This window comes from Cannabis sativa, chromosome 6 (assembly GCF_029168945.1).
Source record: "Cannabis sativa cultivar Pink pepper isolate KNU-18-1 chromosome 6, ASM2916894v1, whole genome shotgun sequence".
NCBI lineage: Eukaryota > Viridiplantae > Streptophyta > Magnoliopsida > Rosales > Cannabaceae > Cannabis > Cannabis sativa.
Window position 1 is genome coordinate 7,931,021 of NC_083606.1, and position 61,953 is coordinate 7,992,973.

General features: G+C 33.4%; 7 protein-coding genes and 1 non-coding gene across 13 annotated transcripts; 3 read left to right on the forward strand and 5 right to left on the reverse strand.

The window, feature by feature from the left end:
• Positions 1-355: 355 nt before the first annotated feature.
• LOC115724595 (disease resistance protein At4g27190) lies at positions 356-8,041 on the forward strand. Of its 2 annotated transcripts, XR_009688262.1 has the most exons (7): positions 356-3,270; positions 3,426-3,881; positions 4,620-5,093; positions 5,476-5,901; positions 6,939-7,456; positions 7,550-7,616; positions 7,703-8,041. XR_009688262.1 is itself a non-coding variant. In XM_061116991.1 (6 exons), the coding sequence occupies exons 1-6, from the start codon at positions 403-405 to the stop codon at positions 7,560-7,562; spliced, it is 4,755 nt and encodes a 1,584-aa protein (XP_060972974.1). In that variant the 5' UTR covers positions 356-402; the 3' UTR covers positions 7,563-8,041. The 2 variants fall into 2 exon arrangements, 1 of the variants encoding a protein (XP_060972974.1); XM_061116991.1 differs by having other exon boundaries at positions 7,550-8,041.
• A 10,204-nt stretch (positions 8,042-18,245) lies between these two features.
• On the reverse strand, positions 18,246-19,418 carry LOC133039130 (uncharacterized). Its single transcript, XM_061117953.1, has one exon. The coding sequence runs from the start codon at positions 19,416-19,418 to the stop codon at positions 18,246-18,248; it is 1,173 nt and encodes a 390-aa protein (XP_060973936.1).
• A 26-nt stretch (positions 19,419-19,444) lies between these two features.
• Positions 19,445-21,622, reverse strand: LOC133039131 (uncharacterized). The gene is made up of 2 exons (XM_061117954.1): positions 21,326-21,622; positions 19,445-21,244 (listed from the first exon to the last, which is right to left on the reverse strand). The coding sequence occupies exons 1-2, from the start codon at positions 21,620-21,622 to the stop codon at positions 19,445-19,447; spliced, it is 2,097 nt and encodes a 698-aa protein (XP_060973937.1).
• On the forward strand, positions 20,973-21,079 carry LOC133039554 (small nucleolar RNA R71). The gene has a single exon (XR_009688693.1). It is a non-coding gene; the product is annotated as a small nucleolar RNA R71 (small nucleolar RNA).
• A 7,572-nt stretch (positions 21,623-29,194) lies between the features above and the next one.
• On the forward strand, positions 29,195-32,782 carry LOC115724793 (putative leucine-rich repeat receptor-like serine/threonine-protein kinase At2g24130). Its single transcript, XM_030654143.2, has 2 exons — positions 29,195-31,868; positions 32,152-32,782. The coding sequence occupies exons 1-2, from the start codon at positions 29,207-29,209 to the stop codon at positions 32,550-32,552; spliced, it is 3,063 nt and encodes a 1,020-aa protein (XP_030510003.2). The 5' UTR covers positions 29,195-29,206; the 3' UTR covers positions 32,553-32,782.
• Positions 32,783-38,281: 5,499 nt separating this feature from the next.
• Positions 38,282-41,330, reverse strand: LOC115725756 (uncharacterized). 4 transcript variants are annotated; one of them, XM_061116994.1, is made up of 4 exons: positions 41,088-41,330; positions 40,683-40,720; positions 39,019-40,403; positions 38,282-38,838 (listed from the first exon to the last, which is right to left on the reverse strand). In XM_061116994.1, exons 3-4 carry the CDS (start codon positions 40,363-40,365, stop codon positions 38,815-38,817), a joined length of 1,371 nt encoding a protein of 456 aa, XP_060972977.1. In that variant the 5' UTR covers positions 40,366-40,403; positions 40,683-40,720; positions 41,088-41,330; the 3' UTR covers positions 38,282-38,814. The 4 variants fall into 4 exon arrangements, with proteins under 4 accessions (XP_060972977.1, XP_060972976.1, XP_030511224.2 ...); XM_061116993.1 differs by having other exon boundaries at positions 41,063-41,296; XM_030655364.2 differs by having other exon boundaries at positions 39,019-40,400; positions 41,088-41,281.
• A 4,195-nt stretch (positions 41,331-45,525) lies between these two features.
• On the reverse strand, positions 45,526-48,569 carry LOC115694855 (uncharacterized). 2 transcript variants are annotated; one of them, XM_030621954.2, is made up of 6 exons: positions 48,213-48,569; positions 47,987-48,111; positions 47,792-47,888; positions 47,571-47,680; positions 46,345-46,419; positions 45,526-45,869 (listed from the first exon to the last, which is right to left on the reverse strand). In XM_030621954.2, the coding sequence occupies exons 1-6, from the start codon at positions 48,280-48,282 to the stop codon at positions 45,819-45,821; spliced, it is 528 nt and encodes a 175-aa protein (XP_030477814.1). In that variant the 5' UTR covers positions 48,283-48,569; the 3' UTR covers positions 45,526-45,818. The 2 variants fall into 2 exon arrangements, with proteins under 2 accessions (XP_030477814.1, XP_030477813.1); XM_030621953.2 differs by having other exon boundaries at positions 48,189-48,449.
• Positions 48,570-57,983: 9,414 nt separating this feature from the next.
• LOC115725467 (geraniol 8-hydroxylase) lies at positions 57,984-59,865 on the reverse strand. Its single transcript, XM_030654999.2, has 2 exons — positions 58,832-59,865; positions 57,984-58,761 (listed from the first exon to the last, which is right to left on the reverse strand). Exons 1-2 carry the CDS (start codon positions 59,702-59,704, stop codon positions 58,156-58,158), a joined length of 1,479 nt encoding a protein of 492 aa, XP_030510859.2. The 5' UTR covers positions 59,705-59,865; the 3' UTR covers positions 57,984-58,155.
• Between the last annotated feature and the right edge of the window lie 2,088 nt (positions 59,866-61,953).

A 61,953-nucleotide genomic window follows, 5' to 3' on the forward strand; every position in this document is an offset into this window, starting at 1 on the left:
TTATTGATGTGGTGAAAACCAATTCACCTCATCCAAGAACACACGAAGAACACCAAATAGTGAAAATACAACTTAAGCCATCAATGATCAATATAAGCAATCACATAAAACTGAGAACAAAACTAAATGGCAAATGCAAGAAACTTAACTGAACACCTTTTTTTTTTTTTTTAACGAGGTTCGAACACCAAGCCAAAGTTATATTTTGTTGTATTCTTCACCATTTATAGTGGATTTTGCTCATAGTCATAGATTCACATGCTATGCCTTCAACTAGTATAATTCTTTGTACGTTTATATATAATTTTTTCATTTATGGTGTTTGCTGGTCTTAATCATTTGTTGTGCATAACAATTATATTTCACTTATCTATTTTTACTAACATATACATTCAGCTTAACATGCACTTTTTTATTTTTCTGATACATTTGGAAAACAAGAAGCTAAAGGAAGAAGCAAACAAGAGTACTACAATGTGTGAGTTTATTACATCACTTGGTACATCAGCTGTGTATGACCTATGCAAAAACACATTTCTTGGTTGCCTACGACATGTGAATCGATTGTGTCACTATGCAACTTACAAAAGGAATGTGAAAATACTCATTGAACAACTAGACATCTTGGAGAAACACAGAGGAGAAGTCATAGCTATGGTTGATGAAAAAGTGGATGATGAAATTCATCATAGTGTTATAGAATGGCTCAATGAAACAAAAAATGCTTTATCTGAAAATCGTGCAATGGCAAAGCATGCCAGCCAAAACTTTAGTGATTTCATGTTCCATCCACGAGTAATGATTGATGAAATTACCTTATCAAGGATAACAACTACCATAAACGAAATGATCAAACGGTACATGGAGTTTAATGGTAGGATTTCTTATCCTTCTCGTTTTTATGATAAGGATTATATTTCCTTCAAGGCAAGAAGATCAGTTTTGGAAGGAGTCATTGATGCACTAAAAAATCGTAATGTAAAGATGATTGGGCTGCATGGAATGGGTGGTATTGGCAAAACCACACTTGCGAAAGAAATAGCTCGACAAGCGAAGAAGGAGGCGAATTTATTTGATAAGGTGATCATGGGCAGTGCCATTTCTCAAACTCCCAATTATGAAAATATCCAATGTGAAATAGCAAAGGATCTTGGTGTTGAATTTGGTTATCATGAAACCAAATTAACTAAGGCAATAAAACTTCGTGAAGAGTTAAGTAAACAAGAGAAGGTTCTGATTATTCTTGATGATATTTGGCAGAAAATCGATTTGTTTGATATAGGAATACACTTCAACGATGACCAAATAGGATGTAAGATTCTATTTACTTCGAGATGTCAAGGTTTATACAGTCCTGTGCTTGAGTTTGCTCTTGATTCTTTACAAGAGGATGAATCAACAAAGTTATTTACAAAAATTGTGGACAAAACACTTGATGAAAATCCTGATTGCAGACCCCTTTTGAGTGAATTGGTTAAGGAATGTGGGGGTGTTCCAATTGTCATCAATACAGTGGCAGCTGCATTGAAAGATGCTCCTTCATCCAAATGGAGGACTTTCTTACACGAAATGAGAAACACTGCCTCAGAGAATATTGATGGTATGGACTCAAAAGTGTTTCAGTCTATAAAGATGAGTTACTATTATTTGGAAAGTGAAGAGGCCAAATCATTATTATTGCTTTGCAGTACATATTCAGAAGATGAACTCATATCTGATAATGATTTATTGATGTATGGTGTGGGGTGGCCGTTGTTAATGAATGCCAATACATTAGAAGCTGCAAGAGACAAGTTGCATACTCTAATAGATATGTTGAGAAAGAATTGTTTATTGTTGCCAAGTGATGAAAGCAATTCCAACATTTATTATCATTGGGTTAGGCTGCATGATGTAATCCGCGATGTTCTCAAACCAATTGCCTCAGAAAAGGGTTGGTTTTCAGTATCTGAGTATGCAAAACTGCCTGAAGAAAAGAACAAAGGTCTACTTGTAGAGTCATTGCTTATTGATATTAGGACTGAGTTGCCTAACATATTGCCATGCCCGAAGCTTGTTTCATTGATTGACACAACTTTTCATGAAAAGCGTCTTTCAGAATTCTTCTTCGAAGAAACAAGAAAACTAAAAGTTCTGAAGTTATATCGTGTTGATCTACGCTCACCACCTTCATCATTTTGTTGTTTATTTGAGAGTCTCCAAACTCTTTGTCTAAACAATTGTGACTTAGAAGACACAACATTTCTTGGAGGTTTCAAGAACTTGAAATGTCTAGATCTTTCAAAGTCTAAATTTGAAATATTGTCAAAACAGGTGGGACAACTAACTCTCTTGAAGTTGCTAAATTTAGACTTTTGTGAAAAGCTTAGGGTAATTGAACCTAATGTTATCTCAAGTCTGATAAATTTAGAAGAATTGTACATGAGAAATGTGTGTAAAGTATGGGAGGTTGAAAAAGTCAGAAACCAAAGAAGTAATGCTAGTCTCGCAGAGCTAAAGAATTTGCCCCGGCTGAACACATTGTATTTAGAAATCGATAATGATAATCTTTTGCCAAAAGACTTCATTACTAGCAAGATGAAGAGGTATCAAATAATGGTAGGTCCATCCTTTAATTTCATGCAAAAGGAGAACATATCACATTCAAGAGTCTTGAAGTTGGAGCTTCACAACGCCAATTTGATGAATGAAAATGGTCTTAATAAGCTTATGAAAGAATGCCAAGCATTGCAACTCAAGGGATGTGAAGATACCACCATTGACATTTGTATATCAAATGCTGATGGTTTTCCCGAATTAGAGATTTTCGACTTACATGATGCTCCTAATGTTGAATACCTTGTTAGCTCAACCTTGATGTACTGTAATCGCCCTGTCTTTCGAAACTTGGAGAATATGGTTCTCACTAAATTGGAGAAGCTGCGAAAGATATGTGATGGAGAATTGGTAGCAGATTCATTTGGTAAGTTGAAAAACGTCGCAGTAAGTGAATGTCACACACTGAAAAGTATGTTTCCAGCCTCAAATATTGTTAGACAGCTTGAAGAAATTAAAGTAGAGTATTGTGATATGATGGAGAACATTGTTTTCCATAGAAGAAAAAATGGCACCTCACAGAAGATTGAGTTTCTCAAATTACAAAAATTGTATCTGTGTGAGTTACCAAAATTAATTCAATTCTCTACAGTTCAGTGGGAGCCAGATTTCACCACTTCATCATCATTGAATTCCTTACCAAATAGCAGTGCATTGTCATTTTTTATGGAGGAGGTATGCATGAGCTTTTTTTCTTTTATCAATTAAGTGTTAGGATTTTATAGCTTCTTCATACTTGTGAAATTTTAATTTTAAACATACAGTTAGTTGAATATGCAATCATTTTTATTTTCACTTCATATGAAGTTAATTATAATTTTATTTTGCAGGTGGTAGCATTTCCTGTTTTGGAGGAATTAGATTTGAGTTCACTTGAATCTATAGAGATGATTTGGCCATATCAACTTAAAGAAGTATCTTACATGGAGAATTTAAAGAGTTTAACTATTGAAGAGTGTGAAAAGTTAAAGTATGTTTTCTCTTCTGGTGTGGCAAAAAGCTTAGTTCAACTTAGAAATCTCAAGGTAGAGTGCTGTGAGAATATGCAAGAGATTTTAGTCAAAAAAGAAGGAAGTTTGAAGGAGACCATTTTGTTTCCTAAACTAGAGTGGCTCAAACTTTATTCTCTTCCAAACCTCAAAAGTTTCAGTGTTGGACAATATTTAGCAATCGAATTTCCATCCTTAAAGATGTTGGAAATATGGGAATGTGGAGAATTGAAGACATTCCACCAAAGCTGCACCAATGAAATTAAGATACCTGAACGACCTTTGATCGATGAAGAGGTACACTTTACATTTTAAATGTTCAAAAGTTTAATATCTATATTGTAGGAAATTTAGTCCATAGGAATTAACTTTTGTAATTCCAACTTTAAAATCACACTTAAACAAACAAATGTTAAATTATACTAGAGAGATAAACACATATAAATCTAGATAATTTCTAGACACAACAACACACGAGAATTATACGGTTTCGATCCTAAGTTTAATATGAACTTGGTCATACTCCAATTTGAAAGCACTGCCACTAATCTTTATTGATAATGAAAATTAGAAATATCAATCTGAGGAGCTATAGGAAATAATCACAGTAAATCATTCATGGTGTAATCCTTCAACACTCATTAACTCACTAATTCGAGCCAATGTAATCGACAATGTTACTCAATACAATTTTTCAATCCCAGCTCTCACTCTCAATTTCTCACTCTAACATCTCTCTCTACTGTGTTGTGCCTATTCTTCTTGTTATTGTACTCTTTTATATGAGAGGAGTAGTCCTCTTTATATAGACCAAGAAACCCAAAATACTTGTTGTCATATTTAACAGTTAAGTTAGTTAATGAACAACACTAACTAACTAACCGAATCTTAGTTGGGGGTTTAAGGAATAATAACACACGTACTAAATAAAATAAAATTAATTAAATTTAAACAACTCAAATAATAACATTAAACCTTAAAAACTAGTTTTTATTCTTTCCTTTTTATAAAGTTGATTATGATTTTATTTTTCAGGTGGTAGCATTTCCTATTTTGGAGCAATTAGATTTGAGTTCACTTGTTTCCTTGGGAATGATTTGGCCAGATCAACCTCGAGAAGTATCTTACCTGCACAATTTAAAAGATATAAATATTAGCCATGGCCACAAATTAAAGTATCTTTTTTCTTCTACTGTGGCAAGAAACTTGGCTCAACTTAAAAATCTAAGGGTAGAGTATTGTAAGAATATGCAAGAGATTTTAGCCACAAAAGAAGAAGAAGAAGGAGAGGAAGGAAGTATGAATGAGACCATTTTGTTTCCTAAACTAGAGGAAGTTACACTTCTTCTTCTTTCAAATCTCAAAAGATTCAGTGGTGGAAAGCATTTGACAATCGAATGTCCATCCTTGAAGATGTTGGATATCGATAGTTGCTCGAAAATGAAGACATTCCAAAAAAGTTGCAGCAATGAAATTGAAAAACCTGATGAACCGTTGTTCAATAGAAAGGTGCAATTTTCATTTTAGTTTTAATTTGTATTTTATGCATCTCTATTTTAAATGTGTACAGTTTTGTCTCATGTGGTTCGCGTTAAGAATTTAACAGTCTATGGTTTGACAAAACATGCTATCCTAGTTCGAGAATAGTAAAAATTTGCACAAAATATGTTTTAGAAGCCTAATGGAAAAAACAATGAAGTAACAAACTATGGGCCTTCTTAAAACAAAGTTTTTTTTTTAAGTTTTATAACGATTGTGGGTTAAACTTTAAGGAAAACTAATCATCACTATGGTAAGAAATATAAGTTGAAATGATTTAATGTATTTCTCTTCTCTTTTTTTTTGTTATATTTTAGGGTATCCTTAATTTAATCTTCAATTTCTTTCGCAGATATCATTTCCTACGATGGAGAAATTTTTTTTGGAATCTCATGATTCCATAGAGATGATTTGGCCAGATCAACTCCAAGATGTATCTTACATGCATAATTTAGAAGATTTAAAGGTTGCTAAATGTGAAAAGTTAAAGTATCTTTTTTCTTCTGCTATGGCAAGAGCCTTGGTTCATCTTAAGAAGCTAAGCATAGAGAAATGTGAGAATATAGAAGAGATTTTAGTCATAAAAGAAGTTAGAGAAGAAGAAAGTCAGATTGAGGAGCTTCAGCTTGATGATCATCCACACCTCAGAAATTTTAATGTTGAACAATATTTGGCAATCGAATGCCCATCTTTAGAAATATTGGATATAAGTATATGTCCAAAACTAAAGATGTTCATCAAGACTTGCACCACAGAAATTGAAGAGCAGAGTGTAAAGGTACACATTTCCTTTTTGTTTCAATTGGTCTTCCATGCATTATATTCTAGTAGAACATGTTTTACACTGTTTTGAAAAGGTAGTCAAAGAATGTAACAAAAGATGACACTTCCAAGAAAAAAAATTGAGCCTTTTATGTTTAGTGGTGATTTTTGGTAAATTTTAGTAAAGAGAACACTGAAAATAATTTTTTGAATGCTATGATGATATGTACTACATATATGTATCTCTTTATATGGTTGAGTGATATGTTATGACAACTCAACTTTCCTATGAATCATAGGATTAAAAGTAATATGGTTTCACTTAAAAATATAAATGATTAACATTTAATACACTATTTATTTAATAATTGTGTGCAATTTGAACATGCATATAGCATTATCCATTGAAAAATGCTACACATTCCATGTTGTTTTCATCTTTGAAATAGAATTACCATAAAATATTAAAACTATAGTTCAAATAATTACTAAGACCAATCTTATAAGAGATTTGGTTATTGATTAAATACTATTTGTAGCATAATTTATCAAAAATAATCACTAAAGACTGGTGGCATAGTTGAGCTTCAATTTTAAATAATTCTTAATTTTTTCCATTTTTTAGTTCTCTATTATATTGCACACATACTTGCTATAGTTATAAATACAGTCATTCACATACCACTCTCTATGATGTTAAAGTATAATTTAAAAATGTGGAATAACTTTATATATCATTTTTTCTTTATTTTTACGGTTTGGGTTGTTCTGTTAATATTTAAGTGGATTTGAATTACGATTTAAGTTGTTCTGTTGGTTATTATGTAAATTTTTGTAAAAATATATAAAAAAAATTATTTTGAAATGTAAAAATAAAACAACCCCTTCAAAAATTTGTCAAAAACAAAGTCTGATTAAAGTTGTATATGACATTACGGTTTTATAAATTTGAATAAGCATAAATTGCATTTGAACTTTTATTATAGTAGTTTATTTGGAATATAATTCATTTTCTAGTTATTTTGATTCCCTAATTATTTTTAATAATTTTAGGTTGTGCCCCCTATTTTAGAAGAAATGAACTTGAAGTGCTTGTTCATGCCATTTAATGTGTCATTCCGAAACTTGAAAGAGATCAAAATTATCAAATGTGGTGCAATAATAAATTTAATGAATTCCAACACTGTCAAAAGTCTAGTACAACTCCAGAAAATGACCATCTCTCAATGTGACCAATTTAATCAAGTAATTGTGGACGACGAAGCAGGTGACATGGTTTTCCCCCAATTGAAGGCTTTAATGCTTCATCGTTTACCCAAACTCAAAAGTTTCAATTGTGGAAATAGTGACATTCAGTTTCCTAATTTGGAAAAAGTGATTGTGATTGAGTGCCCTTGCATGGAGAATTTCTCTGGTGGAAATGTAATCACTTCCAAGTTAGATAAAGTAATTACAAAGCTAGCAATGCTTGCAAGCATTTACAATGTGGATTCATGTAAGGGTGTAGAAGATGTTTGGAAAGGTGATATCAAAACAAGTGTAAGAATGATTTGGGAGAAATTAACACAACGGTATGCATAATTCTATGTTATCAATCATGAATTATGCCTCTTGATTTATTTATTTATTTTTTGTATTAATTTCTTGATTGATTATTGTTTCAGAACAAGCAAGTAATGAAGAGCATGCAACTTCATCTTCCAAATAATTGAGTTGGTCCAAAATAAAATGGTAAGAGTACATATTTATTAAAATATTTTGTATATTAGTTATTTATTGTTTGGGGTTGTTGACATAAGATGAAATTGTATTACCAGGGTGATCCATATTGGACATTTTACCAGAGGTTTCTATTTTATTGATCTACTCTTTTTGATTCCTGTTGAAGCATATACTCGAAAGTCAAAAGTGTGTGTGTGCAAAGCAAACGATTTCGAAAACTTGTAATTTCATTGTTATGAGGTTTGACCTTTTTCTTGCTTTGAATTACTTTGATGGGAGTTACATTTATGTAAAGATATGGTAAATAATTGGATCTTTTGATATTTGTATTATGGCAAATGCATGCCAATTATCAATGACATTTGCCTACCATGAAAATGGGAGACATCTAACATTTAGATTGTAGTAGTGTATTAATGACATTTGTTAGATAATCTATTTTTGTATAGAGGTTTTCCAACTGAGTTTTGCTTGATGGTATTTAATCTTTTTACTCGTAAAAAAGGAAATGAATCTTGTGATATTAGTTGTTACTTTATATATTATTTATTGTAGAGTTAGATGAAAGACTAATTCATCAAATTCATTGATTTAAATTTCTTTGAAATGATAGGTGAAGGGTTGTTTTAAATTAAAAAATTGCTTGTAGAAAGATGTGGAATATAGCTTACAAGAGTAAGTTTACAATAATATTATATGAGGATATTAGTGATAATATTATTTGAATTATATAAATAGTAACACTTAATCCCAACAACTAAGTTTTTAGAGGGAAACTCTCCAAATTTTAGTTTTGTTTTGCTTTTTATTATTCGGTTAAATTTTAACTGTTAAGTGCTAAGATAGATATTTTATAGGGTGACTATTTAATGGTTATATTTTTATTGTACCCATATGGTTACATTTTTTTCTAACTTGTAATAGCAGGTTACTAATAGGTAGACTTTCCTTTTTTAGATTTAATTAATTATAATTAACTATTTTCTTAAAATAATTAATTAAATAGACATTCCTTTTTTAGAATTATTTAATTATAATTAACTATTTTCTTAAAATAATTATTTAAATATTTAACAAGACCTCTTTTAGCAATTAATATTTATATTTAAATCCTTACTTGAATTATTTTAATAATTAAGCCATTTACTTATAATATTTACAATAAAATTTATTTTATTTTTTTTACAAAAATTAAACTTCTTTTGACCCAAATTAAAATTCTCTTCTTATAATAAATTTTCAAATAATTAATTATTTTTAAATGATATTTAATTATTTTGTTACAATTATATGAACTAAGTATGAGACCTCAAGCTAATCAATCGATAACAAGTGCAGCCATTTTTTTTCTAAAAAATCCTTCAACTTATTTCATTTTACTTTTTAAATATTTAAATAAAAAAATTAAATAATTAAGTGTAATAATTTAAAATTAAGATTACAAGCATAATAAAATTTAAATTATGAAATTACATGTGTATAATTTTAAATTATAAAAAGTTTTTCTATAAAATTTTAAATAATTTAAGTATAAAAAAATAAATTGCTAAAAGATCCTTATATAGTAATAAATTGCAAAAAATTAATTAATAATTATAATTAATTTAATTTTAAAATATAATTAATCTTAATTAAAGTTTTATAAGGAAATAAATGATTATGTTACTTTCAGGTTACAAGTTATTTATTATTTATTTTTATTTAATTTCCAAATTAATCACAACCATTTAATAGTAATCTAATGGCTTAAAAAAAATGTAACCATGATGGTTACAATAAAAATGTAACCATTGAAACCTCTTCCTATTTTATATTATACAATTTTACATATATGATGTTTGTATTAGTTCACAAGATTTTAATTATTTAAATATTATAAAAATTATTTAAAAAGAAGTAAAAAATATTTTAAAAAATAAAATTAATAAATTTATTTAATTTTTCTTTTTTCTTTTTTTTTCTTTTGCTCAGACACCGTCTATTTCTCTTCTCTTCTCTCTCTCTCTCTCTCTCTCTCTCTCTCTCTCTCTCTCTCTCTCTCTCTCTCTCTCTTTCTATATTCAGCCGCACGACACTAAGGTACATTTCCAAATCTAGGAAAATTAACTTCAGTAGAACAATCTAATACCTATTAGTTTTAGAGAGAGAGAATTTCTTTAGGGAAATTTGACAATATATGCTTAAAAATAGCATATATTGTTTTAATATACTAGGTAAACAAAAATAAAAAAAAATACTCTCCAATTAACTTTAATCCCAACATTACCCTCCCCATTTCAAACTTCCACTCTCCCTCTAACTCTCACTTTTCTCTCTCTCTCTCTCTCTCTCTCTCTCTCTCTCTCTCTCTCTCTCTCTGTCTCTCTCTCTCTCTCTTTCTCGTTCTCACGCAACCCAGACACCCCACTCACCCCACTCACCGGACCACCTCACGGACCACCCCCTCACTCACCGGACCACCCACGACACCCCACCACGCGATACTCACGGACCACCCCCTCACCACCCGACCCCAGACGTCCAGAGCAAATCGCGAAACCAATCTCAGATGACATCGCGAACTCTTCGAAGAAGAAATCGTGAAACCCCAGACGACCAGCAGAGGACATCGCGACCAGCAGAGACGAGATCGAGAAACCCCAATTCGCGACACCCCCAAATGAAACCCAGATCCAAAACAATAAAAAAAAGGTATTTTTCTAAACTTTTTTGTTGTTTCATTACTTTTTAATTGTTTGTGCTTCATTGTAAAGTAATGTAGTTAGTTTATGTTCAATTTGTTTGATTTCGTTTGAATTTCATTGTTTTGGTATATTTTCTGGTTTTTTTGCAAAATTTGCGACGTATCGCGACTATGTTCACGACATAACGCGACATCGTCTAGAAAAGTTGGGGATTTTATGATAACCGTATTTTTCACGACGTGTTGGCGATATACTAGCGACATAATTCGCGATATTGCATTTAGTACGTAGGTGTCATGATTTTTATCGACTTGTATGTGTGTTTGGCGACATGTTTGCGATCATATGCGACATGATTAGCGATATATAACAATTGTACATAGGACTAGTTTTTCATCCTCCTTTTTGTGTTTAGCGATGAATTAGCGATATATTAGCGACATATTTGGCGATATGATCAACAATAACTTAGGATTATGTTTCACGATGTATAGCGACATACTGCGACATGTTTCACGACATACTTCTAACAAATTTGTTGATAATTTTGCAGATGGCTCCTGAACTTAAACTTCCAATTTCCTCGCATTTCACGGGACGTCTTACCTATCGGGGTACAGATAGGTTCAGATATATCAAGGCCAAGTTTACTGAGATGGATTTGGTTGACACAGTAAAGGCTAGTCCTTTCGGACACTTTCGGGAAGCTGGAGAGTTGACTTTCTCTGGCGCGTTGGTCCACAGCCTCCTTTTACGAAAAATGAAAGTGGACACAGAAAATGAGGATGAGGTTTGGTTTCATGTAGGGAGAAATGACATGAGATTCAGACGGATAGAGTTTGGACTCATTACTGGCTTACCTATGGGTAGTGCCCCTACAGACGAGGAAATACACGCCAAGTCCAACGACCATCTAGTTCGGACTTATTTTGAAGGGAAGAGTTCTGTTCAGTTGGACTCCCTTATGCTCCAACTTGAGAGGTGCGAAGATAAAGATGATGCCTACAAGCTTGGACTGGTCGCTTTCATTGAAGGTGTATTAGTATCAAAGGAGGGCAATGTCCAAGTTTGGCCTGAGATGTTGAAGTTTGTTAACGATCTCAAATTCTTCTTTAAGTATCCGTGGGGCGAGCACGCTTTTCGTAAGCTCATGGAGACATTAGGAAAGAATATGCAACATTACAAGGATAATGTTGACAAGAAGAAGGGTAAGAAGATTGCTCAGGAGGCAAAGTACACTGTTAGTGGCTATGTACCTGCCTTTCAGTATTGGGCATACGAAGCAATTGAGAAGTTGGGGAAGAAGTATATATGCCCACTGCAACGGGACCAAGTTCCCCAGAATGTTGAGCTGGAAAACACCGGAGGGCCAGCGGAAACAAGATGTCAAGGCAACCGACATTGCACTGTTGTTCAACAGTCGGGTATATTTCTTTACTGTTCTGTATTTTTTTTTCTTAAAGAGATATGGTTGAATTTATTGAAAATGAACATTCGCGACATTGTTCGCGATATGTTAGCAACATTCGATAACATGTCGCCCGGTGTCGCGACATGTCGCGAAAATTTCCCAGATTGCTTTGTGCATGACAAACATGTGTACAATTGTGTAATTCAATTTTTACATTTATTATCCCACCTTCCCAACTACTAGTTTTGTCTATAAAAGCAATTTTCTATCTCATAAGTTACATATTTTCTTCACTTTTACCCCTACAAGATAATTCTCATAAGTTAGGTTGTTTTAATGGTAAACAGGTGAAGCCTGGATCTCTATGCAAATATTGCAAGGCTCATCGACATGGCAAAGAATTTTAATTGTTGTAACTTATGTAATTTGTAGCTGTCGCTACATGTCGCTAATGTAATCGTTAAACGTCGCAAGATATCGACTTTTCACTAAATGAATAAAAGTTCCATTAATGTCGCAAAATGTCGCAAAAGTAATCGTGAAACGTCGTGATTTTTAAATTTTTTTCCAGAATTAATAAAAGTTCTTCCTATATCTCACCATGTCGCTAGTGTAATCGTGGAAAGTCGCAATTTTTAAATTTTTCCAGAATTAATAAAAGTTCTTCCTATATCGCAACATGTCGCTAGTGTAGTCGTGGAAACTCGCAATTTTTTAATTTTTCCAAAATTAATAAAAGTTCTTCCTATATCGCGACATGTCGCTAGTGTAGTCGTGGAAAGTCGCAATTTTACGACTTTGTCCAGAATAAATTAAATTTTCAAACATATCGTGAAAATGTCGCTACATATCGCAAAGTGTCGTGAAATACACAATTATATACAAAAATCTGAGATACCTCGTAAAACAACCACATACACAGAAAATAATGTCGAAAAAATGTCGATAAAACATAGTCATACATAAAAAACTACAAGTAACATGTCATAAACCATAATAATAATAATGCATGCAATTTAAAAACGAAAATGATGCTCAAACCCTGGCCTTGCAAGTAGCTTTGTTGTGTCCCAATGCGCCACAATTTGAACATTTGCGTGGTTCCTTGACTTTTTGACCGTTCGATGGAAATCGGTTAGTCCGTAGTCTTCCTGCATTGCTCTTTCTTGGACGACCTAGAGGTTTCTTCTCCACTGGTACACCGATTCTCATGTTTTGCATGTGTTCTGGAAGCACCCATTCATCCTCCTCGCCCACAAGATTAATTGTTGCATCGTAAGTATTCTTCCACGTCTCCTTTGTGTAATAGGGGGATGACAGAGTGTAGAGACTGACATTCTGAGTAAGCGCTGCGGCACATGCATGGGGACAAGGAATTTTCAACAATTGGAACATGCCGCAAGTGCATGTTCTCTCAACTAAGTTCACATCTCCGCCTTTTTCAAAGTCAGAACCGTCAGCACCTATTCTAACATTAAACAATTGAGCACCGTTACGTAGGACACTTCTACGTCTACCATCCTCGTGTTGCTTTATCAAATCTTCCTTAAAATGAGTTGCCAAAGGGGTAACACACTTACTTGCCTTTTCGAGACGGTTAGCAAACCAATTTTGTAGTGTGAACCTTATGAACTCAACTAGAGTAGTTATTGGATATGCCCGGAATTCTTCAGTCACGTTGTTAAGGCTTTCTGCAGTGTTGTTTGTCATGATGTTGTACCTGTCTCCTAGACAATAAGGACGAGCCCATTTTTCTAATCCTATATTGTCAACATAAGCAGCGATGGGAGGATCCATCTGTCGAAGCACCTGCAAATGTCTATCACATTCCCTCTTCGACCATGCGTAAGCGGCCAGCCATATTTGCGTGTTACATACATCAGTCTTGAACTTGTGGGTGACATTCATAGAAATATGTTTGTAGCATGCACAGTGGCATGCTTCGGGGAAAATAACCTCGACAGCATGTTCAATGCTTTGATGCCTATTCGATACAAACACTAAGTTTTCAACCTCCCCAATCGCTTCCTTTAACTTCTGCAAGAAATAATTCCAAGAGTCATGATTCTCGCTGTCAACAATTGCAAAGGCAATCGGAAACAGTTGGTTATTTGCATCGTACGCTACAACAACTAGCATTATGCCCCCAAACCTTGTCTTCAAGAACGTGCCGTCGATACTAATCACAGGACGACAAAACTTAAATCCCCTCCTACAAGCAGCCAGTGACCAGAAACAGTACTTGAACCTGTTATCCTCTGTGATAATGTCTGTAATAGTACCTGGATTCTTCGTTCCGGACGTAAAAGTAACCGTGTAATCGACTATAAGCTGCTACTGGCGTACCCCTCGAATACATAAGTGCCTTCTCTCAGCACCTCCAAGCCTTCTCATAGCTCATCTTGATCCCATACTCCTGAAACATATCCCTTTGTATGTCTTTAGCTTTGTACTTAGTTCCATCTGATTTGAACTTGTTCTTAATGAGGTGGCCAACAACCCACGGTGCTGCTTGACGGTTATCAACATGTCTAGAATCCAGGCTACATGTGTGTTCGTTGTGGAATACAGTAACCTCAAACATGTCACAACGTGCCCTCTTCCTCCCCCTCACTCTCCATTTGCAATCTGAACCCCTGCAAGTTGCATAAAAAACATCGGTCCCAGACTTCTTCACCATGAACTCAAAATTCATTTTCAATGCAAACCTTCCAACCACATTTTTCAATTCAGACTTATTTGTATACAGCTTGCCAACATATATTTCCCCTGAATGTGTACCAGTAAGAGAAGTTGTATAAACATTATTTTCCTCTATGTCTTCCCTTGTCCACACAATAGGTTTGAATTTTGTACAAACTTCAAAATCAGATGGTACAGTACTACGAGGAGGACACAGGCGGGCACTGCGGTGCACAGTGTTTCGTGATTTTCACTCCGAGGGGTTCTTCTTTCTTGGTCTTTCCTTTGCTCCCTTGGATGTGGTGGAGATGGTGGAGGTAGTTCTAACCTTAAAGAAGGTACCTCTATAGGTTCATGAACTTCCAACTCAGCATCACCATCCTCGTTCAAATCTACTATAGGATCATTTTTGTAAAATGCACCATCAAACTCATTGAACTGGTCAAATCCATTGTCAACCCTATTATCCTCATCTATATTAGTAGGGGCCTGCTCATTCATCCCTACGGCTGCATCTGTTTCTGGGACAAAACTCCCAACAACACTTCTTGGGAGGACAGTTGGCGGAGTAGGCCCCAAAAGCGCATGCCTTTTAACCTTAGTCACAAACAGTGGCAGCAAGTTCTCCACACTCATTTTTGCCTTCATTCTTAAGAACAATCTTACTTGACTATCTTTCACTAAAACTTCTGGCGGTATCATATTGCCTTTCATGTACATATAACACACCTCTATTTTCAGTTCATACACAATAGGGTCTATATCCAACTCTTCATACAAAATATCATTCATCTTTTCTAAAGTAGTGTCAACCTCAAACATTAACATCTTACTTTTTGGATTATTGAATATCAAGTTGAAACCTTCAACTGCCCAATCCCCATCATATAGTACAACTACAAACACATTTGAATCTGCAAACCAAAATGACCACAAATTATAAAAAAACCAATATGTCGCAAGATATCCCGAACCTATCGCTACTTATCGCGAACCAATTACAAAAAAAAGTATGTCGACAAACGTCGCGAACGTGTCGAGAAAAATAAAAATATCCACAATATAACACAATAATTCTATGTGTCGCGACATGTCGATACATGTCGTTAAATGTCATCCCTAACCTCTTGTCAGCTCTTAATCGCTAAATGTCGCTAACCATGTCGAAAAATATCGCTAAAATTGCAAAAAAACTAGTAAACACGCAGACTTGCTGCATTTCGTGTTTCATTGACAAAGGGTGTCAAAAGGGTACATAAAAACCACGGATATGTGTAGATCTATTACTTTCAACATAAATACATCTAAATCAAACAATAATTACTAAAGAAATTACATACCCATTATTGTTTAAAGGAATGACTTTCTTAGAGCTTTGGTTGGGTTTCAAGTTTCCATTGAGTAAGGCGGCCGAACACTAGCTCCGGTGGTGGCAATGTGTGTATTCTAGAGAGAGAGAGAGAGAGAGAGAGAGAGAGAGAGAGAGAGAGAGAGAGAGAGAGAGAGAGAGAGAGAGAGAGAAATCCGAGAGATAGAGAGAGAGAGAGAGAGAGAGAGAGAGAGAGAGAGAGAGAGAGAGAGAGAGAGAGAGAGAGAGAGAGAGAGAGAGAGAGAGAGAGAGAAAGTGTTATGAATTTTTGTTTTTTATTTTTTATTTGTTTAGGGGTAAAATTGTAAGGGAAAAATGGTTTAAGTATATTTTGCATGATGCAAAATATGCTAGCATATTTTTAGTGTACCATTTATTTTTAAGCATATGTTGTCAAATTTCCCTTTCTTTATTGATTAAAGTTGATTTAAACAGAGTACAATGACAAGGTATTTATAGAACCAATGGCAGGATTGTTTTGAATAACAAACTGTAACAGAAAAAAGCTAACTTTCTATCTAAATATAGTTAACTAAACTAAACTAAGGTTTGATAGGATCTCTCAAGATGCATTGTAGAAGTTTGTTACATGCATCTTGGAAACTAGTTAATGAAAATGAGTGGGGAAAGGTAGTTTTGTAAAGATGTTTGCAATTTTAGATTTGGAGGAGACATGGTTCATTTTTATTGTGCCATTTTGATCTTCTCTCGAATATGATGATAGTCTATCTCCACATGCTTGGTGCGTTCATAGTAGACTGGATTTTTGGAGATGTGTATTGTTGTATTATTGTCACAGAACAGAGTACAGGGTAGCTTGGTGTGAATGCCAAAGTTATGAAGGATGGAGTGACGCCATGTTAACTCACAGACATCGTTGGTCATTGATCTGTACTCCGCTTCAATTGAGGAGCGTGATACAATTGGCTACTTTTTGGACTTCCATGAGATGAGAGACTTGCCAAGGAATACACAATAACTTGAAATGGAGCGCCTGGTGTCTAAGCAGGCACCCCAGTCTACATCTGCAAAGGCTTGTAGGTGGAGATGTTATGGTGTGGAGGCATAGAAGAAGATTCCTTGTCCAGGAGAGCTTTTTAAGTACTGTAGAATTCTTGTAGCTGCCGAAGATGAGGTTCCCTTGGATTTTGTAGATATTGCCTTAGTTTGTTGATAGAGAATGAGATGTCTGGTCTTGTGATTGTGAGGTAGATGAGTTTCCCAATCAAAGTCCTATATTATGTGGGATTGGTAAGAAGTTTGCATGTTTCATTGTTGAGTTTGTTGTTGGGCTCCATAGGAGTGGAGACTGGTTTGATGCCTACACAACCAGTTTCTTTTAGTAAATGAAGTGTGAATGGTCTCTGTGAAACAAAGATTCCTTTACTACATCTGGAAATTTCAAGACCTAAAAAGAAATGTAAGGGGCCAAGGTCATTGAGTTTGAAGTGAGAATCAAGAGTATAGGTGAAATGTTGTAGTTCATCAAGACTATTGGTGGCAACTACTATGTCATCTACATAGATTAATAAGGCAAGGAAGATGCCTGATTTTGTTATGATGAATAAACTATGATCATTTTTTGATTGTTTGAAATTATATTGTAACAAGATATTGTTGAGTTTGGCATACCATTGTTTGGAAGCCTGTTTGAGGCCATATAGACTCTTTTGTAGTTTTCATACTGCATTTTAGGAATGTTTCCTTTTGGGGTGTACCCTTGGGGTAATTTCATGTATACATCTTCATGCAGTTCACCATGAAGGAAGGAATTATCGATATCCATGTGATGGAGATGCTAATTTTTGATTAAAGCAAGTGCAAATAATAGTTTTAGGGTGTTGAATTTGGCCATAGGGGCATAAGTTTCAAAGTAATCTATTCCTTGTTGTTGTGTGTAGCCTTTGGCTACAAGTCGAGCTTTGTATCATTCAACAGAGCCATTAGCTTCTAATGCTGATGACATGTTGTCCTAGAGGTAGAGGAACTACAATCCAGGTATCATTAGCTTCTAATGCATCAATTTCAGTATCCATGGCTTGGTTCCAGACTTTATCTTTACAAGCTTAAGTATATTATGTGCTAATGGACTATATTGTTATGTAGTATGTACGCTTTGTTGTGTTACAATTAAATTTTGACAAATTAGTACGGTATAGTCATAATCGGGTATTTTAGCTCAAATCGAGTTTTAGTCCAATATATTGAATGTATGAGATTATGATAATGATATGGGATATATGTGTATAATTGGAATTGTATGTGAGTGGAATGACTTTTATGCCCTTGTATGCTTATTATGTTGATTTTTAGTCCCTAGGGGCAAAATGGTCATTTGATCAAAATTTAATAAAATGAGATATGTTTGTATTTCTAAAAATTAAAAATCAAAATATCATTTTTCTGATTTGAACAAACCCCCACCGAACCCCTCTCCCTCCTTACAAAATTTTGAAATCTTGATCTTGGAGGAAGAAATTGAAGTTAACTTGTTAGATTTTTGGTGTTTGAGCTTGAGGAAGCATTTGAGGTAGTGAATTGTTCATTATTACTTTTTCCAAGTTAGCCAAACACGTACCAAAAGATTCCCCAAAAACTGAAAAATCATCCATGAAGATCTTAAGAATACTCTCCGCCATATCTGAAAAAATTGCCATCATACACTGTTGGAAGGTAGCGGGAGCGTTGCATAGCCCAAATGGCATCCTCCTAAAGGCAAAAGTGCCATATGGACAAGTGAAGGTTGTTTTCTCTTGGTCCTCCGGCGCTATAGAAATTTGATTGTAGCCCGAATAGCCGTCAAGAAAGCAATAGAACTCTTTACCCGCCAAACGATCCAACATTTGATCAATAAATGGCAGTAAGAAATGATCCTTCCTAGTGGCATTATTTAGCTTCCGGTAGTCCATACACACCCTCCAACCAGTCACGGTTCTAGTAGGAATCAATTCATTGTTCTTGTTAGCCACCACCGTGATTCCTCCTTTCTTTGGCACACATTGAACATGACTAACCCATGAACTATCTGAAATTGGGTATACAATACCATAGTCTAGCCACTTTATCACTTCTTTTCGCACTACTTCCTTCATCACAGGATTCAACCTTCGTTGATACTCAATGGAGTTACTACAGCCAGTTTCTAGGAGTATCTTGTGCGTGCAAATCGTTGGACTAATTCCTTTTATGTCTGCCATAGTCCACCCAATTGCTCTTTTATGTTTCTTCAACACTTCTAGCAACAAACCTTCAGTTTCAGCTTCCAACCATGCTGAAATAATTATTGGCAGCGTTTCATTCTCCCCCAAATAGGCATATTTTAGGTGACTTGGCAAGGGCTTTAGCTCTAGTTTAGGTGGTTCTTGGATAGAAGGTTTTGGAGGCTTGAAATTGCTTTCCTTCAGCTCTAAAGATTCAAAAGCTCTCTTGAATTTAGGGAAATGCTGCATTGGCTCAACCCAAGCAACTTGGGTTTCTTCATCTTCACTCAAGGCTTCAAGATCTTCAAGAGAACTTATCACCCTTTCATCCTTCCACACTTCCTTGTGAAAATTTTCAGCCACAATAGAATCAATCACACTCACACGCGAACATTCTTCAATTTCATCCGGGAATCTCATAGCATTGAACACATTGAAAGTGACTTTTTGATCATTCACCCTCATAGTGAGTTCCCCATTTTGTACATCAATCAAAGTTCTTCCGGTTGCGAGGAATGGCCTTCCCAAAATAATAGGGACTTCTCTATCGGCCTCATAGTCAAGGATAATGAATCCGCCAAAAAAATAAACTTATCCACTTGCACCAACACATCTTCAATCTTCCCTTCCGGATGCGCCATGGAACGATCCGCTAATTGCAAAGTGACGGTGGTTGGCCTTGCTTCTCCAATTCCCAACTTCCTAAAAATGGACACAGGCATGAGATTAATGCTAGCTCCCAAGTCACAAAGAGCTCTTCCAACCTCTCGACCCCCAATAGAAATTGGAATTGTAAAGCTGCCCGGATCTTTCAATTTGGGCGGGATTTTACTTTTCAACATAGCACTACAGCCCTCCGTCAAAGCAACCGTTTCAAACTCGCCAAGCCTCCTTTTCTTTGTCAAAATATCCTTCAAAAACTTCACATAAGTTGGCATTTGCTCCAAAGGTTCCACTAATGGTATATTGATGTGGAGCTGCTTTAGAACATCAAGGAATCTCCAGAATTGACCATCATCTTGTTGCTTCTTGAACCGTTGAGGAAATGGTGGCGGTGGCTTTTGCAAAGACTTTTCTGCAGCAGAATGCTGACTGGATGCTGTAACTGCTCGGGGAATTTCAGCAGCTGAAATTGCTAGTTTTTTCTTCATTTCCCCCTCTTTTTGGATTGAAGAGGGCTCTTTACTGCCTGTTGCAGCCACATTTGACTCAATTTTTCCACTTCTCAAGGTTACCGCTTTGCAATGTTCTTTGCCATCTCTTCTTGGGTTTTCGGTGTCACTAGGCAAAGTGCCTTGTGGTCTATTCTTCAAATCATTGGCCAATTGCCCCAATTGAACTTCAAGATTCCGAAGAGATGCTGTCTGGCTTTGAATTACAGCGTCATTCTTGGCCATATAATCTCTCATTAAACTCTCCAAAGAACTAGTTTGAGAGCCTTGAGGTTGGTGTGATTGTTGAGGTCTTGGTTGTTGAGAAAAACCTGGTGGAAATGATTGCTTTCTTTGTGCTTGTTGTGCTCCACTTGAACTTGCCCCTTGACCTCCCCATGAAAAGTTCGGATGATGCTTCCATGCCGGATTGTAGGAGTTTGAGTATGGATTGTTGTTGCGGTTGAAGTTTTGATTACCCACATAGCAAACCGAAGCTAGATTTGAAGGGCAATTTTCAAAAGTATGCCCATCACCACAATACACACAAGAAATTTCTGCCCTTTGAATGGCAGCGGCTGGTTGTACACTTCCTCCCATATTCATATTCTTCAAAATGTTGGTCATTGAGGCCATTTGAGCGGTTAGAGCGGTCAAAGCATCTACCTCAAGAACACCCGCTACCTTTCGACTTGTGGGAGCTCTATTAGTTGACCATTGATAGTTGTTGCTAGCTATCCTTTCCAAAATCTCAAAAGCTTCATTGTAAGACTTGGAAAGGATAGCTCCATTAGCCGAAGCGTCCAACACCATCCTAGATGCCGCATTGAGACCATTGTAAAATATCTCAAGTTGGATACAATGAGGAATACCATGGTGTGGGCACTTCCTCAACAACTCTTTGAATCTTTCCCATGCATCACTAGTAGTCTCGTCTTCCAATTGTTGAAATGACATGATCTCGCTTCGAAACTTTGCATTTCTTGTTGGAGGAAAGTACTTTCTCAAGAATTTTTCAGCCAAGTCATTCCAATTAGTCACCGAATCGGGAGGAAGAGTATTAAGCCATGCTCTAGCTCGATCCCTCAAGGAAAATGGGAACAACTTCAATCTTAAAGCCTCTTCACTTACTCCTTGTAGCTTGAAAGAATCACTCACCTCCAAAAATGAGCGAATATGGAGGTGAGGATCTTCCGTTGGCGACCCACCAAATTGACCAACCGTTTGGAGCATTTGAAACATGACAGGCTTGAGCTCAAAGTGAGGTGCTTGGATTTCGGGTCTCACAATACCCGGATTTAGCTCATTGAACATAGGGGCTGCATACTCTCTTATTGCTCGGGCTCTATCATCGGCCAAAGCAATAGGGTTAGCTTCATTATTAGCACCCCCAACTTCAAACCCATCGGCCATATTGCAGCATTTTTTAGCCTTTTGTTCCTTCCTTCTTTGTCTGAAAGTGCGTTCAATTTCGGGGTCAATAGGAGCAAGTTCAAGGTCTTCTTCTTGCTCGTTCATACACTAGTTTACACCTGAAAAAGAAAAATTCAGCGCACCAAATAGGATTAGAACCTCAAACTAGAAAATAAATTGCAAAATAGCTGATAATACACAGTTTTTAGTTTCAATCCCCGGCAACGGCGCCAAAAACTTGTTGTGAAAATTATATACGCAAGTATACGCAGTCAAACAAGTAATAAAGTGATAAGTAAGATCGTCTCCACAGGGATTGCAAACAAAGTTTAATGTAAAATCAACTAATTAAAATTTAAAGTAAGAGGAAATAATATGCAAATGGTTGAGTAAAGATTCAAAATTAAAAATGACATGAATTAAACTTGCTAGAATTAAACTACTGCTGCTAGAAAAAATTTGGCTGCAAGATAAAAAAATGTAATATGGCAAAAATGGCTTGAATAGCTAATTCCTTCTAGTCAGGTTTTTTTTCCCAGGTGTTACAGCATCGGTTCAACATTACTCTAGCATTCTGCACAGAGATAACGAAAAATTCCTCTAGGCTTGTGAGAATTTTCCAACACTCACAACTTTAATTCTACCATTTAGCTCAATATATTCCTATATCAAACCAGCAAGCAGAACACTATTCAAACATTAATTTGGTAAGTTATGCAAGGTAAATGAAATATTCCTATTCCACTTACAAAGAAAAGCCTAAATCTAGGTTTTCACTTGCTTCATTCAAGTTGAACTACTAGATCTAGCCCTTCCGGTACAAGATCTAGCTTAGCAAATTGTTATTCATGGCCAAGAAACAACAATCAATTAAAATGAAACTCACTTGAATGAACAAAGGCAAAACAAATGCTAAAGTAAGCTTAAAAATTAATCATACCCAACTTAGAAGTTCATAGCCATTCAAGCCTCAAAAGTTTAGCTCATATTCAAGTAAGAAAATAAAATCCAAGCTGAAAAATACTCATCCATGGCTGCTGCCCAAGTTTACAATCTCACAAAGTTTTTGATACTATGTACAAACAATAATAAAAGAGAGTAAAGAAAGAAAACTAATGAGAAAGGGTAAAGAAAAGTCAAACACTAAGGCTTGGTCCCCTCTTCTTTCTTCTTTGTTGTACTTCCTGCTGTAAATTAAAGCTCCTCACCAGAAAAATGGCAGCTGCTCACGTACTGTACATTCAAGATGATAATGGTGTACTTGGTTTTCTCTTCTTTTAGATGTTGGGTTTTTAGGGTACCAACTTCATACCCCAAAATAGAAGCCCAAACTTTTCCACTTTGGCCCACTAGGGTTAGTACCTTTTCTTCCACATCAGCTAGCTGGTGTAATTTGAGTGATTGGACCGAATTTGCTGAGGTGGATAAGTGAAACTCGTGTTTCCACGTCACTGCCAGGATGCTGAATTCGTTTCAGCATTGCTTCAGCAATCTGCCCCAATTTCAGCTTGTGTTCCTTTTCTTCCTTGCTTCCTTTTCTTTTTCCTATCAATTTAATTCTTCCTTTTTCAACAACAAACAAGCACAATTAATTGAAAAAATACACCCAACAATATCAATATTTACAAGACTTAAAAGTTAGATTACTAAATAGAAAATAACACTAAAACTAACTAAAATTAAGCAAATAAACACATTTTCACTACTCTTCTCACAATACTTTTAGTTTAAAAGCATAAAAATAACTCTATACCATAGAGTTATCATAATCTTATCTATGATTATTGATTTTTCATGATTTGGTTTTTAGGGTGCTCTTAACATGAATTTATGTTGATAAATTCATGAATGATAGGCTTGAATTTTTGTGTCATTTGAGATTGGCAAAACCAAGATTTTTAGGTCAATTTGTTTTGCTGAGAAGTGTTTGAACTTTGAGCATGTTTTTAAGCTTACGTTTGTGCTTAGTTATCTAAGCTTTGATTATGTGAATTAAAAGATAATTGAACTTGATTGTTTATGTGCTTTAAGCATGTTGTAATTTTTTTTTGAATGGTGTTTGATATACTCTGATTTAGCTTGAAAACCAATTGCACGACTTATGTGAAGTTTGGTTTAAATTTGTACATTGAAGTTTGGCGAAATTTGGGATTTTTGGGTTTTCAGACCCACTTGTCGCGACCAGACTTATGGTGGTCGCGGTGAGGCCTTGCCCAAAAATAGGGGATAACTCCTGCCTGAATCTTGTAACTAGTTAGGCACGTTACAATATTTTCTGTTGCTGTGCACGCCTTTTTTAATCAAAGAGTTTATTGAAAAACGCGAATAATTTAAACTTTTAAAATAAGACAAAACTAGGTTGGGCTCGGTGAATAAAATCAAGAGAAACCCTATTAAGGCCTTATATATGTAAAGTAAACGAGTGAGCGTAGCACATGGTGTCTATGCTATATAGGCATTAGATGCAGAGGCATCATTATAAATGAGATAGTGTAATACACTAGTGCAGTGGCACGTTTAACTACGTAGGGGTGTATTGTATGTTATATGTATCTAATCTTCTCGTGTTCTATTTATTTTATAATTTTACTGGGTCTTGACTCACAGGTGCTCTATTGTTCAGGAAAAGGTAAAGCAGTGTCGAGTCAACCATGAGCTCGAGGGTTTTGAAGATGAATTGTATATGTTCAAGCCAAGCTAGACCGAGAGGGTTGGGTCCAAAGGGGGATTGTATAGAAATCCTATTTTGCCGCTTAGGTCGACTTGTATGTGAATGACTTGTAATATTTTAGAAAATATTTTTATGCGATCTCGAATATGTATTTATATTATTTTGATTTTAAGTTAAAGATAAATTTTATTATTACAAGTTATTTTATTTAATTAAGTTATTTTGCTTTACTCAATTGGCTTATTGATCCTGATTAACGGGGATTAGCATAATGTAAGGCATGTGATGTTCCTTTAATCATGACGTCACAACAATATATAATAAAATTACAATTTTACTCTTTTTGGTTAAAATTATGAAAATACCATTAACACACAAATAGAGTCTTAAATTCAAATATTCTAAAATAATATCACATAATTGATTATATTATAATATAATTCTACATTAATTTTTAATTAAATTAATTAGGGTTGCTAATCTATTTTTAAATTTTAGGATATTACAATAATAATAAAGGTTACAAATTAAATTGTGGTTTTAATTAGGGCATAACCCCTAATTAACAAATACGGATTTCCTTCATGGAGACTTAGAAGAAAGAATTCTAATGCAGCAACCTAAATGGTTTTAAGTGAAAGGAAAAGAAGGTCAAGTGTGCTTGTTGAAGAGGTCTTTGTATGGCCTAAAGCAGTCCTCACCGCAGTGGTACAAAAGATTTGATGAGTTTGTCAACAAGAAAGGTTTCAAAAGAAGTGCATATGACAGTTGTGTCTATCTAAGAAATTCAAAGGTCGTGGTGTACCTACTATTGTATGTTGATGATATGCTAATAGCTAGCAAAGACCTTAGAGAAATTGCAAAAGTAAAAAAACTGTTAGATAGAGAGTTTCAAATGAAAGATCTAAGATCTTCCCAGAGAGTCCTAGCTAGGAATTGAAATCATGAGAGATAGACTAAATATATAGAATACTGAAATTATCTTAGAAAAGCTACATTTTGAAGATTCTAAACAGGTTTGGGTTTCTCTGAGGTAAGATCAGTCTGCACTCATGTAGGACTTCAATTCAAACTTTTAAACTCTCAAGCTCCCACCACCCAAATTGATTAGTACATAGAGAAAATACCTTATACCAATGTGGTGGAGAGCATTATGTACCTAATGGTCTGTACCAGACCACACCTATCTTATGGGATTAGTATTGTGAGAGAAATGTGTTGAACACTCAAATGTAGTTAAAAGGATAATGAAACATCTCAAATTAAGGTACAACCAAAGTGAGACTCATCTATGAAGACAACAAAGTCAACTTTGATGTTATTGGTTTTGTGGACTCAGATTATGCTGGAGACTTGAATTCAAGAAAATGACAAAGAAATTATGTTTTTCAATTAAATGGGTGCACTATATCAACTAGAAAGCTAACTGACTTGCAATCAATAGTTGCCCTCTCTACGACATAAGTTGAATAAATGACTTGTAAAGAGGTTGTCAAAGAGGCATTATGGCTCAAAGGCATCACAAGAGAAATTGGCCTAAACCATTCAAAGGTAACAATCTTTTTTGATTGTCAATGCACCCTACATCTCATAAGCACCAAGTCTTTCATAAAAAAACTAAACACATTGATGTGAAGCTTCATTTCATTAGAGACTTCATCTCAGAAAGAAAAATTCAGTTGAAGAAAGTGTCAACGGAATACAATCCTTCTGATTTGCTTACTAGGACACTACTAACTTCAAAATTTGAACATTTGTTTGAATCTCTTAATGTCTTTTCTAATTGTTTTAGGATTTATATTAGCTTTCAAGGTAGAGAACTGTTAGTCCTATTAGTGACAGTTAATATAGTTAAATAAGTGTTTAGTTTGGCTGTGTGTTAGTTAAGTGGCTATTGTCTATAAATAGTCAATCTCATTCATTTTCTTGTAATAACTCATTTCAGAGGAATTAGGGAAGCTAATTAAGATTGAATGTGTGTTTGGTTGATCGAGTCAAGTGGCAGACATACATTAACATTTCTTTCCTTAGATCTTCCTTAATTCTTTCTAAATTTTCTCAATCTTTATTAATTACTTGATTTACGATAAGTTTACACAACATATTATATATATATACAAGTCTATACGTAAATAAGCTATAGCTAGGCTATATAGTATATATATATAGCCAACTCCCTTTGACTTTGAATTATATAATTATATATATTCTCCTGAAAATTCTTGAAGCAATAAGAATACGAAAACCCACCTCCGCCTGCATTGTCATTTGTCAAACACATATAATATATACATATATATATATATAAAGAATTGAAGACGACTGAGAAAAATTTTTCCCTTTCAAACACATTAACATAATCTAATAATAAACTCTTAATTTTGGTTGACCCAACATAATAATAAACAGCTAGATATCGATCCAGAATAACATTATTATTTCCCACTATCGATCCTATATACATATAGTTAGGGCTTTTATGAAGCTGTCATAGTTTATATTAGGTTTTTAAATATATATTTTATTATATATGAACGATATCATCTTAATTAATTCGTACATATTGATTTGTTCGAATTTGTCACACGTTTCTCAGTTATATATATATTATATCACGATTCATGATCAAGTGCTATAATACCTGATCTGAATGAAAGAACTCATATGTATAACATCATCATCATGATCATCATAATATATAGAGATTAATAAATAGTATTGTATGTGGGAATTAAATCCATTAAGTAGTTATTATATATAGTATATAGTTTAGTTAAGCCGACAAATATACCAAAGCGAATACCCACTTGCTAGTTGCCGCGTCACCTTTCCAAGCGTGACTATTAATATAATTAACTTACCATATCTTATTATTATTATTTAAAATTAAAATGACTGATCCTTAATAATCAATATCAACTTGCTAGGTCGACCACTACTACTATTATCCTCACTTTTACTTCTGCATATAGACATTTTAATTATGAGGTCATGCATATAATTAGATGTTTTTAATAATAATTATTAAACTAAAATAAGTAAAATTTGATATATTTAATTATACTAACAGTTTAGAGACGAAAATCACTGATGCCCTATATCAGTACAGAACAAGAAATCAACAGTACACTACTATAAAAATAGCCTAGAGGCGATTATTTCGTCATTCTAGAATCGATTTTGAAGAAATTCCGAACCGTTGGCGTCAGTGGCGGACCCAGGATTTAAGTTGAGCGGAGCGACACTTTTTTTTTTATAAGTGAGGGGTGCATCTTTTTTTTTTTCCTACATTGCATAACATGTTAAAAATTAATACAAATTTATATTTTAGTATTACATATAGTATAAAGTAACACTTTTTTTTTTTTTTTTAACACTTGAAGTTAGCTCAAGTGGCCATAGGAGGGTGCGTGTGTGTTGGAGGTCCTGGGTTCGAGTCTCAAGTTATGCATTGTGTAATATATAAACGCTTAAATCAAAAAAAAAAAAAAATAACACTTTTTTTTATAAGTGAGGGGTGCGTCTTTTTTTTTTTTACATTGCATAACATGTTAAAAATTAATGCAAATTTATATTTTAGTATTAAATATAGTATAAAGTAAAAAAAATAACAATAAAATATAATTGGTTAAATAATTAAGACATTAAATGTAAGTATTATTGGTAGAGGTTAATAAAATAAAATAAAAATACCAAAGTAAACATGCTTGTATTGGAATTAGAACTCATGACCTCGTTTAGATGGATGAAATGACTTTACCATTATACTAAAGCTTATTTTATGTATATGGATATCACTTTTATTTATAAATATATGTTGTAACTAACTAAAATACATATATATTTTTTTACCAATTTTTTTTCAGGGTGGGTTACTGCCCCACCTCGCCTCTATGTGAGTCCGCCCTATTTGGCGTTGCAGGGGTTTAGAAACACTCAAACCACATATATGCAAAAATTTGGTCAAGCACTTCAACAACTATATTTTTTTTTGAGAGAACAATTACATTTTTAATTATCATTCATGTATATTAAAACATAATTAGTAAGTAGTCAAGAGCGATAATATTGGAAATAAGAGTTACAAATTTTAGCCAAGATTTGCAACTTTTTTTTCACGTTTGTAACTTTATTTTGCATGTACAAAAATATTATTTGTCACTCTAAGTATTTGTCACAATACTATTTAATCTAACACTATACTATAAATAATAATATAATAATAAATATTTATTTATTGATTTATATATAAATTAAAATGATAATAAAACTCAAATATAACATTAAAGTATTTATAATTCTACAATTAAAATTATTAAAAAATAGTAAAATAAAAGTATACATTAACATAATTTAAAATTAAAGGAATTAACTCATATATTATTTTTTAATTTTTTTTTAAATTTATAATTTAGGTTGCTCAGGTGTAGTTTCTATGTGGGTTGCTATACGGATTTTAGTTACAATTTGGGTTGTTCCGTTAGTTGCTACAATAACTTTTGTGTGGAATTCTGCAAAAAAAAAAAAAAAAAACTATTTTCAAATATACACCTTAAAAATTCACAGAATTAACTACTATAACAATAGTATAGATGGTCATATAAAGATAGTTGAATTATATTTCTTTCTCCAAATACAGAAAACTACAAAAGTGACACCAGAAGAGAGAGATGTGAATTAAGTGTTTGTTAGGCTTAGAGGGCGCTGACATGTCCACCACTATTAAAACACTTTTTATAACTATTGATTTGCAAACCTTAATGGATACATACATACACACATACATATGCAAATGATATGATGTATCTATCTATGAATGTTTAGTTTTATGTAAACATTAATGTAATAATATAAGCACGTGTCCGCCACCCATTTGCCACTTTCAAAGTCAGACATCACAGGCGCCAAACGTACTTCCATCCCTCTTCAACCCCAGTTAGGCACCAAATTACAACTTTTATATTTTATTTTATATCTATCTATATATATATTTCTCTAGCTGCGTGGTACTATTGGACATGATCACCTTAACCTTCTTGTTTATACATGTCATATATATCTTAGTTATGGTGATGGTGATGATGATGATGTTCAATTCTGTTTTGTTCTGTTTCTTATTCTTTTGTTGTTGTTCTTCATCATCATCAGCTGTTGTTTCAAGCCATTATAACAATGGTGGTGGTGGATCAATAGATGGAGATAGAGTTGCATTGTTGTCATTCATGTCACAAATAGTTTCAGACCCTCAACATGTTTTTGAGGATTGGAACTCTTTAAAGAATAATAATAATAATAATGTCTGCAACTGGTTTGGAATTCGTTGCAATAGCGAAAAAACCAGAGTTGTTGAGCTTGATTTAAGTGGGAAATCACTCAAGGGAACCATTTCTTCTTCTCTTTCCAATCTTTCTTCTTTGAACATTCTTGACTTGTCAAGAAACTCATTCCATGGCCATATTCCTAGAGAATTAGGCTCCCTTTTGGAGCTTGGTCAGTTGAGTTTATCCTCTAATTTTCTTGAAGGGAACATTCCTTTTGAGTTGGGATATCTTCATAAATTAGTTTATCTTGATTTAGGAACAAACCAACTTAAAGGGCAGATTCCATTTTCGCTTTTTTGTAACCAGTCTTCTAATTCTCTGCAATATGTAGACCTTTCTAACAATTCTCTAAGTGGTGAGATTCCTCTTAAGAATAAATGTCAGCTCAAAGAGTTGAGGTTTTTTTTGCTTTGGTCTAACCAACTAGAGGGTCAGATTCCACCAGCTCTTTCAAACTCATCGAAACTCGAATGGCTCGATTTGGAATCAAACAAACTCAATGGGGAGTTGCCTTCTGAGATTGTCCGAAAAATGCCTCAGTTACAGTTCCTTTACTTGTCATATAATGACTTTGTCAGCCATGATGGTAACACCAACTTGGAACCTTTTTTCACTTCTTTACTTAATTCTTCTAACTTCCAAGAACTCGAATTGGCAGGAAATAATCTTGGTGGGGTTATTCCATCTAGTATTGGTGATCTTTCTAGTACAAATCTTGTACAGATGCATTTAGATGAGAATCTAATATATGGTAATATTCCTCCTCAAATTTCAAAACTTGTCAACCTCACACTCTTGAACTTGTCTAGTAATCTCTTGAATGGGACAATCCCATCTGAATTATGCAAGATGGGAAAGTTAGAGAGAGTTTATTTGTCAAATAATTCACTCTCTGGAGAGATTCCATCAGCTCTTGGTAACACTCCTCATTTGGGTCTTCTTGATTTGTCAAGAAACAAACTTTCGGGTTCGATTCCTGATAGTTTTGCTAATCTTTCCCAGTTGAGAAGACTATTGCTTTATGATAATCAACTCTCAGGCACCATACCACCAAGTCTAGGAAAATGCATAAACTTGGAGATTCTTGACCTTTCTCATAATCATATTACAGGAGTCATTCCTGATGAAGTTTCAGGTTTGAGAAGCTTGAAGTTGTACTTGAATCTTTCTAGTAATCACTTACATGGGCCTTTACCAATGGAGCTGAGTAAAATGGATATGGTTCTTGCCATTGATTTATCTTCAAACAATCTCTCTGGTACAATTCCACCACAGCTTGGGAGTTGCATTGCTTTAGAGTCTCTTAACCTTTCAGGCAATGCCTTAGGAGGTTCTATACCGATTTCGATTGGACAGTTGCCTTATCTTAAACAATTTGATGTGTCTTCAAACCACTTAGCTGGTCAAATACCACAATCTTTTCAGGCATCATCAACACTTAAGCAACTCAACTTTTCTTTCAACAATTTCTCTGGAAATGTATCAAACAAGGGGGCCTTCTCTTCTCTAACCATGGAATCTTTCTTGGGAAATAAAGGTCTTTGTGGCTCAATAAAAGGCATGAGAAACTGCAGAAGAAAACACAATGATCATCATCGCCTTCTCTTCTTGTCAACTCTCTTGCCACTATCAGCTGTTCCCATTTTCTGTATGCTTTGTTACTCACTAATAACCAGGTCGAGAATTCGAAGTCAACTTTCGATTTTCAACAAAGGGGATATAGAGGAAGGTGAAGAGGACAAAAAAGAACTTAAGTACCCAAGAATCTCATACCAACAGCTCATTAATGCCACTGGTGGATTCAGTCCTTCAAGCCTAATTGGTTCAGGCCTTTTCGGGCATGTCTACAAGGGTGTTCTTCAAGATAACACAAGAATTGCTGTGAAGGTTTTGGATACTAAGGCAGCTGGGATTATTTCAGGAAGCTTTAAAAGAGAGTGTCAAATACTAAGGAAGACTAGGCACAGAAATCTAATAAGGATCATCACAATCTGTAGTAGACCAGACTTTAAGGCACTTGTTCTTCCTTTGATGTCAAATGGGAGCCTGGAAAGGCATCTATATCCAAACCATGGATTCAGGAATGGTTTGAATCTTATTCAGCTGGTGAGCATATGCAGTGATGTAGCTGAGGCAGTGTCCTATCTGCATCATCATTCTCCTGTTCGAGTTGTCCACTGCGATCTCAAACCGAGCAATATTCTCCTTGATGAAGACATGACAGCTCTGGTGACTGATTTTGGGATTTCAAGGCTGGTGAAAGGTGGTGATGAGACCAGTAACATTGCTATAAACGATTCGATATCATTCAGCTCAGCAGATGGCTTGTTGTGCGGATCTGTTGGATACATAGCTCCTGGTATGTACTCTTCTGTTACTTCATTTTTTTCCTTATTTACTAGAATCAAAATATTATGTCCTTTCTACTTTTTGGTCTTGATATTTCAAACACTCATTAACCAATTCAATTTCACTATTTCCTGGTGGATTTTGCAAATTATTAGTGTGTGATTATGACTAAGTTCCAAAATATTAATTCACCTTATCCAAACTTCAGCATTATTTTATGGTCAAAAGAGCATGTCTTCTTTACAATGCTTCAATCCTAATAGTTTTATTGCATTGATTTTGACAAACTGCAGAATATGGATTGGGAAAACGCGCTTCAACTCAAGGCGATGTGTACAGTTTCGGGGTCCTCCTGCTGGAAATTGTCACAGGAAGACGCCCCACTGACAGTTTTTCGGTTGAAGGTTCAAGCTTGCATGAATGGGTGAAATCTCATTACCCTGATAGGCTTCAGCCAATGGTTCAACAAGCACTAGAGAAGTATGCTCCAACTGCATTAGTCCCAACTCATTACACAAGAATTTGGGCCAATGCAGTGTTGGAATTGATTGAATTAGGACTCATGTGCACACAATACACTCCTTCAACAAGGCCAACCATGCAAGATGTGGCTCATGAAATGAGTAGGCTAAAAGAATATCTCTCCAACCCTTCTGCAGTTTTGATTGAAGAAGAAGTTGATCCAAAAATCTAATGAATTCAATTCTTTGTATGTTAGTAAAATCAATTCTAATGACCCTAATAGCTTGGGATTTTTTGTAAAAATATTTTTTTTTGTTTTTGTTTTTGTATTTGTATTTACCCTTAATCTGCAATGTTTAAAGGGTAGATTTAAAAGGCTTAATTTTATAAATGCCTTTTTCATAACATTTTGTAAAAAGGGTACTCAATAAAAGAAGACTTTCTTTCTTTGTTTTCATTTATTAACAATGATAAAAATGTGATTAACATGTTAATAATATTCATATCATCTATTGCTTTTGCTTGCCTTAAGTGGGAACCAATCAAATACACTTTTTGATTATTATTATTATTATTATTATGATAATAAGTCTTCCAATAGTGATCTAATTAGTGATCAAGACCAAAATTAATCAATGAAATACTATGAAGAAGATTACAACCAATCTTTCCATATCTTGGCAGCCTCAATTTTGTATATAATATTTAGTATTATTATTGTGTTTGTGGAAGTAACACAGATTGATTTTCCATGATCCAAATGGGCACTCAAAATATCTCTTTTGGCCTACCTTGCAATACATAAGAATATGCCTTAATAAATATGAAGATAGTGGAAGGTTTTAGTATGAAATGAATACAATCATAGCCATCCACTTGAAATTTTTTAACTCTCACAATAGGCATTAGAAAGTTTTGTAGCACCATTATCTCTTATTTTAGGTCAAATTGTCCCTAGCAATGGCAATATATAATGGATTTTTTAAAATACATATATTAAATATTTGTATGAAAATAGCTAATGAGGATACCAAGTATGCATACCCCCAACTCCCATGATCACCAAAAAACTAGGCTCCCGAGATCAGAAAACTATAACAATTGCTATGTAAGTACCCAAAAGTTTCGAAAACTTAGATTTTTTTCTTGCTAGCAAACTAGATCATTTGAGCTATCTCTCTCTGGTCAAATTGAAAGTAAAAGATATTTTAAACCAAGGGATTGACTTAATATGGGACAAAAAGTCTTCAATAACTCAGTAAAAGGTTATTGTCATCCAAAAAGTAGGCTAGGCTAGTTTAGGCTAGGGTATACACATAGATATAATATCCACCAACCTGCAGTTAACCTTTTTACAATGCTTTTTTTTTTATGGTTCTGAATGTATTTCCATGTTGAGCATGTCATGTATACCAACCATATAATGACAATAATAAGAATAAGAAAGATATATTTGTTTTCTGATGTCAATGATTTCTTTTTTCATAGCTTGTTCTTTCAAAATTAACACACCCTACCACCTAAACCTACCATAGAACACTCCTACATAACACTCATTTAAGATATGTATGAAATATTTTAACTTCTCAGTGTTTGGTAGGAGCGAAAAGTAATAGAAAAATTATTGGATAAATTTGGACAAAACTTTTTGTCCAATTAAAGGGATTAATTTCGGGGGATTAAGCGGGAAACATCATCTCCTAATAGAGAACATTATCCCACATGGATTAAATGTAAAAGTACTTAGCCATATATAAGAACATGGGCTACTCCACTCATCACCAATTGGTTTTGAGATGGAATTCCATGATTCTCATTATAATATCAGAGCTATATTGGAATATTATTCCACATGAGCCATATATATAAGAACATGGGCTACTCCACTCATCACCAATTGAGATAGAACTTCATAATTCTCATCATCCCCCCTATCATTACTCTCCCTCTCATTTTCCCTCTTACCAAACAATAGATTTTTGCGCTCATTCGACCCTTGTTTCTCTTATCATCTACATCATTCTAAAGACCACTAAACCTTTCCAAATTGGAGATATTTTAAGAGGGAATTGTCCACTTAAATTGTAGAGTGGTCATTAACAATAAAAAAATTTATCCTTCCTCCTACCAAACAAGGGAGATGATTTTGATATTCTCTTCTCATACCAAACACAATAAGAGAAGAGAAGAGAAGATAGCATATTTCATCTCCTTCCTTTCTACCAAAAACAACTAAAGAGTACCAATTAACAGTTTTATGTTCTAACCAACTGTTGGAATTATATTTCTTAGCAGCTTTTTATCCTAGATGAGTGGATTTGTAACCACAAATCAACAGCATGAAAAGTTGACATAACTGATCACAATTTTTGTAACTCTTTAGCCGTTTTTCAGATGAAGTTGAGAACCAAAAACTACCTGCTGACTGTATTAGTTTACAAATAGTCATAAGATTATCTTATAGAAGTAGTAAAAAGTCTACCTTTAGCCTTAAAATACATGTTAACTAGTCCTATTATACATGCACCTGTCTAACTAGGATTTTACTATTGTAACTTATACCTTAAACTATGCTAACACCTAGAAAAATGATCAAACATGAACTGTATCTAGTCATTAAGTCATGAAAAGGTATCAATAAATTTAGAATCCAAATGTAACCTTCCTAATCAAAGAGCTTAGATGGCTATGTAAGCATTCAATTTGTTAACTTTCCACTAAATAAATAATTAGAGTCGTACACTTACCTTTCATATACATAAATATATATTTATATACATATATATTTGGTATGTACTTTGATGAATCGATTCCCACTGATGGTCTCTTCAATATATTCATTACCAATATTATCTTTTCTGCTCAATCTACATCACATGTCAATTTTATCACTGGTATTTTCTAGAGAAGCCTGATATGTGTATGTGTGTATATAAATATATGTATATAGATATACCACCCCCCCTTTTTTGGCTTTTTTTTTTTCTTTAAACAATGTCTTGATATTGCAATTTATCATGTTTGAGTATAATAATAGTATTATTACTAATACAAGACAAAATAGTGTATTTAAAAAGAGAAAGAAAAAATGGTATTTTATAAAACTAGGGGTGATGTTAAAACAAGTTAACATCAAACTACAGAGAGGTAGACAATGGTGTAGGCATGACATCTATGAAGATGGGGTCCATCTGAGCCCAAAAGTGAAAAAATAAGAAGAAGAATTATGCATTTATATGATGGAAACTGTTAAACAATATGAAAGAGTAAGAAGAGAAATACAATTTATGCACAATTCAACTCTTTTGGAAGTATGAGAAGCTAGTTTAGTGATAGGTCATAAGAGCAAGAACAAATACAAAATCCCAAGTTATTTGAGAAACTTTGGAGTTTGTTTGGCTGTGTTTTCAGTTTTCAGTTTTTAAAATTGTGTTTTTAAAAGTGAGAATAGAAAACAGTTTTTTGTTATTTTAAAAATTTAATAGTGTTTGACACAAATTTTTTAAAATTATTTTTAGATTTTTTCTTACTAAAAAAATTAATATTTTAACACCATACCATGACATGAACCTATCCGGGTTCGGATTCGGCTATAGTTGGGTCTAGGATCGAGTATGCAAGCAAAAATATAAATATAATATGTTAGACAAAAAAAAAATATTTTTGAAAATTGAAAACAATATTTTGATGTTTTCTGTTTTCTATTTTAAAAATTATTTTTAAAAAATTTTGCCAAACGACCCCTATTAATTTTTAAAAACTGTTTTCAGTTTTAAAAAATAGAAAACAGTTTTTAAGTTATGAAGCCAAATAGTCTTGGTAACTCCTTGAGTAATATTTTACTCTAAACAGTTCACACAAATTCAATAACCCCTTACATAAGACTCCAAGATTCCTTAATAGCCAACCAATAGCAATCTAAACAATCATCTCAGCCACTAAGGACTTAGACAATCCAAAATCCTAATCAATTATACTATTGAGACTAGTATGAAGGTGTAACAAGTTATTATGAACTTTCAACCTGTTTAGTTCAGATAAAAGATGACAAAACAAAACTATGATCGAATTTTTCGAGTAGTTGAATTTCGATCTAAGTCATGTTTGTTGGTTCAAAATAGCATAAATAATAAGCAGAATTTGGACTTGGATTTTACTGGCCAGATATTTTATCAGAAGCTTTATGGTAGGTACAAAGAGTAGTAGTAGAACACAGTGTTATTCCACTTGAAGTAAATAGGATTAGGTGATGATTTTTGGTTTGTTCATGAAAAAGTGAACTTGAATGTGACAAGGTTTACCAAAGATAATGACCTCCATAATAATACTAAAAGTTCAAGTATTTTCTTCAGCTCTGATGTAAAACACATGGTTGAAGAACAATATCAGTTTCTTTCTTTAGTTTATCATTTGAAATAAAATAATGAGTTTATACAATTTTGAATCTCTTTGTTTTTTTAATACCAATTTGGTCCATCCATTTCAAATAATTTCAAACAAAACCCTTCAGAAGCGTTTGGTTGGAGGTAATGAAATGAAATGGAATGAAAAGAAAACAATTTTAATTTCATTCCTTTGTTTGGTTGCATTTTAAAGTATTGGAATGTCATATAAAATGACTTTTTTATTATTTTGGTAGAACAGCTATTCTATTTTGAAATTGAAGGAATGACTATTTAATTTTTTTTCATGTATTTTAAGTTTGATTCCAAACCATTCCTATTTCTATTCTCATTCTCATTCTTATTCCTATATTTTTATTTCTTCCAACCAAACGTCACTTCTGTTTTGACTCCCATGAATTCAATTTGCTATAGGAGACTTGCAATGGAAATCCAGACTATTTATGAGTTCATTGTTGACCAAATTTGTAAAACAAAAGGCACTGTTCGTAGCTTTTTGTAATCAAGGATCCAAAACAATATTACTAAAAATAATAAATAGCTTTTGGGCCCATATCTATTTTGTCCCTGAACTTTGGTCCAAAAAAATTATGCCTTCTGAATTATTACGAGACGTTTGTTAAATAATTAACAATTTTACTCCTCGAACTATGATCACTATCATATTTTGCTCCCCGAATTTCTATCACTGACATACTGTGTCCTTTTAATTTAACAGAAGTTTGGAGGAAAATACATGATAGTAGTCATACTTTAAAATTACAGTGTTCCAAAGTAAGAAATATTTAACATCGCTAATAATTTAGGGGGCATGATCTTATTAATAACAAAGTTTAGGAAACAAATACCAATTTATTCAAAAAAAAAATCCAAAATGGTATAAACCTTTAAATATTTTGAGAAATAGTATAAGCAATAACACTAACCTAGAGGGTTTTAGTTGACAAGTGTGCCTAGACAGATTTATTTAGTAGTAAGTGGGTGTTTCCATTCCATTCCAAAGTGGCTGGTGGTCACAATCAATTGACTTGCATGGTGAAAACAATTGTTTTGTAGCTAATCTATCAGGAATAGTTATTACATCTTAATAATTTCCTAATTTAAATGATATTAATATATATTGTATATCTCTTGATTATTCTAAAGAATTTGTGAACTAATAATAATGAAGAATTAAACTTTCTTCAGTTGCCTTTAGCATTAAGCAAACTAAAATTTTCTTTCATTTATCAAACTTGGCCATCCCTTCTTGATGATTGGTCAACAAATATAAATGTTACTCTTGAAATTGAAATTTTCTAATGTGAGATTTTCAAAATATGCAGAGTTGAAGCATCTTAATGACAATTCTGCAACTTGGTTCTGAAATCAACAAAGAGTTTATGTGCTGTTACAATGCTCCCAAAGTCATTGTAGTGATCAAAGTTTTGACTTTTAGTTGATGAATTAGTATAGTGTTACAAGTAGCTAAATGCACTTTGTTAATGCTAGAAACATATTACACACCATATGAAAAATTGGATTGGAGAAAAGAGAAAAAGAGAGAACACCAAGAACATCAATCAAACAAACTGTATTATTTACTTGTTACAGGTAATATGAAAATTATTGTGTATGCAAAATCTGATTTACAATCAAACAAGGAAAAATTAAACTCTCAAACAGCAAGGTATACTTATTACTTACAATCAATATATATATCTGAAAATTTTGAAACAAAGAATAGATAAGAAAGCAAGCCTAATACAGTACTCTAAAATTACACTCTCTTATGATGTGCAGCTACTTATATGAACAACTATGCAAGCTTTTTATTTTTCTTTTCGTTTTTTGTTTTCGAAACTAGGCTCCCCGCCTAACCTTACAAGAAAAACCTTCATTTTTTTCCCTCACTAATGGTATACTTAGTGTTAGTGAGCTGTAAGATCAATTTTGGAATAAAATCCAGTTAGAAAAGGAAATCCAATTAGAGATTTTTTTGGATATTCACCAGGGGGATCTCAATGAACATACCACAGCCTGTCTGAAACTGGTGAAGCCTAGATCTTTTCAACATCTCCCGAAATGGTACCATTCGATTGAATTTATTGATCAAAGCCAAAAGTGTAGCAGTGCCTGCCAAGGAAGATTGCTAGTATCAGGTGAATCACAAACAAGATGAACATAAAAGGACATGTGAAAATTCAGCAAGGATAGCAAGTGTGCTACCTCATCTCATGTCTGTTTCTTCTTGTGTATAAAAATAAAGAAAGTGAAAAGGACATCTCTAAAAGGAAAAGATCAAGAAAGACATACCTCTTTTAGACAATGTACGCGATCATTATCTTGCTTTCCAGTTTTGTTTTCTAAGGGTTTTTCTTGTTCATCATGTACTGGAGTTTTATCTTTTCTCCAACTACAAATTTCAGCTTGTAAGGTGTTGATTTTTTCATGTATTTCCCTCAATAACTTTCTCTCTTCTTCACCTGCAGAAGTAATTTCTTGACTTGCACTATTCTCTCCCTCAATCCGGTCTACCCTTCTACACAACTGTTGAAACTTGGCCTGAGATTCAGAAACACCAATTGTTGGATGAACCGTAGTCACATTGCATTTAATACTCATTTCATCATTTGGTATAGACAAGTTTCTCTCATCTTTTGAGCAGTGCAACATCGTCTTTACACAGTCGTTTTCATCTTGAACACAAAAGTTACTGGTTTCCTCTGACATAAAATCCAGCTTCCCAAGCTTAATCTCAGCTTCTTCAATCAACTTTCTCTGTGCTTTGTTTTGTTGTTCACGAATATTATGATCCTCTTTAAGTTTCGGAACTTCATAAATATCTTGAACACTCGACGACTCTTCTCGTCGATTATCAGCGCGGTTTACTTGATCCAAACTGTTAACAGTTTCTAACCTCGAAAAATCAACTGATGTGCTGCTGGTGGTTACTGGTGGAGGCAATGAACAAGATCTAGAACCACTCTTTGATTTTGTAGCTTTCTCTCTACTAGAATCTCTACCATTTGAAATCTCTCTTACTTGTTCATCTAACATCTTTATCTGTTGCCAGAAAGAACTAAAGGATCCACCTGAAGAATCCACGGATTTTTCTTGTTCTAAACCGTTTTTCTTGCTGTGGAAATCCTTTATGGGAATTGGAGGCAAAGAGCTAAACCTCTTAACATTACCACCACCACCACCACCAACAGCAACACAAGAATCTCCTTTCCATAGATCACTTCCTTGTATCAATAAATTCTCAGGAAACTTGCTTTCAACAGCAACCATATCACTGTATCCCAAGCTCAAAAGCCTGCACTTATAAGCCTGAACTTGGAATTCAAGTGAAGCAATTTCCATCTCCTTGGAATAAATTAGATCCTCGAAAATCGCAAGAGACTCCTCAGCATGACAAATCTTTTCCTCTGCCAATCTCTTGTACTGATTTGCTTCCATCTTCACAGCAGCTTTCTCTCCTTGCAAACGTAGTATCATGGATAAAGCTTCACTAGCTGCACTAGCTGAAGCTTCCCTTTCCTGGTCCAACTCGGCATAAAGCTTTTGCAGAAGCTGTTGCTGAAGTTGGAGTGTGTCTTTCAGAACTATTATATCAGTTTCAGACATCCCAGAAAATGTACTCTCTTCAGCCATACACATATATCTTTGGTATTAAAAACAATCAACTTCTGATTCTGCTGGGTACCATAGAATAGAAATTTATCTCAGAAAGAATCAAAAAATACCAGAATCATATCATGACCCATTTCAGAAATCAAGTCTAAGATCTCAAGAGAAAGATATATGAACTCAGTTTGGACTAACATAACAATATGAACTCAAAGAAAAAACCCAGAAATTTCCCATAAATTCCATTTTAAAAAGGTTAAATCTTTTAACAGTGATTCAAGCATAAAGACAAATATCTTATGAGCAAAATGTAGACAAAGGAAAACAGAAAGAAAAGATCATTGTACCTGAAAAGCTTGAGCAAACCCAATTGAGATAATTTCCACTGTGAAAACAAATTTCAGCACCAAAACAATATTTCAGAAGTAAACTCCAAAAAAATAAATACTGAAAAATCAGAGCTTTAAAACTTTGAAACGAAGAAAACTAAAAAGAAGAACTTTTTTTTCTTCTTATTATGTATATTGATTAATGAGCAAAGAAGAATCCCAGAAAACGTACAAACAATATAGAGGTCTTAAGTAATCATTAAAAGGAAACCGAATTTTTCTAATAGGGAAATTAAATGAGAATAAATCCTAAGCTTAGTAATAATTTAAGAAAGAAACCCAAGAAAATTGAATAAATAAATAATTAAAGAAAGGCCATGATTACAAATTCCCTGTACCTTATAAGATTTTTGGGATTGTTACCTTAAAGAGAATCCAAGTAAACATGAAAAACCACAGTGTACCCACAAACAGACAAGGCTTTCTTTCCTGTAATAAACGTTGTTTTTGCTTTCCTTACACAGCAAAGTTGGTACTCAAACATTTTCAATTCGTTTCATAATTTCATTCCCCAAAGAAAAAAGAATAATAATAACTATAAACTGAAATAGTTGGTGTGAAGAAAAAAAACACGCACAGGTTTTAATATAGTAAAACGGATAAAAATGAACCAAAACGCGGTCGTTTTGCCTTGTCAATAATGACTGTAATAAATTTTGTCCTAAACTCATTTAATATGTAAATTTTTATTTTTTGTAATGTATTAAATTATGCCTTTAATTTTTAAGACTATAAAAAATTCTCTATGAATTATTGAAATGGTTGAATTTAAGAACTTAAGTCTAACATGAATCAAAATTTAAAGGAGATGATTTGGTACATATTAAAATTTGAAGGACATAATTTTGTAAATATCATAATCTACGGAACATAATTTAGTATATAGACAATCACTAAATTAATAAAATTGAATGAAATTATACAAGAATTTCAACAATTTCAATAGTTTAAGAAAAAAATTTAACGGTTAAAAAAATTTAAAAGAAAATATAATTTGATACATGTCTAAGTTAAAGGATAAAAATTATAATTAGCCTAATATCTATATTACTTACTGTGTGTCCTAATCTATTTTAAATTATATATGTTTTTGAAATTTTTTTAATAATTTACTTAAATTTTATTTTCAATACTATGAATTATTTAAAAAAAATTACCATAACTATAATATAAATTCTCATATAAAAATAATAATTATAATTATTCCATACACAATAATAAAAATAAAAAACGCTTGTATAGTAGGGATAGGATTTCCAAATATTATTATATATCTAAGTAATATCATGATAATTATATTCTTTTTAGTTTTGTTCAAATGTTTAGTGTTTGATTAAAGTGTAGGACCATTTTATTTTTATTATTATATTTTTAATATAAAGGGAGCTGATAAATCATAAATTTTTAAAAGGTCGTTAATGGCGATTCCAACGGCTAGAATAATGGCCCACAAGTGTGACCATTGGGTCCAGCTTTACCGACCATGTGTGCCATATATAAATATACAATTAAACTTTTTTTTTCTTTATTCTTCTAAGGAGTTATATAAATAAATAAATAAGCTTTAATTTTATATATAATAAACATTTTCTTTGTTATTATCAACTATTCATGGGGTCAACTACACCTCTTTCATTTTTATTTATTTATTTATACTTTTTTTTTTTTGAGTAATTTTCTTCAGCTGAACAAATCATTACATGTATAAACTAAAGAAAGAAAAATAAAGGGTCAATCATACATTATTAAATTGTCATAATTAGGGTTAAAGAATTCGGTAAAGGGATGCACACGGGACAAAGAATTAGCAGAGAGTGTTCTTTCATGCTTATCTCTATTAAAAATTTTAATCATCATTCCCGTTTATTTCCCATCGGGAATGTGGCAGGGAATCCCTTAATGGGGGCGAGAACGAAACGAGAAATCTCCTAATTAATAAAAAAATAAAAATTATACTAAAAATTAAAATATATAAAAATATATAAAAATATTAAACTACATAAAAATTAAAATATTACATATTAATTATTATTCAATAAATTAATTATTATCCAAAATACAACTTAAAATTCATAAAAAATAATACTAATATACTAAAAATGCAACCATAAATTATAAAATGTAACATATTACTAGAAATATACAATAAAATACTAAACGGGTCCCCATCGGGACAGGGAGTATGATCCCCGTCCCCGTCCTATTTAATATTCGGGGACAAAAAGTAATTTCCGTCCCCGTCCCGTTCCCCATTTAGATGGGAAATTCCCGCCCCAGTTCCATTAAGGGCAGGTCCTAATCCAGTGTCAATGTTTTGTGGTAAGATATTAAACTTTTTTTTTATTAACAATAAATGTTTCATATAAATTTATATATTTTTTTCTTTAAAAAATAACTTAAAATCTTATACTATATATCAAAATATATAGAAGAAAATGAGGGAGTCATTTCCTTAAATTACTTAGTTCATGATTAACAAAGCAAAGAAAGATATATCAAGTGGTGGAGTCATTTTCTTCTTAATATAATCTAATTAATAAGGCAAAGCAAAGACCCACTGATTAAGCATGCCTTACTTATTTAAGGGGCCAGAGTAAGTAAAAGCTGAAGATAAGCATCATAGATAGAGGTGGATAATGGCTCTGAAAAATTATGCCTTTTAAAGGTCACTAGTTACAATCTACAACTCTAATAATGAGCAATTATTCACTGTTTTAAAGGGCGTGGGGGACTAAATAAGATCTTCTCACCCCTCATATAATTATCATAGTCACATCACTTTAGGTTGCTTTGTTTGTGGGTGTGAAATTGTAGTTTTCACAAAATGAAAAGCAACAACTCAAAGATTTCAGTCACTCACCAACAAAGAAAATGGTGTCCAATATTTCTTTCATGGTCTATCTTTTTTTGTCTTGTTGTCACTGATAATTTTTATGGATAGAATAATGTTATAAAAATCAAAATTTCTGAATATTTTTATAGAGATTTCATGAAATTTCTATTTGATGTATCGATGTATGATATGAATTATTTGTCATTTGTCTTTGGCAATGATATGAAAGATATTGTTCGTATTCAGTATAGTATAGTCTATGGAGAAACAGTGAGGAGAGAGAGCATCAACAATATTCATGCAATATTTAGACTTACAGGCAAATATGGCTATATCTTAATATCAATATAATGGAAATTAAAATTGTTTAACTAATAATTTTGATATTAATATTTGTTGAGAGAATGATTTTCATTAGGCAAATCATCAGATAATAATCTATTACTTGATGATATATCACTTAAAGAGTGGAATCAACAACATAGACAAATTATATAGTTTACAAAAATATAAATGAAAATTCTAATAACACCTTCAACTAAAATACTAATAAACTATTAGCGTTGAAGCATCAAAGAAGCACGAAGAATGATAGATTTCTAATCTAAATGAACATTCGACAAATCACATATATTAATGACTAATTTGGTAATAACAACCCTATTATTCGACCTAGAATAAAATGAAATAGCCAAATGACAAATCATAGCAATAACAATCGTAATAAACAATCACATTATAAACTATGGGGCCAATAAAAAATTGAGAATCTCTCAGATTTGAACATGGACAAGGATAGTCGTGCTACTAACACCAATATAATTTGCGCCAATTGAAAATTCCCCAATGTCCCAAAAAGAAACAAGACAAAAATCTCCTGTCATGAATGAATAAAGTTCTACTACCATAACAATAGCGAAATGGTGCAACAACAACGTTATTGAAAATAATAATAATAATAAAAAAAAAAACATATCAAATAAAAATAACACACTAAAAAGATTAACACTAGTGAAGATCTAATCCAAATTCAATGAGCAACTCAAATCCCCGAGACGCACCTTTGAAGAAATAAGACGAGAAGAAAATAAAGAATACCTAGGCAGAAGGATAACAACAACTCCAGTGAAATAAAAAATAGTGTGAGAATCAACAAGACCTGACCAGAGTCGCGCCATAAGGCTGAGAAAGAGCTAGCGAGCCTTGGTCAGGCAAGAAAATCAAGGCTAAGAACTTATAGAGAGAAACCCCTAAATACACCAAATTATATCTATTTACATTTTTTATATTAATATTTTTTACTAAGATCACGTTTGGAAAGTCATGGTTTAATTAGATTTATGTGTTATTAGAGATAATTACATAATTTGACATGTTCGTATGACTATGTAATTACACTGTAACTGTGTAATTGAAGGTAATTGAAGAATTTCAGTTATACTCTTCAATTATAATTACTAAAAAAAAATTATTTTAAACATTAACTACTAAAAAATATTATTCTCTCATATAATTACTAACTATTTTATTAAAAAATTTATATATAATTACCACTTCAATAATTTCAAACACAGCCTAAATATGTATGTCAAACATTATCATATTTATATGATAACCTAATTAAAACAATGTTAAATAATATATAAATAACACTTCCATTTATTATTATTTTATAAAAATGTCGATGGAAATTTATATTTTTTTATGAATATAGTTAGAAATATGAAAATTAATAATAAAAGCCTAGCTCTAAAACAAAATGAGAGGGAAAGAAAATGACATTGAAACCATCAAGGGCCACTTGAGTAGTATATGGAAGAAAATGGTTTGGTGTCATTACCACAACTCTTGGATGACATAACAACAAAATCTTGTGAGTTAAGTTAAAACATGTTTAGATAACACTTAACCCAATCTGATTGGTGATTTATAAAAGGTTTCAAGTAGGGAAGGTAGAAAGAATTTTCATTTCAAAAAATGCCTCTTTTTTTCTTTTTCTGAATAAGCCTATTCGGCTGCAGTCAATGGAAAACATGGGGTTGAGTTTAAGTTAAATAATTGTATCAATTATCTAAAAATGTCCCTACTCAACAGCTTGAAGTTATCCACAAACAAAACCATGTTATTGAACAGGTTGAACTACAGCCAATATATAATCATAAAGGCTTACAAGTTACACCAGATGATTATGCAATTATCCTCTAAATGAATTGGTAGAGTACGATTTCATGCTAAATTTCGGTTTTTCTTTTTCTTTTTCTTCAGTCGATCGGAACCTCAACATCCATCTTTATGCCAGTGTTTCCCAGAACCTGCAAACAATGAGGCCATCAATTACAGTCTTTTCATACGTATTGGAGTGGAGTGACTTGATGAATGTGTTTTTCCACTCAATTTATTTGAAAGTTAATGCGAAGAGAACCTATTCAAATGTGTTGAAAATGTCTCGAAGAAATTGTCAAAGAGATCATGTAGGAAAAAAGTCAGAAGATGACTAAGTTCAAGTAATGGATGACATGACAATACTTGCTACTACTTGATTAAGATGAGAAAAAAGCAGCATTGGAATTAATGGTTATACATAGATATACTACCAAACTTTTCATCTGCGAGCTCTTTTTCTACTGCCAAATGACTTAAAGAGCTTTATTATTTATGCAGGAAGGGATGTACAATCAAATTTAAAAGTATCCTCTCCCTCTCATAAAAAAGATTATGCAAAAGTAGTTTATAAATATGACCATGTACCGTACAATGCACTTATTCATAAATGGAAATTTGATATACCTTTGTGAAGTCGGATATGCCTAATGTTGAATCTTTTGCATACCCTGATTCCTCGAGGACACGAGTCAACACTTGCTGTAAACACACATAATAAATGTTAGGCATCAGTGCATCACCTCTCAAGTCTCAACACTGGCACCTTTTGGTTCTTGGTTAAGTTTCCAAACACATATTAAGTCTTAGATGAAAATCCAAACACAATAATTTTTTAGCGAAATGAAAATACAATTACCATTCCTACATGATATTTCTTTTCACAGCACACCTAGAATTAGTAATTTCTAATCCTCCAGCCAATGTAAAAGGAAATTTTTCGAATTTGCAAAATCAATAGAAACTGGATTTAAAACGAATTTACTTTAATAAATTTAATCAATAGGTGGTTTTGCTCATTTTTCCTCTTCTAGCTTTAAGAACCAACTTCACACTGTTCTCAAAGGAACTTCAATTCTATGCAACAGCGAAATGGTTAGAGTGTAGTTAGAAATCTTAATAACGTTAGTGATAGTTATTGTTTTTTATTGAATGAGCAGTGATAGTTAATGTTGAATTCTGAGATCCACAAATTTAACAAATAACTTAACACACTAAATATCAGTTGATCACCCAAGAAAAGAAGAGTAACTCAAACAAGGTTACTAAATAATAGTTTCTGGTTTGCTCATACAAGGTCTAGTGTTACTGTTCTGGTCCCTCCTGAATACCTACAAAATGCCCTACGTACTTATTCCTCAAATATTGTCAGTGTACGGTCGAGTTAGGCAAGGAACCAGTTTTTACATAATAATATAAATTGAATTCTTAAATGATATTGATGGAAACTTATGCGTTTTACTTTTGAGATCCTTAAGCTTAACAAATAACTAACACGCTCATTATTAACTGATCAAAGTAGTGAATTGTTAAAGGTAAGCAATTTAAGAGATGCAAGTTTAGACCAATCACTAAAGCTTGATCGGAGACATCCAGATTGTCCAAAGTAACTATCATATTTAAAGCCACAAATTGTAAAATCAACACCCCTGAATTTTAGAATCAACAAGGTAAGCATTCATCATTTTATATAGTACTAGAGAGTAGCAAATTTGAAGAAAGGCAAGAAAATCCCAGTATCTCAATTCAAAAGAGGATTCGTTCTGTTTTTGTTAAACAATTCACTTATAGCTCTACTCATTCACACCATTGCCTAAATAAAAGAGAGCCAAAATAACAATGATAGGCTTTACCTCCCTTTGTTGCTCAGATATAAACTGTCCAGTCAAATCCCTCAATATGTCCAATATGTCACTGAATGTGACTTTTCCATTGCAATCAGAATCGTATACTCTGAAGATAACTACAAAACAAAGAGAACCCACAAAATCAAAATTCAGTAAAGAGACAACCGAACACTGAGTTTGAAAATCTCTCTAGCACAGATACATATATAGTAAGATAGAATGATTACACTCAATCTTTTGTTGCTGGGTCGCTCTAGGACTGAATGCTGACAAAAATGCCACAAATTCCTTGAAGTTCAATCCATTCAATATCCCCATCAATCTCTGAAATTGAAGACTTAATTAGTTTAATATGCTGAAAGTATCCAATTATATTATACATACAGATGCATCCAATTCCATATAATTCCATAGATAATGACCTGAGAAAGGGGATTGACAGCGACTTCAGGTATAGACAACAACTCATCTGCGGAGACGAAACCTCCGCCATTGCGATCAAGCTGACAGAATCTCTGGTACAGGGAGACGATCTCCTGCTGCGAAACTAATCATACGGAAAAATCAAAATCAAAATCGTGAACAAGAACAAGAAAAGATGGGCGATCAAAATAGGTTACGAACCGAAGCAAAACGATTTGTACTCACATGTGTTGCTGCAGTGGTGTTGGACTTCTTCAATGTCGTATTGGGTGAGCATAGAGGAACCGTTGCCCATGGCGTGGAGAAAGAAAGAGAGAAGGCAGAGACCGATTTAGGGTTTAGGTCTGAGCGTGGAGCATTAGGGATAGTGATGGCCTCAGTCTCTCTCTCTCTCCAACTCCGCCCAGCTTGTCTCAGATGAAGAAACCCACAGTCGTTAGAGTGGAGCGAGCCTGGTTGGTTGGTTGGTTGGTCTCCTTCGGCGTGTGCGTCATACCCACGCGCTGCAAACGGCGATTCTACTACTGTCGTTTCCTGAGCACGGCATCGTAGCCCATTATTGCATACGACATGTCGTTTATAAGACATTTCAAAAAGAGAAAAAAAGTCAGCATTTATATATTTGAGTTTTCAAAAACAAAAATAATAATTTATTAAATAATTTGTGTCATAAATATTTAATTTAATTTTTTCAGTTACAATTATTATAATTTAATATAGACTAAATAAGAAATTTTCTCCCGAATTTTGACATGTACCAAATTATGTCCTGAATTTTTTTTGCCGTTAAAAACTCCCCTTGAACTATTGAAATTGTTAGATTTAAGAACTTTTGTCTAATTTCATTCAATTTTACTATTTTAGTGATTGTTTATGTACTGAACCATGCTCCCCAAACTTTGATATCTACCAAATCATGTCTCTCAAACTTTGATACGTACTAAATCATGCCTTCTGAATTTTCATCCATGTTAGAATTTATTTACTAAAATTAGACAAAAGTCCTTAAATCTAACAATCTTAATAATTCAGGAAAATTTTTAACGGTCAAAAAAATTTAAGAACATGATTTGGTACATGTCAAAGTTCGAGGGGAGAATTATTAATTAGCAAATATGCCTATTTACCCTTTTCTTTTTAAGGGTAAATAAGATTATTTCAATATTTCCATAAAGCCCAACATAACATTGAGATATTTTCAGTGTCTTGCTTTAACTAGTGAGTAATGTCATAATCAAACAAGGTAGTAAAAGTACCTTCAATGGTGTCTTTTATAGGTCCAAAAGCTAAGCTACAACCAGTAAAGAGATGGATTGGTGTTTCAGGAGCAAAATTATAAAGTGGGCAAGGTATATCAATATTGACATGCTTTGTTTTGAGTTGAATCTTTAACTTTAGGTGGCAGCTGCAAATGCCACAAAGCTTTCCAAAATGTTGAGTGTTAATCAAAACTGGAGTAACCCTTTAATTGTTGATGTTAATTCCATTTTAGGCATATTTAATTGACAAAAATATTTTATTATTTCTATTAATTTCGACTAGTATGTGTTTAATATGGTTTCTTATTTTGTGTATTCAAACTTGGAAGGAAAGTTGTCTAGCTTTCCTATTTTTGGAAAAAAGGTAAAAATGGTAAGTTTAGTTACCCATTTCGTTTTTATCTAACCAGCTGTATAATCTGATCCTGTGTTGAGTTTCCTATTTTCTCAGATCAAATTTCTTGAAGAGAAAACCGGAGCTAAACTTTCCTTTTCTATAAAAGGAAAGTTGTAGTTACTACCCACGATTCTGTAGGTACAGAAACGGAAATTCCTGGACTGATTAAAGAATTATTTTAGGGAAGTTTCTAGTGGGCTGAGGTCTTGTTCAGACCGAATGTAAGTTGTCAATAAGATGTATATTCATTATAAATACATCTTATAGCCACTAGGTTTAGTATCTCTTTCATTCACTTTCATATCTTAAAGAAAGAGTGTCTTTGTTATGTAGAGAAGAGTTGTTCGACTCTTACTCTGTTTATTTGTAGTTGGTATTGTCTTGAGTCTGTATTCAAGTCTACAACGAAGAAGAACATCAGTGCACCTTCGGGAGAAGTGTATTTACAAGCTTTCGGAAGATTGCTTTAGAAGTCTTGCATCGGGAGGATACAAGCACACCTTCAGGAGAAGGGTTTTACAAGCTTTCGGGAGATTGCTTTTGAAGTCTTGCATCGGGATGATACAAGCACACAATCTTCGGGAGATGGTTGTATAGGCTTTCGGGAGATAGCCTTTAAGCCTTGAATCGGGAGGATTCAAGCACTCTTCAAGGTGATCGAAGGGAGTTCGAGCACTTGGAGTTTTATCAAGATTCGGTTAGTAGGTGGAATACATCAAGCTTGCGGCATTCAATAAGAGGGAGTCTATTTATGCATAAGTCAATTACTTTGTATATTTGATACCGATCTAATGAATCTTATCTCTGGGCGTGGCCTCGTGGACTAGTAACAATCTAAAAGGATTGTTGAAACCACGTTAAAAAATCTTGTGTGTTTTTACTTTTATGCACTGTTTGATTTTCTGGGTTTCTCTGGAGTTACAGAGTTGTATTCTGTAACTACGAAAAAATTATTTTCAGTATCAGTTTCATTATTCCGCATTTAATTAATCACTTAATTAAATAATTAAACTGAGAATATTAAAATGCGAAATTTTAGGCAATGCTAGTTCTTTAATCCAATACCAGTGATCAATATTAGAGGATGGGGACAATTCAATTTGGAGAATAAGTTCTCTATCTCTATCAATGAACAAGTCACTCAATAAATCCATATCCCAATCATAGACATTATTTTTCTGTTTTAGATCTTTATGTTGTATAAGCATTGTTAAGTTTTTAATATTTTTTACTGTAATGTACATTTAAAAAATTGTGTGCTTTTTTATCTATATAAAGAATTGTATGGTAATTTTTTTTTTCTTTTTAGAATTCTTTGAAGTTTTCTACATAAATTTATCATTTCTTTTAATAAACATGTATATACTTTTAAAAAAATCACACATAAAATTAAATTTAAAATTATTTTATACTGATTTTATTATTCAATTAATATTTATATAATATTTACACATTTAATATAAATCTATAAAAAAAAAAAAAAAAAATCTGATTCTAAGTGATTCGTAAATTTTATATTTCTAACATTTACACTGATGCCACCATACTTGAATTACTAACTCAATTTTTATTATATTTAATATTTTTTTAACAATTTATGCTTAAAACTCACCATAGAATGAAATTACCAAAAACATAATCTGATGATATGATTAGGCAGAGAAATGAAATTAAATGATATGATGATATGATTACATTTTTACATATATATGTGCATATGGTTTAGTCATGTAGGAATTTTAAGATAGAATTTTACTATCTTGCCCCCTACACCAACAAACAAACGAATCAAATACCAAGGTCAATTTCGACCTTTAACTGTTCAATTTGACTTTTCAAAGTTAACCCAAAACGACCCCGTTTTGTCTTTGAACAAAACCTAGGAATGGATCGAGAACCTTCTCATTTCCTCCCTTTCTCTCTGAAATGCTAGAAACCCTAGCAGAGAGTTTCTCAAAGAGAATCTCGAATCCAAACCCTAGAAACCCAGAAATCCCAAACACAAAACCCAGCAGAAAGATCAGATCTACAATGATCTGATCTTTATACTCATACACACACAAAAACAGAAAGATCTAAGTTTAGAAAACACCAGTTTTTCCCGAAGTTCACCAATAAAATTGGCTACGTCTCCGTTTGAGCTGCTCCTCAAATATGAGAGCTCGATTCCACTATATCAAGTCGATCTGAAGTACAATCATGAAGATTCCAAGTCACAGGTAAATTTTGACTGGTAATCTTAAATTTAATACGAGTGTTTATGTGTTTATTTTGTGTTTAATCCCTCTCTCTCTCTAGATCTAACCCCTCTGTTGTTTTCTTTGCATGTACGAGCTTCGATTTCTGGTTCTTCAAGCTTCAAAGTTCTGGATCTTGAAGAACACCCTCAACCAACATAATCTGGTTGATTTGCTTTGAGGTATATTTATAGATCTAGGGTTTGTCTTTTAATTCCAGCATGTGTTTAATTCTGTTAGTTACTGATATTAGTTAGGTATGGATTTTCCTAATCCATTCTAACTAATTTCAGTTAGGGAATTAGAGGCCGAAGGCCAACTTAGGGATTTTGTATATATTTCCTTTTCTGTCCTTTGTATCTGGTCTGAATATCAGTTTAAGTGGAGGATTATTTTTTTAACAATTTCCACCTAATCCTTCACTGAGCTGATATTATAGTGGTCGAGTCATTTCTGAGGGTCATAGCTCTGTGATCCAAAGGATCACTTTAGTTCTTGATCCAACCCTATTAAGTTTAAACAATGTTTAAACTTAGATAGGGTGATCACTTTAGTTCCCATGTCTGCAGGGTTCTCTTCTGTAGGCACCTTGTCAATGTTTATGTGTCCCTGTGTCACTTTATCTCTGATGAAGTGGTACTTTATTTCTATGTGCTTGGTTCTGTCATGGAACATAGGGTTTCTGCATAGGTGTACACAACTCTGGCTATCAGAGTAAATTACTGGTTTTGTGTCTAGTAATCTTAGCTCTTCTAGGACTCCTTTAACCCATATGCTTTCTTTAATGGCCTCTGTAGTTGCAATGTACTCTGATTCAGTTGTGGATAATGCCACAACAGGTTGTAATTGGACTTTCCAACTTACACAATTTCCCCCTAGTAGTATATAGGCCGATGTAGATTTCCTATCGTCTCTATCTCCAAGCATAGTCCGCATCACCGAAGCATTCTATTACCGTGCTTCCTTGTTGCTTTTTGTACTTCGAGTCCCAATTTAGTTGTCCCAATTAGGTACCTTAGTAACCATTTCATAGCAAGCCAGTGTGTCTTACCAGGATTTGTCATGAATCTGCTAAGTACACTAATAGCATAAGCAAGATCAGGTCTAGTGCTTACCATTAGGTACATAACAGATCCAATAGCATTAGCATAAGGAATTTTACTCATTTCCTCCTTCTCAGCTTTGCTCTCAGGGCATTGCTTCTTAGATAGTGTGAACTGTGTAGTTATAGGTTGGCTAGCAATTTTAGATCCCTTCATTGAGAATTTCTCAATAATCTTGTGTATGTAGTCTTCCTGATTTAGAATAAGTGTCCCTTCGCTTCCGTTTCTCTTAATAGAGATTCCCAAAATCTTAGTAGCTTCCCTAGGTCTTTCATTTCAAACTCGGCCTTGAGAAGGCCCTTCATTGTGTTTACTCTTGCCCTTTCTTTATCGATTATAAGCATATCATCTACATACGAAGTAGATATATGACTTTATTAATATCGATACCTTTGTAGTACAAACAAGTGATCATAGTAACTCCTAGAAAACCCCGCTTTAGCATAAATCCATCAAACCTTTTATTCCATTGCCTAGGAGACTCGTTTTAACCCATACGGTGACTTAACTAGCTTGCATACATAGTTTTCCTTCCCTTTTTCAATATATCCTTTAGGTTGTCTCATGTAGATCTCTTCTTCTAGTTCACCATGTAGGAAAGCGTAGTAACATCCATTTGGTCAATTTCTAGGTTGAATTGAGTAGCTAGACTTAGCATTATCCTTATAGTCTTGTATTTTGCCAGTGGTGCAAATACTTCATTAAAATCTATACCCTCTTTCTGTGTAAATCCGTTGGCCACTAACCTGGCCTTGTATCTTATAGGTTCATCCTTAGTTACGCCTTCTTTCTCCTTAAATAGCCATTTACAAATTCACTTTATGCTCTTATCTTTAGGTTTAGGCACTACAATCCAGGTTCTGTTCTTCTTAAGAGATTCCATCTCTTCATCCATTGCACCTTTCCATTTCCTGGAATTTGGTCCTTTAATGGCCTCTTCATATGATTGAGGTTCATTATTGGCCATTTCCAATTCACTCATAAAGGCATATGCAATGTCTTCATCCCAAATATTAAAACTGTACTTAGGATTAGGTCTTGGTACCCTTCGCTCGTCCCCGACTAGTTGATAATCCCCCAAGTCTTCTTGAGTGCCTTCATCAACAATGTCGGTGTTGTCTTCATCAGTTCCACCTGAACACAGTTCCTGTGTTCCACTCGAACACGATCTCCCCGGTTCTCGTTCGGGTGTGTTCACTTTGTTTGTTCCACCCGAATAGATCCGCTTTCTTCATTTGCGGTGTTACTGCATTTTCGTGTCTTTTGTACCGCACTAGGGTTAGAAGAAATAGGCAAACATGGAAATATATCTTCTTTAAATATTACATCCTTGCTATTAATAGTTTTAAACCCTTTTTGTTCCCAAACCCAAAGTCTATATCCCTTAACTCCTTCTGGATATCCCAGAAAAACACATTTCATAGCCCTAGGTTCTAATTTCCCAACACTTTGGTGTGCATATGCTGCACAACCAATCACTCTGAGATTAGATAAGTTAGGAGGTTTACCAGACCATTTTTCCTCAGGAGTTTTGAATCCACTTGCACTGGATGGACTCCTGTTAATTAAGTACACAGCTGTTAAAGCTGCTTCTCCCCAGAAACCTTGTGATAGTCCAGATTGCAACAAAGAAGCATCTCACTTTGTTGAGAATGGTTACGTTCATTCTCTCCGCAACTCCATTCGTTGGGGTGTTATTCTAACAAATTCCGTGTCTCTGTATGCCATGTTCTTTACAGTAATTGTTAAATTCATCATTACAAAATTCTAATCCATTGTCAGTTCTTAGAGTTTTTAATTTTTCATTTGTTAAATTTTCCACAAGTGTTTTCCACTGTGTAAACTTAGAAAAAGCCTCATTTTTATGTTTTAACAGAAAAATCCAAACTTTCCTTGAAAAATCATCAACAATAGATAAAAAATAGACACAGCCACCATGAGTACTAGTTTTCTCTGGTCCCCACGGATCGAGTGAACATACTCTAGTATTTTCTTAGTGTTGTGTGTGCCAGTGGAAAATTTCAGTCTATGATGTTTTCCAAGTACACAACACTCACAAAAATCAAGTTTGCATACCTTGTCTTTACCTAGTAAGTTCTGTTCACTCATTAGTTGCAGTCCTTTCTCACTGATGTGTCCTAGCCTCTTGTGCCATAGCATTGCATTTGAGTTATCAGTGTTGCTGTGAGCAGTGTAATTGCAAGGTACAACTGGTTGTCCTTTTAAGTAGTATAAGCCTCCATCTTTGTGTCCTTTCATGATAGTTAGAGCCCCTTTACTTATTTTCATTTGGCCAGATTCAATTTTGCTAACAATGCCTTGGTCATCTAGAACACTTAGTGAAATTAGATTCCTGGCTAGATTAGGAACATATCTAATTTCACTTAGAGTTCTGACCATTCCATCATGCATTTTAAAACTGATAGATCCAGAACCTTGTATATCACAAGTTTGATTGTTTCCAAGTATAACTCTGCCCCCATTTGTTTTCCTGAAATCAAACATGAAAGCTTTATTATTAGTCATGTGGAAAGTGCAACTAGTCAAGGATCCATTCATCTTTGATGGATGGTCCAACTTGGTACACTTCACCACTTTCATATCCAGCAGTAACATTAGCATCATGCATATCAGATTTAGGTTTAGAATTTGAGTATTTAGAATCTCCCTGTCCATGTGGTTTTTGTTTGTTATTTCTTTTCAAGAAATAACAATCTCTTTTAAAGTGCCCAGGTTTACCACAATTGTAACAACCATTAGTTTCATCAGTATTTCTTGTGTTTGAATTTGATCTGCCTCTTTGATATCCTCCTGGTTTGTTTGAGTTTCTTCCTTGACTTCTGCCTCTGTTATTCCAAGGCTTTCTTGGACCTGGTTTGCCTCTACTCAGGTTGACTTCACCATTTGAATGTCCTCCTTTCTCTGTTCTCATTTCCAAATCTTTAGATTTGAGTGCAGAGATCACCTCCTCTAGGGTTATAGATGTCCTTCCATACTTAATAGCAGTCTTGACTTCTCTGTAGGATTCAGGTAATGAATTTAGAATAATAATGGCCTGGTTTTCATCACTTAGTGCCTCATTTTCCCCAGAATTTGCAAGTTCAATATGCATCCTTAAGAATTCATCCAAATTTTGATCAAGAGATTTGGATGAACTCATTTTAAACCCAAAAATCCTTTCCTTCAAGAAAATCTTGTTGGTTAGGGATTTCTGTTGAAATTGTTCTTCCAGTTTCTTCCAAATCTGGGCAGGGGTTTCTTCCTTGTCAATTAGCCTGATAATGGCATCTGATAAGTTGAATATCATGATTCCTGTTGCAGTTTCCAAGTATTCTTCTTGCTGAATCTTGGTAGTCCCTTCTGGCCATTCTATAGGGTCATTAAGTACTCTCAATAATTTCTGTTGAGCCAAGAGTGACTTAATCTTTCTCCTCCAAATCCTATAATCACCAGAACCATCAAATTTGTCAAGGTCAACCTTTAAATTGCTCATAATTAATGAAATTAAGTAAAATCAGATGAAATAGATAATAATAGGCAATTCAATTGTAAAGATAATTATAATGTGTCCCAGAAATCCTGTGTTAAAGATTTCAGATTGGTTTTGTTGAGTTCTTGAACTTCTTGTTTGTGTTTCTTGATTTCTTGCTTGAGTTTTCCCTTTCTTGATATGTTTGAATGTTGATCTTTACAGCTTCAACCAAGCTCTGATACCATTGTAGGAATTTTAAGATAGAATTTTACTATCTTGCCCCCTACACCAACAAACAAACGAATCAAATACCAAGGTCAATTTCGACCTTTAACTGTTCAATTTGACTTTTCAAAGTTAACCCAAAACGACCCCGTTTTGTCTTTGAACAAAACCTAGGAATGGATCGAGAACCTTCTCATTTCCTCCCTTTCTCTCTGAAATGCTAGAAACCCTAGCAGAGAGTTTCTCAAAGAGAAACTCGAATCCAAACCCTAGAAACCCAGAAATCCCAAACACAAAACCCAGCAGAAAGATCAGATCTACAATGATCTGATCTTTATACTCATACACACACAAAAACAGAAAGATCTAAGTTTAGAAAACACCAGTTTTTCCCGAAGTTCACCAATAAAATTGGCTACGTCTCCGTTTGAGCTGCTCCTCAAATATGAGAGCTCGATTCCACTATATCAAGTCGATCTGAAGTACAATCATGAAGATTCCAAGTCACGGGTAAATTTTGACTGGTAATCTTAAATTTAATACGAGTGTTTATGTGTTTATTTTGTGTTTAATCCCTCTCTCTCTCTAGATCTAACCCCTCTGTTGTTTTCTTTGCATGTACGAGCTTCGATTTCTGGTTCTTCAAGCTTCAAAGTTCTGGATCTTGAAGAACACCCTCAACCAACATAATCTGGTTGATTTGCTTTGAGGTATATTTATAGATCTAGGGTTTGTCTTTTAATTCCAGCATGTGTTTAATTCTGTTAGTTACTGATATTAGTTAGGTATGGATTTTCCTAATCCATTCTAACTAATTTCAGTTAGGGAATTAGAGGCCGAAGGCCAACTTAGGGATTTTGTATATATTTCCTTTTCTGTCCTTTGTATCTGGTCTGAATATCAGTTTAAGTGGAGGATTATTTTTTTAACAAGTCATAAATTCATTGTTTGCTAAAAACAGATAAAAAGATCTAATGTTCTCAAAAATAAACAAATTGATAACAACAAGATACTTATTAAAAAGTCAAAATAAAAACAGGTTCTTTACCATTTGAAGTTAGGAGGTGTTTGGTTTGATGTAATGTAATGGTAATGGTAAAGGTAATGTAATAGAATAAGAATAGTAATAGAAATTGATTACAATATTTGATTTGTAGTAGGAATAAACATTGTAATCAGAATTATTATGCTTAGTTTAGTATAAGAATGTAATGAAATAAAATGTGTATTGACTAAAATAATTTTATTGTTTTTATTATAAAATTATAAAATATTAAAAAAAAGAAGTAATATAGACTTTGGCTTTTCTTAATATATTTTTATTAAAATATTTTTTTCTTTTTGTAATAGTGTAATTGTAATGAGAATTACTATTACGATTACCATTACATTGAACCTATTCATTATCGTTACGATTACCATTACAATAAACCAAACATCACCTTCCAACAAAAAGTTTTCCTAAAGAAAAAACATTATGCAAGACTTGGAACAGCTCGTAAAGGGTGAGCCATTTGTAAAGTGATGCCAAACTTGTCATCCATATCAATTTCTTCTGGTTTAAGCCCATTTTCAAGCTTCCATTCAAAAGAGTGGATAAGGGTCCCCAACATTAATGGCAGCATCCTCATAGCCAAAGGCAATCCAGGACATATTCTTCGACCTCCTCCAAACGGTATCAGCTCAAAGCTCCTTCCTTTAACATCCACTTCCGACCCAATAAACCTCTCTGGCTTAAACAATTCTTGGTCATCCCATATGTCCTTGTCTCTACCTATAGCCCATGCATTGACCAAGATTTGAGCACCCTTTGGGACAGTGAAGCCATTGATTTCGACATCTCTTTCAGCTTTACGAGGAAGCAATAATGGTACTGCTGGGTGTAATCGAAACGTTTCTTTTAAAACAGCTTGTAAGTAAGGTAGTTTAGAAACGTCTGATTCCTTAACTGGTTTTCCTTTTCCAATGATTTGATCGAGTTCTGCTCTGGCTTTGGACATGGTTTCTGGGTTACGAAGCAGTTCCGCCATTGCCCATTGGAAAGTGGCAGCAGTCGTATCAGTTCCAGCCACGAACAGAACCTGTTAAACAAAATTCCGACAATTAAGAAATCAAGTCACTAAATAGAGAATAAGATAAAATGTTCTTTACCAATATCAAATGTACTATCTGGTGTCGATTGATTTCGTTATCATTTCCTTTCATGATGTTCAAAAGGGTATCCAAAACATCATCGTTCTTAACAAAATCTGAACATTCCCTTTCGTTGATAATTCCCTCAACAAGTTGTAATATTCTACTAAAGTGAATCTTAATGCGACGCCTTATACCAAAAGGGTCAATCTTTTTAAGCAAAGGGAAATAGTCACTCAAATTTGGTGTACCAGCTTCCTTCATGAGATTCCAAGTAATATCCTTGAAATCTCTAGCCAATTCCGATTCAGAGTCAGCCAAATCAAAAGAAAAAATGGTGTTTGACAACAAATTAAGTGTGGTAGTAAAAGCAGCACTGCCAATATCAACAGCTGCACCACTCAAACTACTCTGTTCCACTTTCTCAACAAGCTCTTTCACTTTGCTCAACCTGAGTTTTTGGTTTGTATCCAAAACTTTGGTTGCAAACAATTGAGTGTTGCAGATCTTCCTAAGGTTTCTCCACAAGTTAGAGACTGGAATCCATGGAAGGCCAGAGCTTTCATGACCGTGAACATAGAGAGCATCAGGAATAGTTCGGTTGGAGAAGTATTGGTCGTGTGTTTGAAGGACTTCTTTGGCCACAGCCGATGAAGAAACCACGATTGTTGTGACTTGACCAAGCTTGAGGCTCATTAAGGGGCCATGGAGTTTGGCAAGCTCAGTCAGGGACTTGTGGGGTTTGTCACCGAGTTGGTGGAGGTTTCCGATGACTGGTAATGGTTTTGGTCCCGGTGGAAGGTTGCCGGAACTGGGTTTGGATCTTATCAAAGAAAGGATTGCCCATGTGAGGATCAGACAGAGAATACTACTCCACCAAAACTCCATCATCGATTTGTGTTTATCTTCCCCAAAAATCGATGTTTTTAATATTATTGATAGTTTTGCATATTCTATTATTAATTGTAATCTTTCTTACTTTTTTTCAATATATTATTGTTGAGGAGAAATAATTGAAGTGAAGATATAATAAAAAAAAATATTGTTTAATATATATATATCTATGTCATCGCGCATATGTTATATTTATTAATACGTTATATGTCACTATCTAATATTGTAATTTAAATTTAAATTAATTGTACATATTTTTTTAAAAAATATTTATCTATTATTTTTTTTTTTAGGATTATTTACTACAATTCATAATCAATTATTGCAATATATACTCAAATAAAAGTTGCTTCTTTTAAAACTTGCAAAACAAAATTTCTAGAAGCAAAAATTTTCAATTTTTTTTTTATTTTTGTTAATACTTTTAAATTTCGGTATTTATGCTGACGTGACACATCGGTATTTGTGCAAATAAATTTGTTAAAAATATTTTTGTAAATAAAATCAATTTTAAGTATAATATTGAAAAAAAAAAAACTTCTTTTTTAACCCAATCACATATCTAACACATGAGCTAACTCATTATCTAGTCATAATCATAACTTGGCAACTTTACGAGCTAAATCATTAGAGCATCTCCAATGGTAGCATTCTTTGAAGATGCTCTATATCTCCACATCATCCAAAATATAATATTTTATTTTATTTTTCTTCCATATCATTTTTGGCACCTTTACTTTTAAAAATACTCCAATGGTATAATACTTTTTTAAAATGCTATAATTATGATATCACACATTATTATATATATAATTTTTTTTTCTTTATTAAACTATTATATATATATTGCACTTTTAATTTTTTATTGTATTAAAAAACATAGCATCAATGCCATTGTGTGGCATCAATGCAAATTTCAAGAATAGCATCTTTTATCTCCAATGGTATAGCATCCTTATATTTTGCCACATAAGCTTTCCACATCATCAAACATTCTCTAAAATATTACCATTGGAGATGCTCTTAGAATCTCTATACAAATGGACAATACTTAGGGCCAGTTTAGCATAGCTGTGCTGTGGGAAAAAGCAGCTGTAGCTGTGCTGTGAGGAAAATCAGCTGTAGCAGAACTGTAGAAAAAAGCTGAACTGAGTGTTTGGTAAATTATAATTTTTAAAGTGCTGCGACTTGTTAAGATTCTATTATTTTTTAAAATATTTTTTATTTAAAATATATAAATATAAAATATTTTTTAAAATAAAATAAAATAAAGAATTAGAAATTTAAATATTAATTATTTTTTATTTAAATATTAATTATTTAAAAAATATTTTTATTTTTTATAATATATAATAAATAATTAAATAAATTTTTAGTAAAAATAATTTATTATAAAGTCTTTTAATCAAAACAGCTTTTTCTAAAAGTTGGGTTGTACCAGCTTTAGCTTTTAGCTGTAGCTTTTCCATAAATTCTTCAATAAGCTGTTTTTTAACTATTTACCAAACACCTTTTTGTCACAGCTTTTTTGAAAAGTAGCTTTTAGCTTTTCCAAAAGCTGTGCCAAACGGGCCCTTAGACTAGGAATGAAAGATAACAAGATTTTGATACTAAGTAAAATGTCATCCTGTGGACTACCATTCCAAATTTCCAATTACAAGAATTGAGTTTATCTACAATAGTTTTACAGTCAGTATTTAACACATCTACATGAAGGTGAAGCATTTGAATCCACTGAACAACATGAAGAATTGCTTTTGCTTCGGCCATTACAGCAGGAACACTGCTAACACAAGGCTTGGATATCCCAGCTTTAACCCTGTCTAACTCATACAAAACAACAATAGCAATGCTATGTTTCCTATTGTGATGATCAATGGCAGCATCAGTAAAAACCTGAAAAGTACCCTCAGAAGAAGCTACCAAAAACCTAGTGTGCATAGGAGCAGATTTACTTATGTAGTGATTGTGTTGTTGTGCATCCAAATATTTGAAGAAATAACTAACACACCAATCAAAGACATCAGTAGCTAGAATAATGCTATGATTGTAAAGATCATTATTCATTTGATTCTAAAGAGCCCACAAAAAACAGTATAAAATACTAACATAGTCCTTATTCAAAACATCTAAAACACACATTAAAAACTCATTGATATCAAGGTGTTTATAATTATAGTAGTGATTCACAAACCTTGAAGATTTCCAAGCTTTCCTCGATCTGGTGCACTCTAGCAGAGCATGGT

Coding starts and splice junctions, on each gene's coding strand:
- LOC115724595 (XM_061116991.1), top strand. CDS start 403: ATGCACTTTTTTATTTTTCTGATACATTTGGAAAACAAGAAGCTAAAG. Junction 3,882..4,619: donor GACCTTTGATCGATGAAGAG/GTACACTTTACA, acceptor TTTATTTTTCAG/GTGGTAGCATTTCCTATTTT. Junction 5,094..5,475: donor AACCGTTGTTCAATAGAAAG/GTGCAATTTTCA, acceptor TTTCTTTCGCAG/ATATCATTTCCTACGATGGA.
- LOC133039130 (XM_061117953.1), bottom strand. CDS start 19,418: ATGAGGGTGAATGATCAAAAAGTCACTTTCAATGTGTTCAATGCTATG.
- LOC115724793 (XM_030654143.2), top strand. CDS start 29,207: ATGATCACCTTAACCTTCTTGTTTATACATGTCATATATATCTTAGTT. Junction 31,869..32,151: donor TGTTGGATACATAGCTCCTG/GTATGTACTCTT, acceptor GACAAACTGCAG/AATATGGATTGGGAAAACGC.
- LOC115725756 (XM_061116994.1), bottom strand. CDS start 40,365: ATGTGTATGGCTGAAGAGAGTACATTTTCTGGGATGTCTGAAACTGAT. Junction 38,839..39,018: donor GCGTACATTGTCTAAAAGAG/GTATGTCTTTCT, acceptor CTTCCTTGGCAG/GCACTGCTACACTTTTGGCT.
- LOC115694855 (XM_030621953.2), bottom strand. CDS start 48,282: ATGGGCAACGGTTCCTCTATGCTCACCCAATACGACATTGAAGAAGTC. Junction 48,112..48,188: donor GTACAAATCGTTTTGCTTCG/GTTCGTAACCTA, acceptor CCGTATGATTAG/TTTCGCAGCAGGAGATCGTC. Junction 47,681..47,791: donor CCAGCAACAAAAGATTGAGT/GTAATCATTCTA, acceptor TTTGTTTTGTAG/TTATCTTCAGAGTATACGAT.
- LOC115725467 (XM_030654999.2), bottom strand. CDS start 59,704: ATGATGGAGTTTTGGTGGAGTAGTATTCTCTGTCTGATCCTCACATGG. Junction 58,762..58,831: donor AGATAGTACATTTGATATTG/GTAAAGAACATT, acceptor TTTGTTTAACAG/GTTCTGTTCGTGGCTGGAAC.
- LOC133039131 (XM_061117954.1), bottom strand. CDS start 21,622: ATGAACGAGCAAGAAGAAGACCTTGAACTTGCTCCTATTGACCCCGAA. Junction 21,245..21,325: donor TGTTTCAAATGCTCCAAACG/GTTGGTCAATTT, acceptor GATTCTTTCAAG/CTACAAGGAGTAAGTGAAGA.